This window comes from Nicotiana tabacum, chromosome 17 (genome assembly GCF_000715075.1).
Source record: "Nicotiana tabacum cultivar K326 chromosome 17, ASM71507v2, whole genome shotgun sequence".
In the NCBI taxonomy this organism is placed as follows: Eukaryota; Viridiplantae; Streptophyta; class Magnoliopsida; order Solanales; family Solanaceae; genus Nicotiana; species Nicotiana tabacum.
In genome coordinates, this window is record NC_134096.1 from 119,742,084 (window position 1) to 119,814,172 (window position 72,089).

Sequence of the window (72,089 nt, forward strand, 5' to 3'; positions counted from 1 at the left end):
TCATGATTTTTCATTTTGAAAATTTCCTTGAAAAACTACCATTTTCCTCAACTCAAAACATAAATGAAATGATAAAAATAAAGATAAAATCATGGAATATATTAAATTCTAGGTGAAGAACACTTTCCTCAAACAATTTGCTTGAAAAACCTACAAAGCATCGCTCAAAACCAAGCTCTAGAACTCCAAAAATGGTGAAAATGGAAAACCCTCGGAATAGAGGACTTTATATTCTACCCAGGTGTTTTGTGCATCGCGAATATGGAGAAAGGGACGCGTTCGCAAAGAAGAAAAACAAACGCTGCCTAGTTGTTCTTCGTGAATACGATAACTCGTTCGCTAACACGGAGAGGAAAAATAAGATGGCCCAACGACTGCTCTTCGCGAATGCGTGAAGTAGTATGCGAATGCGAATGCAAAGAGTGTAATGGAATAACTACGCGAATGCGTAAGCGACACACGAACGCAAAGAGGAAAATGATCACCAGTACCCAGGGCCTGGTTTGCACTTCGCGAACGCGAGATAGGGAATGTGAACGCGAAGAGGGGGTGGCAGAACTTCGCGAACGCGAGAGGGTGACTGCAAATGCGAAGGGGAAATATTTCACCCTCCAAAATAACACTACGTGAATGCGAAGGCAAGGACGCAAACGCGATGAAGGAAACCAGATGACAGATAACAGCAGTTCAAAATAGGGGGAAATGACTCGTAGACCATCCAAAACTCACCCGAGGCCCCCGGGACCCCATCTAAACATACCAACAAGTTCCATAAACTAACACGGACTCATTCGAGGTCTCAAATCACATCAGACAACGCCGAAAATACAAATCGCACCACGAATCAAACTTATGAACTTCCAAAACTTTCAACTTTGAAAACTCATGCTGAAACCAATCTAACCAACCTAGAATGACGTCAAATTTTGCAGGAAGTCCCAATTAACATAACGGAGCTTTTCCAACTCTCGAAATTACATTCCGACCCCGATATCAAAAAGTCCACTTCCGGTCAAAATCTCCAAAAAATTTAACTTTTGCCATTTCAAGCCTAAATCAGCTACATACCTCAAATTCCCAGTCCAGACACGTTCCTAAGTCCAAAATCACCCAACGGAGCTAACGGAACTGAAAGAACTCCATTCCGGAGTCATCTTTACACAGTTCCAAGTACGTTTAAAAATCCTAAGACTTAAGCTTCCGTTTTGGGGACTAAGTGTCCCAAATCACTCCGGATCATCCGGTAACTGAATTTAACCACGTACGCAAGTCAATACACATAATATGATGTTGTTCAAGACCTTATGCTGCCGAAAGGAGCTTAAATTCTCAAAACGATCAATTGGGTCGTTACAATAATGGGTTCTAGCTGAAGAGTAAAATCCACTGAACCCTCCAGATCTTCGAGACCTCTTGGCCTCCTTAGACTCCCTTTCCTCGCCTAAAACACCCTCTATCTTCCTTGAAATATCCACTACTTGTTGAAATGGAGCATCAGTTTGCAATTCTCGAGCCATGCATATTTTAATATCATAATCGAGCCCCTCAATGAATCTGCGAACCTGCTCTCTGATTGTAGGAACCAAGATCGGTGCATGACGGGCTAACACATTAAACCTGGTAGCATATTCTGACACTGTCATAGTGCCCTGACACAACCGTTCAAACTCTGCGCGCCACGCATCTCGGAGAGTTTGGGGAACAAACTCTTTCAAGAATATTTCCAAAAATTAAGCCCAAGTTTGCGGTGTTGCATCGGCTGGTCTACCTTCTTCATAGATTTTCCACCACCGATACGTTGTGCCTGACAGTTGAAATGTAGTAAAGGCAACTCCACTCACTTCCACAATACCCATGGTGCGGAGAATACGGTGACAATTTTCTAGAAATCCTTGGGCATCCTCTGTAGCTGTGCCACTGAAAGTAGGTGGACTATACCTCTTAAACCTTTTGAGTCTCTTTTGTTCTTCTTCTTATGCCTCGGGCCTGACCCTAGGCCGAACCGGAATAACAGGTTGTACCGGTATTGCACCCGAAACCTGACCAACATGAACCAACTGCTCTGGAGTTATGATAGGAGTCTGAGCTACTCCCCCAATCTACAAAATATTTGGTGCAACGGAGATCAATCCCGCCTGAGTTAATGTACCAAGCATACTCAGGAACTATGCTAAAGTCTCTTGAAGCCCGGAGGTAACAACATGTGCTTCCGGTACCTGTCCCCTAACTGGATCTACTGGTGGCTTCTCAAATATTGTTCTGACAGGTGATCTAGTCACAACACAAGACATTCCTTGACCTCTACCTCGGCCCCGGCCTCTTGCAGCCCTAGTAGTATGTGCGGATGCCTTCTCAGCTAACCCAGTAGCACGTGTCCTCATCATCTGTGAGAGAATGGATATACAAAGGTTCAAATTCCAAATTCAACAAATTTCGCACGACAGGAATGAAAGAAATGGAAATTTCCTAACAATTTTGTAGCCTCTCGAAGATAAATACAGACATCTCCGTACCGAGCCGCAAGACTCTACTAGACTCGTTCATGACTAGTAGAACCTATGCACCTAGAGCTCTGATACTAACTTGTCATGACCCAAAATCCCACCACAGGCTTCGTGATGGCACCTAGTCTCTAAGACTAGGTAAGCCGATTTCAATTACCTTTTGAAGCCATTGGTTTTGAAACTAACAGCAAAAATAATTACAATATACAACCTCCCAAGACTGGTAGTACTGAGTCACGAACTCTAACTGAATACATGGAATGATCACGAGGACCCAATATACAATACTGTTTGAATTACAAATTAATAGCAAAATGAAATGAAAAGACTCCAAGGGACTGCGACGGCCAAGCAACTCTACCTTGAATCCTTATGATCATGCTTTAACTCTGCTCAAGTACGATATCTCCAATACCTGGCTCTTTACAAAAATGTGCAAAAGTGTAGTATGAGTACACCACTTTCGGTACCCAGTAAGTATCAATACTAACCTCAGTGGAGTAGAGACGAGGTACAGTCAAGATAGTCACTAGTCTAATAACCTATGTAATATAATATACAAAATAATAGGAAACAAATAACATCAAGGCAACATAAAACAACCAATGAGATGCACAGTAAGACAATAAAATCACCATTTAATATTGCTCAATAATTAATAAATACAATTACACCCAGTTAAATCAAGTTCTTCAATTAAATATCTTTCACATATAATTCTTACGAATAAAACTCTTTTTCAAATATAATTTTGTCGAATAAATATCTTTCAAATATTATAACGACCCAGCCGACCGTTTTGAGAATTTAAGCTCTATTCGGCGACATAAGGTCTTGAACAGCTTCATATTACGTGTATTGACTTGCGTATGTGGTTGAATTCAGTTAACGGATGATCCGGAATGATTTGGGACACCTAGTCCCCAAAACGAAAGCTTAAGTCTTAGGATTTTTGACCGTAATCGAAACTGTGTGAAGACAACTCCAGAATAGAGTTCCGTTGATTTTGTTAGGTTTGTTTGGTGATTTTGGACTTAGGAGAGTGTCCGGTTTGGGAATTTGAGGTCTGAAGCTGATTTAGGCTTGAAATGGCAAAAGTTTAATTTTTGGAGATTTTGACCGGAAGTGAACTTTTTGATATCGGGGTCAGAATGCAATTCTGAGAGTTGGAACAACTCTGTTATGTTATTTGGGACTTGCCTGCAAAATTTGACGTCATTCCGGGTTGGTTAGATTGGTTTCGGCACGAGTTTTCAAAGTTGGATGTTTTGGAAGTTCATAAGTTCGATTTGTGGTGCGATTTGTATTTTCGGTGTTGTCTAATGTGATTTGAGACCTCGAGCGACTCCGTGTTATGTTATGGAACTTGTTGGTATGTTTAGACGGGGTCCCGGGGGCCTCAGGTGAGTTTCGGATGGGCTACGGGTCATTTCCCCCTATTTTGAACTGCTGTTATCTGTCATATGGTTTCCTTCATCGCGTTCGCGTCCTTGCCTTCGTGTTCGCGTAGTGTTATTTTGGTGGGTGAAATATTTCCCCTTCGCGTTAACAATCACCCTCTCGCATTCGCGAAGTTCTGCCACCCCCTTCTTCGCGTTCGCATTCCCTATCTCACGTTCGCGAAGTCCAAACCAGGCCCTGGGCACTGGTGATCATTTTCCTCTTCGCGTTCACGTGTCGCTTACGCATTAGCGTAGTTATTCCATTACACTCTTCGCATTCGCGTTCGCGTACTACTTCACGCATTCGCGAAGAGCAGTCGTTGGGCCATCTTATTTTTCCTCTCCGTGTTAGCGAACGAGTTATCGCATTCACGAAGAACAACTAGGCAGCGTTTGTTTTTCTTCTTTGCGAACGCGTCCCTTTCTCCATATTCGCGATGCACAAAACACCTGGGTAGAATATAAAGTCCTCTATTCCGAGGGTTTCCATTTTCACCAGTTTTGGAGTTTTAGAGCTCGGTTTTGAGCGATTCTTTGTGGGTTTTTCAAGCAAATCGATTGGGTAAATGTTCTTCACCTAGAATTTAATATATTCCATGATTTTATCTTTATTTTTATTATTTAATTTATGTTTTGAGTTGAGGAAAATGGTAGTTTTTCAAGAAAAGTTTCAAAATGAAAAATCATGATTTGAGGGACGAAATGGTATCAAAATTTGATAATTTTTATATGGTTGGACTCATATTAGAATGGGTGTTCGGGTTTTGTAAAATTTGCCGAGTTCCGAAGTGCGGGCTCGGGGGTCGGCTTGTGGACCGATTTTAAGATTTTGATAAAGATTGAGACTTTATGATCCAGAATAGTCTATTATGAGTTTTATTTGTGCTTTGAAGTTATTTTGATTATATTTGAGCCGTTCGGAGGTCATTTCACTCAAGAAGTTCATTTTTGAGTATCAGTTTGTCTTCTTTGAGGCAATGTATCTTGCTTAACCTTGTGTGGAGGATTTCCCCTTAGGGTTTGAGTCTTCTATGAGATTGTAGTCCGTGTACACGAGTTGACGAGTGCATGCACAGACTTCTTTGTGAAAAGTTGGCCTTTTAAGGTTCTTAGGTCCTTGTATTCATTGAATATGCAGTTGTTCTTGTGATGATTATATATCTAAATTAATAGATTCACATCTACCTGCTTAATTAGAATCAATTGCTTCATGATCCACTATTATTGCTACTTGAGTCATATGTGCCTTAATTGAAACTGTTATCTCTTCTATAGCCAAGCTATCTTTTCATAACTGCTTATCTTTATTTGGAATTAATATTATTTCATCCTATAACTGTTCAATCTTAATTGAGGTTATGATTATTTTTCCGCTGCTTATCCTTAATTGAATTGTTGAATATCCTTCGTAATTTACTCAACCTTAAAAGAAGTTTAGATATCCTATATCTTAGTCGACTTGTTTTATTTAGAATTATTTGATTCGCGTTAGCTTCCCTGTTGTTGAAGTGTATGTTGTGGGATCCTTGCTACATATTAGTTTTCCCTTTGTTGAGCTGTTCTCTTTACGCCTAGCATTCTTTACTGTGGTTATTCCTTGTGAATTGGTTCAACCGTTTCTTTGTGAATTAAAGTTCTTGAGTTGATTTACTTGTCGTACTTTGTATTATTGACATTGTTGATGTTGTACTTGTTGTGGTGATGCACGAGGTTTCTGCCGTGCTATTATTATTATTGTGATGCATGAGTTTTCTGCCATGCGGTTGTTATTATGGGGTTGCACGAGGTTTCTGTCATGCTATTGTTACCATTGATATTTGCATATGCGGCGTGACAAGGCGGGCATTTATGTTACTATTGCACACATGGCGAGACAAGGTGGGCTGTGTCAGGGATTGATTTATGATGACTTGTGGCCTGGGGGCATTCTTGTTGTTGACATATGTGTAGTTGTATACGTAAATGTGTGAGCTTTATCTTGTGAAACCTGTGAGATAATATTCTACGTGTTGTCCGTTCTTTTTCCTTATGCTTATTTGATGATATGGACTATGGTAGGACACTTGCACAAGCATACACGTAGTTAAGCACTCTTATCGGATAAGAGGTGCTCTTGATATTGTTTAGCATAGATGCTCACCCTTGTTTACTTGCCTTCTATGTGAGAATGGCTCTATTGGCACGTGAGTCGTCAGTGCAGTTATGAGGTGTTATGAGGGCACAGGATGCCAAGTGTTAGGGTTCAGGTATTGAGACCCGTTAGCTGTGATTGGTCTGATGTTCGGTACCTCGTGGAGTTGTTGGCTAAAACCTGATGTAAAAGCGGTTGTAGTCGCTGAGTTATTACTTGTTCTTGTTGTATTTGTGATTCCGGATTTAGGTTGTGTTCCATTCACTTTTTCTGTGTCATTTTCATGATATTCCGCTGATACTTGTTGTTTCTTTCTTTAATTCCATTACTGTATTGTGAGCCATATTGCATAGTCCTTATGTAGACATCATACTCCTGTTGTTCATATACTGTACCCGTTTAGTTTATTAGACCAGTGGGTGTCTTGACTGTTCCTCGTCACTACTCCACCGAGGTTAGTCTTGATACTTACTGGGCACCGTTGTGGTGTGCTCATGCTACTCTTCTGCACATTGTTTTGTATAGATTCAGGTATTTGTTCGTTAGCTAGCTGTGTGGACTGTTGCTGCGGAGACTCAAGGTAAACCTGCCGCTGCGTTCGCAGGCTTCAGAGTCACCTTCAAGTTTTCATTTTGCACTGTTTATTCTCAATTCTGGACAGTTGTATTTAGAAGTTTTCTATCAAACACTCTATAGAGCTTATGACTTGTACTACCGGTTTTGGGAATTGTAAGAGATTTTTGTTTAACTTGTTAGATGATATTTAAATAGTGTTGTTTCAATTAATGTTAGGCTTACCTAGTCCCTAAGACTAGGTGCCATCATGATACGAAACGGAGGGCAAATTGGGTCGTGACAAATTCAATTCTTTCATATAATTCTTCTTGAATACAAATCCTTTCAAATAAATATTTTGAATATAATTATTTCGATTAAAGAGTCACCATGTGACACCTCATTTAAAAATCACAAAAATTACGGTTCTCAGCCCATTTTCATATTTTTCGTAAACACGGGTCTCAGTCCATTTTTCATATTTTTACGGCACCTCGTGCCCATAATTAAATCATTATACTTCCCTGGCACCTTGTGCCCTCATTTCATATCACAACTGCACGGACAATTCATGTGCCAAATATCATTATCATTTCATCAAAGCACCTCGTGCCCAGATTTCATATCATAACTGCACGGACATGTCACGACCCAATTTCCCCTCTGTGTGACGTCGTGACGACACCTAGTCTCTACAACTAGGTAAGCCTAACATTTTTGCGGAATAATGAAATAAAAATATAAATTTAACCAACTATTCAAAAATACACAACAAATCCAAAAACCTTGAACATCGTGAATCACAAACTACAGAAGGAAAGATCTAGTGTCTCTATACATCAGAGTCTAACAAGGAAAAATACATAAGTTAATGGACATGAGAAAGAGTAGAAGGGGACTCCGAGGTCTGCGGATGCGGCAGATATACCTTGAAGTCTCCAAAGCTGTCCCATCTCACTGATAGTGCGGCTGATAAGGTGCACCTGGATCTGCACACGAAAAACATGTGCAGAGAGTAGCATGAGTACACCACAATCGGTACCCAGTAAGTGCCAAGCATAACCTCGGTCGAGTAGTGATGAGGTCAGGTCAGGGCCCTACTGGTAAATATATAATAAAACAATATAGAGTGAAATACCGCAATAAGATAAAGACTGAAATTTAACAACAATAAAATTATAGAAGGTAACAACTCAATACAGAGAAATACAACAGGGGATCTCCCGAGATACCGTCTCGTAGTCCCAAACGTAAATGTGCAGGGGGATCTCCCGGAATACCGTTCCATAATCCCAAAGTAAATATGCAGTACAGGGAGATCTCCCGGAATACCGTTCCATAGTCCCAAAGTAAATATGCAGTACAGGGGGATCTCCCGGAATACCGTTCCGTAGTCCCAAAGTAAATATGCAGTACAGGGGAATCTCCCGGAATACCGTTCCATAGTCCCAAAGTAAATATACAGTATAGGGGGATCTCCCGGAATACCGTTCCGTAGTCCCAAAGTAAATATGCAGCGCAAACAATAGAAATACAACTATATCAGAAAATTCTTATGATTTAGACTAGGTACCAGCCATGGAAGAAGCAGGAAATTCACTAAGCATGCTGCACAAAATTCACATAAACAATTAAGACACGTAGACATGTTGTATTAGACTAAACATGATAGCTACACATATTGGAATAACTCAATTAAGAATGAAAATAGATTAGTACTCATTAAAATGGTATAACTCAAAATAACAGGAAAACATGTTGCTGCTCAGTAAGAAAATCAAGTTTTACCACAACTAGCCCGTGTACGTACTCGTCACCTCACGTACACGGCGCTCACATATCACAATGGTTCCAACTCTTAAGGGGATATCCCCTACACAAAGTTAGGCAGGCCACTTACCTCGAGTCAAGCTCAGTTAATCGGTCACAATGCCTTTCCAATGAATATCCAGCTCTGAATGGCCCAAATCTAGCCAAAAGCAATTATGTATCATAAATACAACAATAATAGACTCATCTAATTAACGAAATCAACATTTTAACGAAAATTCCTAAATTAACTCAAAAATCGCCAGTGGGGCCCATGTCTCGAAATTGGGTAAAAGTCATAAAATAAGAAAGCCCGTTCACTCACGAGTCTAACCATATCAAATTTACCTAAATACGACACCAAATGGTCCTCCAAATCCACAAATCAAACTTCCAAACCCCTAGCCTCAAATTCTCAATTTTCACCTTAAATACATACTAACTAGGTGGGAAAATACATGGGGAAGCAAGATTATTGATCAAAAATAAGCCCAAGGGACTTACTTCAAGAAACCCCTCTGAATGCTCTCAGGAAATCGCCAAACCCGAGCTCAAAATGTTGAAAATGAGCAAAAATCGCGAACACTTGCATTTAAGTGTTTTGTCTAGACATCTCGCACCTGCGAGCCTTCAACCGCACCTGCGGAAATTCCATCGCAGGTGCGAAAATCACTTAAGGGGGACTGAGTCCGCATCTGCGAACAAGGGCCGCTTCTGCGAGCCCGCATATGTGCTTCTCTTCCGCTTCTGCGCGTCCGTTTCTATAGATCTATGGCCGCACCTGCGGTCCCGACTAGACAGGGTCAAAACTGCTTCTGCGGCTCCATAGCCGCTTCTACGACGCCGCACCTGCGGCCCAAAATGCGCAGGTGCAATTACACCAGGTGCATCAGCTCCAACAATTGTATAAGTCCCAAAACTCAATCAGTTAAGCACCCGAAACTCACCCGAAGCCCCCGAGACCTCGACCAAACAAGCCAACCAATCCTAAAACACCCTAAGAACTTAGTCGAGCCCTCAAACCACATCAAACAACGCTAAAATCACAAATCATCCTCCGATTCAAACTTAAAGAACTTGAAACTTCCAAATTTGACAACCGATACCAAAACCAATCAAACCACATCCGATTGACCCCAAATTTTGAACACAAGTCATATTCAACATTATAGACCTACTCCAACTTCTGGAATCGGAATCTGACCCCTATATCAAAATTTCCACTACCGGTTCAAATCTCCAAAAATTTGACTTTTCGTTATTTCAAGCATAAATGTGCTACGGACTTCCAAAACATAATCTGGACATGCTCCTAAGTCCAAAATCACCCAACGGAGCTAACAGAACTGACGAAACTCCATTCCAGAGTCGTCTTCATACAATTCTGACTACGGTCAAAATCCTAAGATTTAAGCTTTCGTTTAGGGACTTAGTGTCCCAAATCACTCCAAAAAACAAAACGAAACCTCCCGGCAAGTCACAATAGCAGAAATAGATATGGGAGAAGTGTTGTGACCAAACACACTCACGCAAGTATACGTGGTCGTCAAGTAATAGAGTAGTGAATAAAGTATAGTTCCCACGAAGACTTATGATTAACTTTTGACTAATTCAAACTCAAATAGCTTATTGATTCAAGTGATTTCTTATAAAATAGATAATTGTCTAATTTACTACCTAAAAACTATCAAGTAATAAGATACTAGAAATCAACACAACACTTAAATAGTTTTGAATAACAATCAATAGGAGATAATATTCCAGGGTCACAGGTTATCTAATAATCATGTTGCATTCTTAGCTTAAAATAACTAATTGATTTATCAGGATTGTTGATTGACAGGGTTGATATTACTCATAAGAATCTGTCGAGTCCTTACTCGCCTATTTAAGCTAACTTAATACCTATATGTCTATGGAATTAAGATTAACAAGAACGCATTTACAATTCCTGTATTGCAACCGAGCAAGTCAATTAGGTATATGTCTATCCTAATTGCGAATCTGTTCCCCGATGCCCGGGTTTAAGAACTTGCTCTATTTAATTCTATATGCAATCTAGAGTTCCCACTTTCGAGTTCAACTCTAGATTCGTAGATAGTATTTCACTGTTAGCTACTCAGCAAAATAATTAAAAACAGAGTTAAATAAACAACCCAATATGATAAAATCAACTTCGTCAAATTAAACTTCAAACATCAACATTCATGTATACCCATGACCCTAGAACAATAGGTTTCTTAGCCACTCATGTTCATACAATCATCAAAAATAATGTTTTCAAACATAAAATCAATGAATACTAGGAAAGGGATGGAAGAATTGATCAAATCCTTGCTTTCGAAGGTTTTGCGCCTCCCCTCTTTTCTCTAAATCACGTCCTGCCCTCAAAATAGGTTTAGGTTGGCTTTTATATGAGTTGGGGGCGTCTAGGGGTCGAAATAACCGAGTCCTAGTCGAAAAAGGACACTTTCCATCTTGAGCGCCCAAGGCAGCGTGGGGCACTGGCCCTGGCGCTCAAACATTTTGGCTTCTGTAAATTGCGCCACAGCCAGCGCCCCACGCTGGCTGTGACCCTCAAATCTCCCTTTTTGCGATTTTGTCCCGATTTTGCTCCAATTCGCGTCCTTTCGTCCCAAATTGCATCCGAATGATTCCTACACATAGAAATACCAAAATTTAGCACAAATAATCATATTAAACATCTCAAATCGTCGAGATATGAGTAAAATGTGAGGTGATATATATCAAAACATGCATACATTAAGCCGATTATCAACACCCCACACTTAGACTCTTGTTCGTCCTCGGGCAATGGAACTATATTAGCACCCCCAAAACGTACTTAGCACTATGAAAGAGGACCTCACAATTAATTCAATCAAACAACCTACCTTTTTGACTATGATCGATGTTGGCAATTAGGCATGAACACACAAATTTCACATTCTTCCCGTTTTTAAATAGCCCAAGTATACTCAATGTTTTTCAACCAACTCAATCAACTCAAGCAACCTCTCCACAACCACCTTACCTAAAGAGAAGACTCGTTACCACTAAGCATCCTCAACACACGCACTCACCCAACACAAGAAAGTGTATAATTTCACCAATCCATCATGAAATCAAGTGCCCTCACCACAAGCAAAAGAGTGAAATTCAAAGTAGTCCACAAATTTAAATATGTCATTGAACATAAATTAAGGACATCATACAATTGAACAGTATTCACTCACTCTCACAAAGAATTCATGTGCATCCCGTGGTCGTACCATAAGTTTGCCCGTAGTGTACATCTCTACTAATCTAAGCTAGCTAAATCTAGGATCAATTATGACTTTAAGGTTGTAATGTAGGCTAAGGGACGGGTAGGGTACATTTAGGAATAGTGACTAACCCTCCTAAGCACTTTAATACACTACACTCACAATTAAAGCGCAATATCTTCTCAACCCATTCACTTGTCATACACCATAACTAACATGACACTCTTTTCCATCAAGCACCTCTATGGTTTCACTAGCACGAGTGAGAAGGATAAGGAGGTGTGTCTTTCTACATTAGTTGAACTTTTGCTTGCTCTTTCTGGCAAAATTTTTTTTTTCACACACTCCGTACATTGAAGTTCATAAGCTAGTGACCTTTATTCACAATTTTAGTGCACCTTAAGGGCCCTTCCATGGTTCTACTCGAAATCCACTTCCTAATCTCTCACCTTACTTCTTTTAGCGACTAAGTGACTTAGGAGGTAAAGGTTCAACAATCTCAAATTAAGAACAACTAGGAGTACGGCTTGTAATGTGGTTGCCAAGGAAACGGTCTATAGGCTCAAAGGGGCTAGCAATGGGAAACTTTCATTTCTCAGTGACAAGCACCTTTATGGTCAAGCAAGAAACGCCTATGTCATCTCCTAGACTAGCACAACTTAATGATTTTTGCGTTGATCAACACACGGGGCAAGTTCTAGACTACACAGGGCAGCACAGAATATCAACAATCCTTACACACACATGGCACTTGACTCACTCAAGATGGTTCTGTGTGACTCTCAAGTCAAGCAAGCATATCAAGTTGAGGATTTTTAAGCAACAATTCACTAGTGGCATACAAGTCAATCAACTAAGAAAAAGGCGTCAAAGAGTAGGCTACTTAATATACTTGGGCATTACAATTCAAATCATATATGCAGGACGACAGAGCGCATGCTCTAACTTAACTTGCCAACACCAAACATGTCAACGGGTACCTCAGAGCAATCTTAGTTTTCTCCCTTATCCTACTAAAAAAAACACCCGGTTCGATCTCGGATCTCTAATTCAAATTCTTGCAAGAGGAGGACCCAACGAATCAGCCTCGGGTTGGCATATTTCTTTTCAAACAAGTATCTGATAGCTGAATGATCTGTGTAGACGATAACTTTGGTTCCCACTAGATAAGATCTGAACTTGTCAAACGCCCACACCACTACAAGCAACTCTTTTTCAGTAATTGTATAATTCATCTGAGATGGATTCATAGTTTTGCTAGCATAATAAATGGAGTGAAATATTTTATCCCTTCTTTGCCCCAAAACAGCCCCGATTGCTATGTCACTTGCATCGCACATCAACTCATATGGCAGTCCCCAATCTGGGGCGATGATAATTGGTGCAGTCACCAACCTTCCCTTTAGCTCCTCAAATGCTTTCAGACATTCCTCATCAAACTTGAAGGTGACATCTTTATCTAGAAGCCTGCATAACGGAGAAGAAATTTTCAAAAAATCTTTAATGAATCGACGATAAAAACCTGCATGGCCCAAGAAACTGTGAATGCCTTTGACAGATGTCGGTGGGGGCAATTTTTCAATCGCCTCCACCTCTGCTTTATCCACCTGTAGACCATCTTTTGACACCTTGTGCCCCAAGACTATACCTTCACGTATCATGAAATGACACTTTTCCCAGTTGAGTACCGAGTTTGTCTCTTCACACCTAGCAAGCACTTTATCAAGGTTCATTAAACAATTATCAAAAGAACACCCAAACACAGAAAAATCATCCATGAACACTTCCACAAATCTTTCAACCATGTGAGTAAAAATAGCCATCATACACCTTTGAAAAGTCGCAGGTGCATTACAGAGACCAAAGGGCATTCTCTTGAACGCATACGTGACATAGGGACACGTAAAGGTGGTTTTCTCTTGGTCCTCTGGGCTATAGCAATCTGATTATACCCCGAATAACCATCTAGGAAACAGTAGTATTTCTAGCCAGCTAACCTATCAAGCATTTGGTCAATGAAAGGGAGGGGAAAGTGGTCCTTCCAAGTGGCATTGTTCAATTTTCTATAATCTATGCAAAATCTCCACCCAGTGACAGTTCTTGTAGGAATTAAGTCATTATTTTCATTAACCACTACAATCATCCCCCTTTTCTTTGGCACACATTGAACGGGGCTTACCCATTTGCTATCAGAGATTGGGAATACAATACCTGCATCAAGCCACTTAATCACTTCTTTTCTTACCACCTCTTTCATGATTGGATTTAGACGGCGTTGTTGCTCTACACTTTGCTTGTGTCTGTCCTCCATGAGGATTTTATGCATGTAGAAGGCTGGACTAATGCCTTTGATGTCAGGCATCGTCCACCCAATTGCTCGCTTGTGCTCACGTAGCACTCTCAACAACTTTTCTTCCTGTAATTTAGACAAGTCAGAAGAAATAATAACAGGTAAAGTCTCAGAACTACCCAAATAAGCATATTGAAGGTGAGGGGGGAGGGGTTTATGCTCCAATTTTGGAGCTTCTTCAATTGACGGCTTTGGAGGAGATCCACTTAGCCTATTCAGGGGCTCAAACGGGTGTATTCCTTGCATGTAAGCACAAGATGCATCTAGGATATGCATCATCTCCTCAACCTTATCATCAATCTCCAAGCTATCGAACAACATGAGTGCTTTTTCTAGAGAATCGTCTAGATATACACTCGTGTCAAGAAGTTTCTCATCCACCTCCATAACAAATATCATAGAGAGCTCCTCATAGTGGCGGGGAAGTTGGATCACTTTGTAGACATTAAAAACTGCTTCCTCGTTGTCCACCCTCATAATCATTTTTCCCTCTCTCACTTTAATTATTGCATCACCAGTAGCCAAGAGAGGTCATCCCAATATGATTGGAACTTGTTCATCAGCCTCAAAATCTAGAATAATGAAGTCAGCTGGGAAGATAAATTTCCCAATTTGCAGCAATACATCTTCAATCACTCCTTCAGGGTAGGCTATGGACCTATCAACTAATTGCAACATCACAGTGGTTAGTCTTGGAGCTCCCAGACCCAATTGCTTAAATAAGGACAAGGGCATTAGATTTATGCTCGCCCCCAAATCACAAAGAGCACGACCCACGTTAATATTACCAATTCGCACAGGGATGGTGAAGCTGCCAGGATCCTTAAGCTTTTGAGGAAGCTTGTTTTGGACCCTTGAAGTGCACTCCTCAGTAAGTGCAATTGTCTCGAACTCAGTCAATTTCCTCTTGTGAGCCACTATATCTTTTATGTACTTAGCATATTTTGGAATTTCACGAAGTACATCCACCAATGGAATATTCAATTGAACCTGGCTCAACATAGAGAGAAATTTGTTGAACATGCGATCATCATTCTTTTTCTGCAATCTCTGGGGGAAAGGTGGTGGTAGCCTTGCAGCCTCCACTGGCTCTGACCCTGCATCATTTTCTTTGACTCGTGTATTGCCTTAGGGATCAGCTCCCTCTCAGGTATAGGTTTGTCCTTTCTCTTCTTTGGCACTTCTTCTAGTTCTCTCCCGTTTCTGAGTGTAACTGCATTAACTTGAGGGTTCTTCTCTGTATCACTGGGAAGAGTGCCTGCAGGTCTAGTGTTTTGATTTGTTTTTAACTGTCCCATTTGCCTCTCAAGATTTCTGAAATCGGTCCTGAGCTGTTGATTATCAAGCAACAACTTCTTCAGCAAGTCATTCGTACTCTCTTCTGTTTGTAGGGGTGGTTTCTGAGGTTGATTGAAATTTCCTTGGGGCCTATATAGGTTCTGATTCTGTTGATTTCCTCCCCATGAGAAGTTAGGATGATTCCCCCAATTTGGATGGTAAGTATTCCCATATTGTGCATGTTGATTCATTGGACCTCTGCTCTGTTGCCCCACATAGTATATAGATTCAGGATTCGTGGGGCACATGTCACTCATATGACTGTCACCACATAGTTCGCAGCAAATAGACATCTGTTGTACATGTTGCATTTGTTGTGTTTGTTGCATTGTCATTCTATTCATCTGATTTGCCAATTTTGCTATATCGGCTTTCATGGCTGAGAAGTCATCAAGCTCAATTAACCCGGCTGCCTTCTGTTTAATTGCCCTTCGTAAGTCCCCATCTCCTTGCCAATTATGGTCATTAGCAGTGAAGTTATTTAGCAAGAGTTGTATTTCACTATACGGCCTCGCCATGCAACTACCCCCACAAGCTGAATCAAGATTCATCTTTGATGCCTCATCTAGCCCATCAACAAAAGTGTGACCCAATACTTCATCAGTCTGACAATGATGCGGGCAGTCTCTGAGTAGCTTCTTGTATCTTTCCCAAGCCTGACGAAGTGTCTCGCCATCTCGTTGTTGGAACCCAAGAATTTGGCTCCTCAGCGACTTTGTATTATTAGTGGGGAAAAACTTGATTAAGAATTTCCTTGCTAGATCATCCCAAGTGTGGATTGAGTTCGCGGGCTCCTTTTGCAACCATTCCTTAGCTTCTCCCAACAGTGAAAAGGGAAATAGTGTCATCCTGACATACTCCTTGGAAACGTTCGGATAATTGTAAGTGTCCGTAATTTCCAAGAAGTTCTGAATGTGCCTCTGCGGGTCTTCATGAGATAGACCCACCTATTTCCCCGTGGACTGAATCAGTTGTACCATGTACTGTTTGAGTTCGAAATGCCCCGTGATATCAGGCTTCACAATAGCCTGAGTCATATTCGCAATATTGGGCCTTGCGGCTTCTATCACCGCACGCTCTTCATTACCTGCCATCTCTATTGGCTGTGGTTGAACTACAATGTCCAACTCTCCCTCTATTCTAGTTGTTGTTTCGACTTCCCTCCTCACTCTATGAAGTGTTCGTTCAATTTAAGTATCAAAAGGAAGGAGGTTGTTTGCACTTCTACTCCTCCGCATTCAAGAGAAGATCCTGCGTTAACACAATCAAGGCAAACTGAAAATTATACACTTGAACAAATAACTAATAAAAGCTTAATTCAGTCAAGTAGGTAATTTCTAAGTCACCGGCAACGACGCCAAAAACTTGTTGCGACCAAACACACTCACGCAAGTATACGTGGTCGTCAAGTAATAGAGTAGTGAATAAAGTATCGTTCCCACAAAGACTTATGATTAACTTTTGACTAATTCAAACTCAAATAGCTTATTGGTTCAAGCGATTTCTTATAAAATAGATAATTGTCTAATTTACTACCTAAAAACTATCAAGTAATGAAATACTAGAAATCAACACAACACTTAAATAGTTTTGAATATAAATCAATAGGAGATAATATTCCAGGGTCACGGGTTATCTAACAATCATGTTGCATTCTTAGCTTAAAATAACTAATTGATTTATCTAGATTGTTGATTGGTAGGGTTGATATTACTCATAAGAATCTGTCGAGTCCTCACTCGCCTATTTAAGCTAACTTAATACCTATATGTCTATGGAATTAAGATTAACAAGAACGCATTTACAATTCCTGTATTGCAACCGAGCAAGGCAATTAGGTATATGTCTATCCTAATTGCAAATCCGTTCCCCAATGCCCGGGTTTAAGAACTTGCTCTATTTAATTCTATATGCAATATAGAGTTCCCACTTTCGAGTTCAACTCTAGATTCGTAGATAGTATTTCATTGTTAGCGACTCAGCAAAATAATTAAAAATAGAATTAAATAAACAACCCAATATAATAAAATCAACTTCGTCAAATTAAACTTCAAACATCAACATTCATGTACACCCATGACCCTATAACAATAGGTTTCTTAGCCACTCATGTTCATACAATCATCAAAAATAATGTTTTCAAACATAAAATCAATGAATACTAGGAAAGGGATGGAAGAATTGATCAAATCCTTGCTTTCGAGTGTTTTTCGCCTCCCCTCTTTTCTCTAAATCATGTACTCCCCTCAAAAATAGGTTTAGGTTGGCTTTTATATGAGTTGGGGGCGTCTAGGGGTCGAAATAACCGAGTCCTAGTCGAAAAAGGACACTTTCCGTCTTGAGCGTCCAGGGCAGCGTGGGGCGCTGGACCTGGCGCTCAAACATTTTGGCTTCTGTAAATTGCGCCCACGCTGGCTGTGGCCCTCAAATCTGCCTTTTTGCGATTTTGTCCCGATTTTGCTCCAATTCGCGCCCTTTCGTCCCAAATTGCATCCGAATGATTCCTACACATAGAAATACCAAAATTTAGCACAAATAATCATATTAAACATCTCAAATCGTCGAGACATGAGTAAAATGTGAGGCGATATATATCAAAATATGCATACATTAAGCCGATTATCAACATCCAGTAAATAGGGGATCGGGTCTATTACTTTCAAAACGACCGGCCGGTTGTTACAATTCACGTGCCAAATATCCTCATTATTTACTCACGGCACCTCGTGCCCATATTTCATTTTATAATCAACCTGGCAATAGCCACAGGCTCTCAATTTCAACATAAATCAGATTGTTATCAATTTACCAAAAACAAGACAAATTGCACAAGGTATAAAAATAAACACAAGAAAATCACAATATCACATATCGTCCCTGATAATAGCCACCCTTATCGCTCCTATCGCCACCCTTATCGCTCCTATAGCCACCCTTATCGCTCCGCCCAGACAATATCAATAGCCACCCTTATCGCTCTTATTGCCACCCTTATCGCTCCTATTGCCACCCTTATCGCTCCTATAGCCACCCTTATTGCTCTGCCCAGACCATATTCCAACAAACACAACCACAGTGAAATGCCACCCTTATAACCACATAATATCAACGGTGAAATGCCACCCTTATATCCTCAAAATAATAATTAACACAATACAACAATTTATACGGAAACTTATCACGGCAACATAATAAAATCAATTCATATCACAATTTGCACAATGGCCACAACTAAATTCCAAAGCTACAACCAAGTCAATTAATTTCAAAACAAATAGCCAAAAGCTCCACACAATGTGTACAACACCCAAAAACAATCAATAAAGATAGAAATTACTCAACATAAAGCAAAGTCTTCATTAAATTCAAATTTTCAATAATTATATAAACACCTCTTCTTAAGCTCATTTAATTAATTATTTGCAGAGGAAAAATCCATAATGAAATTAAATTCCAATAATTATCAAACCAACAAATTCACGGAATTACATAAATAATCAAGTAACAATCACATCAAATTGTCATATAACAACAGATTCAACAACAACAAGGATTTAGGCACGACAAATAGATGATTAAATATATACCAACAATTATCCAATTTACCACACAATATGCTCAAGACTTTAACTCAATAAAATTTACACATATAAGCCGAGTACGTACTCGTCACCTCGCATACACGGCTTTTCACATTTCACAAATGGCACATAAGACTCGTCACATTTCACATACACGGCTTTTTACATTAACACCTTTTTTTTGAAGTTAGGCCGATATTCCAAAATAGCCTTCTTACTTGAATTAACCTCCGGACAACTCAAATCTATCCAAATTAATTGCATAACTCCATTAAAATTCATCGGAAATAATTCCGGATAATAATACGTTGACTTGAAAATTTATTCCAAAAAAGTCAACAAAAGTCAACGCGGGACCCGCTTCTTGAAACCTGACATAATTTTCATGAAATCCGAACACCCATTCCGATACGAGTTCAACCATACCAATTTTATCGAATTCCAATAACAACTCGACCTCCAAATCTTAAATTTGTGTTTTTGGATGATTTTGTAAAAATCTTGATTTCTTCCATTTAAATCCGAATTAAATGATGAATATAATCATGGATTCATGAAATATAAACACTTTAGGATATAGAAAACTTACCCCAACCAAGCTTGTGAAGAATCCCTCCATAATCGCCCAAATCCGAGCTCCAAAAATTCCAAAACGAAATGCCCAAAAATGACCAATTTTGGTCTTTATGATTCTACTCAGTTTCGCACCTGCAGTTACTGTTCACGCACCTGCGGATACTGTTCACACACATGTTGTTACTGTTCAAGCACCTGCGATTACTGTTCACATACATGCGGTTACTGTTCACACACCTGCGAAAAAAACAGCAGCTGCCCAGAAATTTCAGCAGCTTTTCTCCAAGTTCGAATTGATCCGTTAACCTTCTGAAATCCACCCGAGTCCCTCGGAACCTCAACCAAATATACCAACATGTCCCAAAATATAATACGAACTTTGTCGAGGCTTCAAACCACGTCAAACAATGCCGAAATTATGAATCGCGCATCGAATCGAATTATAAGTTTTCAAATCTCCCAACTTCTATATTTTGCGCCGAAACGTATCAAATCAATACAGAATGACTTCAAAATTTTCACACAAGTCATAATTGACTTAATGGAGCTATTCCCATTTCTGGAATCAAAATACGACCTCGTTATCAAAAATTCACCCTTCGGTCGGACTTTTCCAAAATCTTATATTTTCCAACTTTCGCCAAAATGTGTCGAACTGTCCTACGGAATTCCAAATCCAAATCTGAATATACACCTTTGTCTGAAATCATCATACAGAGCTATTTCCATCCTCAAAATTCTATTCCGGGGTCGTTTGCTCAAAAGTCAACTCTCCGGTCAACTCTTTCCATTTAAGCTTCTAAATAAGAATTGCTCTTTTAATTAAATTCCGAATGTTCAGTAAATCAAACTCGACCACACCCACGGGTCATAATATATATTACGAAACTTCTCGAGACCTTAAGCCATTGAACGGGGCATTAATTTTTAAAACGACAAGTCGGATCGTTACATACAGTAAGTTCTTTTAATGCACCACCGGCACGGAGTTCCTATAATGGTTATTCCAGTTATCCGGCAGAGAATTAGTATGAGCAGCCAAACCCGCAGAGGGGTTGTTATCAGTGTGATTGTACAAGGCAATTCATGAGGGAATGTCCCAGACTTGGGAGAGATGGATTTCATCAGAATATTTAGGCTACGGGCTTTTTTCCAGTTAATATTCTACGTGCACAACCAGTTAGGGGTGGAGGACAGGCGGATGGAAGGTGCCCAAGAAGGGGAGGCCCGGTGTCACGACCCAAATTAACCCTCTATAAGGTGTCATGATGGCACCTAGTCTTTACGACTAGGTAAGCCTAATATTGCGAAAAATATAAAGAAAACACAACATTTTAAAGATAAACAGCATATTATAAATAGCCAAGAGTAGTACCACTCGGCATATACAAAATAATTTTCCAAGACCCAGAATATCACTAAGTCACAAGCTGCTATAATCTATGTAGCTCTATACAAAAGTCTAAAGATAACAAAGAAAGTCTCTCGGCGAGGGAGTAGAAGGGGACTCTGAAGATCTGCGGACGCAAGCAGTATTACCTTGAAGTCTCCTAGAATCAGCAGCACGCACTAACCCCAAGGCTAATAGCTCATACCTGGATCTACACACAAAAACATGTGCAAGAAGGGCATGAGTACACCACGATGGTACCCAGTAAGTAGCTTGCCTAACCTTGTGTTGGGGACTTTCCCCTTAGGATGTCTTGATATTATTTGGTGTGTGGGCGTCATGTACAAAAGGTGACGAGTATGTACACGGGCTGTTATTGCAAAAATCTTGTTTATCCTTTTTAAATCATAAATTGCTTCTCTTATTAAATTGCACTAATATGCTTAATTGTTTAGTTTAGACTAGAAAAGCATGCTTACGTGTTTTAACTGCCTATTTGACATTCTATGCGCCATGCTTAGTTAAATTCCTATTTTCCTTGTCTGTGTTCAGTATAAACTGTATAACTCGATGTCATACCTTCCATTTCATCTTGCGTTGCATATTTAAATTGGGACTACGGACGTATTCCGGGAGATCCCCCAGCACTGCATATTTACTTTGAGACTACGGACGTATTCCGGGAGATCCCCCAGCACTACATATTTACTTTGGGACTACGGACGTATTCCGAGAGATCCCCCAGCGCTGTATATTTACTTTGGGACTACAGACGTATTTTGGGATATCCCTCTGTACTGCATATTTACTTTGGGACTACGGACGTATTCCGGGAGATCCCCCAGCACTGCATATTTACTTTGGGACTACAGACGCACTTCGGGAGATCCCCTTGTACTGCATATTCATTCGGAACTACCGTACGGTATCCCGGGAGATTTCCCACTGAGTTTACCTTGTTTTGAGCTGAGGGCTTAACGCGAGGACCATATCGCGAACGCGTAGGCTTAAGGTCCCACACCTTTGCGAATGCGGGAACAACATCGCGAACGCAAAGAACAACTTCACTGCCTTTCCCAGATGCTCTACGCGATCGCGAGGCAGCTCTCGCGAACGCGATGAAGGATTTTTCTCCAATAAAACACTAGAAATCTGCCACTTCTCTAAGTCCAAAGATGACTCGTTGAGCATCTGAAACACACCCGAGGCCCCCGAACCTCGACCAAACATACCAACCAATCCTAAAACACCATACAAATTTAGTCGAGCTCTCAAATCACATCAAACAATGCTAAAATCATGAATCACTCTCCAATTCAAACTTAAAGAACTTGAAACTTCAAAATTCTACAAGCGATGCCGAAACCTATCAAATCACGTCCGATTGACCTCAAATTTTGCGTACAAGTCTTAATCAACATTACGGACCTACTCCAACTTCCGGAATCGGGAAACGACCCCGATATCAAAAATTCCACTACATGCCCAAAACTCTAAAAATTTGACTTTCGTCATTTCAAGCCTAAATGAGCTACGAACCTCCAAAACACAATACGGATACGCTCCTAAAACCAAACTCACCTAATGGAGCTAACGGAACTGACAAAATTCCATTCCGGAATCGTCTTCATACAGTTCCGACTACGGTCCAAATCCTAAGGCTTAAGCTCTCATTTAGGGACTAAGTGTTCCAAAACACTCCGAAACTCAAAACCAATCATCCTGGCAAGTCACAATAGCAGAAATAGATTTGGGGAAAGTAGTTAATAGGGGTTCGGGGCTCTAACTCTCAAAACGACCGGCCGGCTCGTTACACCCGGCCCGTTGATATAATTGCGATGACTTGGTTGAGGCCAATACACTAGATGGTGTCGTACAAGCATGATTTAATTTATAACAAAATAAGAACTATTGTTATTTTCATTCAATTCTAAATATTGAGGTCAGTCCTCCTATTATGCTCCTCTTATAGGTGAGCTTCATAATTTTGTGACCCACTTATATGTTTATCCTTGTTGGAAGATTTGAAGATGTGAGCCCGTGTCTATCATTTTTATTTTGTTTTGGGCGCCATTGAGGGCTATGAGTCCAAAAGTAATTTTTATTATTCATTACAGTGGGTTTGATGTATTTTGGAATAATTTAATTTGATTTTATGAATTATATGTCCTACCGGGATGAGGGTTCATTATGTGTTAGGAAAATTGTTTACGGCATTTATTGAAAAGAAGAAAGAAAGGAGATTGAAAATTTCAGTTGGCACGATATGCAAAATACTTGTGATTCCGAGTTAAGGACGAGGTCCTCGCATTTTTTATATGATGTGAAATATCTAAACCGGGCTACAAGTCGCGGTGGAAGTTGTATAAGGACGAGGTCCTTGTGGTGAAAGTTTTTATGAGTTTAAATTCTCCCTTTGTGAAATTTAAATTTGTACTATATTATTAATAGAGAGTCATGCCTGATGGGCTTATTTGATAATTCTTGTATATCTTTCTGTGCATATTTAGCCATAATTGTGCTGTAATGATTGAATTTTAACCTACGAGGTGAGTGCCCGGGTGGCGTTAAATGCGACTCGTTAATTCGGGTAAATAATTATGAGGTATTCATGCCTCGCATTTGCTGTTAGTGTTACGAGAAGTTGAAATGAGATTTTGGTTAATATGAAGTTAATTGGTGATGTTGTAATCTATTATGAACATCTATTAAAACCAGAGATGTGGTGATGGGCATACATATGAGATGCTTCATGTCCTGATATCATTATGATAATGCAGTGCTTATGTTGATATTTGTTCTATTGATATATACATTGTGGTTCTTTGCTGGGTTGTGGATGTGTTGTTAGGAGTTGTTTTGGTGTTACTCTGGCAGGTGGATAGGCCCCATTTACAGGGGAGACTCTGCCGAAATTTCTAAAAAATTTGGGAGTTAGTAAAATTTAGGGGATTGAGACGTGCGAAAAAAGAGATAAGTTATGTTATGTGTTTGAGGGCGGACTCTACTTCTCATTCAAGGGCGAATGATCCTAAGCAGGGGAGAATGTAACGCCCCGGAAAAATTTTGAAGTACTTCAACACTATCAAGAAAGTTGATGTGCGTAGGCACGAGTTGCTATAGCCAGTTGAGACTAATACAGTGCGTTGATATGAAAATCAGGCCTTTTGGAAATGTTTGGAGTGTAAGAAATTGGTTTCAAAGTTTATAAATGTGGATCAAAGAAGTAATCTCAACTGAGATGGTATTGTCGGACCCCTGTTAAATTTATGGTGACATAGAATCACCCGCGAGTATATGTGCAGTAAATACATTCAGTAAATTAAGTCGTCAGAAAGATTCTTGGCACGTTCGAGGACGAACGTATGTTTAAGAGGGGGAGAATGTAACGACCCGACTTGTCGTTTTAAGAATTAACGCCCCGTTCAGTGATTTAAGGTCTCAAGCAGCTTCGTAATATGTATTATGACCCACGAGTGTGGTCGAGTTTGATTTTTGGAAGATTCGGAATTTAATTAAAAGAACAATTCTCATTTTTGAAGCTTAAATGAAAAGAGTAGATCAGATATTTAACTTATGTGTAAACGACCTCATATTCGAATTCTGATAATTTTAATAGCTCCGTATGGTGATTTTGGACATAGGAGCGTGTCCGAAAAATTATTTGAAAGTCCGTAGTGGAATTAGGCTTGAAATGACGAAAATAGGAAGTGTAAGTTGGATGTTTGATCGGGGAGTTGACTTTATGATATCGCGGTCAGAATCCAGTTCTGAAAATTTTCATACGTCTGTTATGTCATTTATGACTTGTGTGCAAAATTTGAGGTCAATCGGACTTGATTTGATAGGTTTCGGCCTCGAATGTAGAAGTTAAAATTTCTTAGTTTCATTAAGCTTGAATTGGGGTATGATTCATGGTTTTAGCGTTGTTTGATGTGATTTGAGGTTTCGACTAGGTCCGGAATATGTTTTGAGACTTGTTGGTATGCTCGGACGGGGTACCGAGTGGCTCAGGTGAGTTTCGGGGTGGTTTCGGACCATTTCTAGGCCATTTTTAGTTGCTGGTATTTGGCCACAGAGGTATGCATCGCGATCACGGAAAAACGGTCGGGATCGCGAAGAGGAATTTTGCTGTTTCGACACTGTGAATCGCGATCGCGGAAGACTTTTTGCAATCGCGTAGAGGAAACTCCTGCCGCACTGACTCGATATTGGAAGCTCATATCTCGCAATTTATAAGGAAATTGGAGATGATCCAAAATGAAAGTTGTATCCCTTTGTGTTTAGTTTTCAGAAAGGTTAAGTATTTGTCATTTGGAGGTGTGTACAAAAAGTTATGGTGGATACACTACAGGCTGTTCGGGAAGAGTTTGGAAATCTCTGTTGCATAGGGCTGACTTTGGAAGCTTATATCTAGACATCTATAAATATTTGGGAGATGAGCAACAAATGAAAGTTATAGCACTTGGAGTCTAATTTTCAGAAAGTTAAACCATTCATCATTTGGAATTTTGTACAAAAAGTTATGACCATTATACTAGAGGTTTTCTGTAAGAGTTGGGGAGTTTGTCCTTCGCAATCGCGAAGAACAATTTTGAGGCTGAAACATTTTGGGCTTCGCGATCACGAAGAATAAATACCTGGGGAATAGCTATATTTCGAGGTTTCATCCATTTTTAACATATTTGGAGCTATGGAGCTCGGATTGAAGCGATTTTTGAGGCGATTTTCACCATATGGATTGGGGTATATGTTCTATATCCTAAAGTGTTTGTATTTCATGAATTTATTATATTCATCGTTTAATTCGGATTTTAATGGAAGAAATCAAGATTTTTGTAAAATCATCCAAAAACGAAAATTTAAGATTTGAGGTCGAGTTGTTATTAGAATTCAATAAAATTTGTATGGTTGAACTCATATCGGAATGGGTGTTCGGATTTCGTGAAAATTATGTCGGGTTCCGAGGGGCGAGCCCCACGTTGACTTTTGTTGACTTTGGAATAAAATTTTAAGTCGACGTATTATTATCCGGAATTGTTTCCGATAAATTTTAATGAAGTTATACAATTAATTTGGATAGATTTGAGCAGTTCGGAGGTCAATTCAAGCAAGAAGGCAATTTTGAAATATCGGCATAACTTCAAAAAGGTAAGTGTCTTGCTTAACCTCGAGTGGGGGAAATACCCCTTAGGCATTGAGTATTATGTGCAAACTGTGTAATTGAAAACCATATACGCGAGGTGACGAGTACGTACTTGGTTTATATGTGCAAATTTCGTTGATTAAAATCCTTAGACGCCCTTAGGTATTAAATTGGAAATTATGGACACTTATTAAATCCTCTATTTGTCATGCCTAGATCCTTGTTTGTTGAAATTGTTTTATACGATGATTTGGTGTGTTTGCCACCTTTATTTTATGTGAAATTTTATTTAATGAGTTGTTCACTTCCGGATATTTTTGTTAAGATTTTGTGTACATTATGGTCCAGCCATGGGCTCCTTATTGTGGAAAATAATGTATTGTTGATTTCTGTGACAAGTTGTAATATTTGAGCACTTGATGTACAATTTGTGATATGTTGTAAGATTTGAGCCTTGATGTGCAATTTGTGATATGTTGTAAGATTTGAGCACTTGATGTGCAATCTGTGATATGTTGTAAGATTTGAGCACTTGATGTGCAATCTGTGATATGTTGTAAGATTTGAGAACTTGATGTGCAATTTGTGATATGTTGTAAGATTTGAGCACTTGATGTGCAATCTATGATATGTTGTAAGATTTGAGAACTTGATGTGCAATTCGTGAAATGTTGCAATATTTGGGCACTTGAGGTGCGATTTGTGAAATATTGTGATATTGATACGCATGCGGTGAGATAAGGGTGGCTTGAAACGCGTGGATAGTAGGGGAACTACTCGAAGTCATGTAGTGATATAAGGTCAGGGTGTTGAAAAGCATGTGGTGAGATAAGGGTGGCTAGAAATGCGTGACTAGTAGGGGAACTACTAGAAGTCATGCGGTGTGATAAGGATGCCTAAAACGCGGGATGCTATTTCGGGAAAAATAATTTCTTTAAAATTAAATGTGAAGGCTCCCGCGGTGATATAAGGAAATAAGATATTGTGAATTTATTTATGATTTGGAACTATGAGGCGGTCCCTCGGGAGTGCCCTGTTGATATTTCTTTATTTGTGTTCTTGCCTTAGGTGATTTTGTTTCATTTAATATGTAAATTCTTGTCTTCTTCCGTGATGTACTAGTTGACTTTATTATTATGTATTTTGTGCTCCTAGTTGTATTGTGTTGACTTTGTCTTTTTAGCACGAGACTCTAAAGAAGTATATTTCTGGTTTTTCTTACTGATTTTCGATGATTGAGTTGATTTAAATAAAAGGAATTATTATTATGTTTTAAATTAAATAGTTTTACAACCAAACCAGTAGTTTATCTGATGCTTTGATATAAGTGCAAAGTTATTTTCTTCACCTAAATGATTCTAAAAAAAAATTCAATTCTTTGTTGATTTCTTACTTGATTTAAAAATTCTAAACTCACTCTAGTGGATATAAATTGATCATGTGGATCTTATATACATTGAGGACATTGGCATGTGAATTGTCCGTACAGTTGTGATATGAAATGAGGGCCCGAGGTACCGGAAAAATATGATGATTTAATTATGGGCATGAAGTGTCACGACCCAAATTATCCCTCCGTAAGGTGTCGTGATGGCCCCTAGTCTTTACGACTAGGTAAGCCTAATATTGCGAAAAATATAAAGAAAACACAATATTTTAAAGATAAACAGCATATTATGAATAGCCAAGAGTAGCACCACTCAGCATATACAAACTAATTTCTCCCAAGACCCGAAATATCACTAAGTCACATGATGCTATAATCTATGTAGCTCGATACAAAAGTTCGAAGATAATAAGTAAAGTCTCTAGACGAGGGAGTAGAAGGGGACTCTGAAGATCTGCGGACGCAAGCAGAAGTACCTTGAAGTCTCCTAGAATCAGCAGCACGCACTAACCCCAAGGTTGATAGCTCGTACCTGGATCTGCACACGAAAACATGTGCAGGAAAGGGCATGAGTACATCATAATGGTACCCAGTAAGTGCCAAGCCGAACCTCGGTCGAGTAGTGACGAGGTCAGTTTAAGGCCCTACCGGAGTAAATATAATAAAATAGACAGAAAAGATATAAGAGAAATTTATGGTAACACATTTAAAGAGATTCTCGAAAATTTAACAGTTAAGGAAGCCCTCGGCTCAGAACAGGGTAAACGCAGTGGGAAATCTCCCGGGATACCGTCCCATAGTTCCGAATGAATATGCAGTACACGGAGATTTCCCGAAATACGTCCGTAGTCCCAAAGTAAATATGCAGTGCTGGGGGATCTCCCGGAATACGTCCGTAGTCCCAAAATAAATATGCAAGACAGGGGGATCTCCCGAAATACGTCTGTAGTCCCAAAGTAAATATGCAGTGCTTGGGGATCTCCCGGAATACGTCCGTAGTCCCAACGTAAATATGCAGTGCTGGGGGATCTCCCAGAATACGTCTATAGTCCCAAAGTAAATATGCAGTGCTGGGGGATCTCCCGGAATACGTCCGTAGTCCCAAAATAAATATGCAAGATAGGGGGATCTCCCGGAATACGTCTGTAGTCCCAATTTAAATATGCAACGCAAGATGAAATGGCAGGTATGCATCGAGTTATACAGTTTATACTGAACACAGATAAGGAAAATAAGGATTTAACTAAGCATGGCACACATAATGTCAAATAGGCAGTTAAAACACGTAAGCATACTTTTCTAGTCTAAACTACACAATTAAACATATTAGTACAATTTAATAAGAGAAGCAATTTATGATTTAAAAGGATAAATAGGAGTTTTTTTGCAATAATAGCCCATGTACGTACTCGTCACCTCACGTACACGGCACCCACACACCAAATAATATCAAGATATCCTAAGGGGGATGTCCCCAACACAAGGTTAAGCAAGTCACATACCTCGAACCGCTCAAATCAACTCGATATCACGTTCTTGCCACGAGTATCCGACTCCAAATGGACCAAATCTATTCAAAGTAATTGCATAATGTAAATATAACTATAAGTAACTAATTTAACTAATTAATTTGAAGCTAAAACGTGAAATTAGGAACAATGCCCAAAAAGTCTCCCCGAGCCCACATCTCGGAATCGGGTAAAAATTATAAATCATGAACACCCATTCACTCACGTGTTCACTCGAACAAAAATCATCTAAATCCGATGTCAAATTCCCATTCAAATCTCAGATTTTCAATTAGGGAACATTTTCCCCCATTTCCAAACTTTTACCCTCAAATTCCTTAATTAGACTAGGAAAACAACAATAGATTATTGTATTATGATCAAAATAGAGTTAGAATTCGTTACCCAATAGTTCTCCTTCAAAATCCCTCGAGAAATCGTCTCCCACCGAGCTCCAAATTGGATTTTGTGTTATCAAATTTCAAACCCTTGAAATCCCCTATTCTGCCCAGCGATTTCCGCATCTGTGCTCATGGGGCTGCATCTGCGGTCCTGCACCTGCGGAAAAATCAACACAGGTGCGGAAGTCACTTATTGGGCTGGGTCCGCATCTGCGACCCCTGGGCTGCATCTGCTGCTCCGCTTCTGCGGACGACCAGCCGCACCTGCGAGCCCAACATGTCCTGTCCATTTCCGCATCTGCGAACTCCCAAGTGCACCTGCGAGTCCACCCCCTCCGTAGGTGCGAAAACACCAGAACCAGCAATGCACCAGATTTTCCTAAGTCCAAATTTCTTCCCGTTAAGCATCTGAAACACACCCGAGGCCCCCGGGACCTCAACCAAACATGCCAACCAATCCTAAAACACCACACGAACTTAGTCGAGCCTTCAAACCACATCGAACAACACCAAAATTATACATTAATCACGGACTCAAGCCTAAGAATTTAAAATTTTCCAAATTCCACAACCGACGCCGAACCACATCAAATCTAGTCCGAATGACCTCAAATTTTACACACAGGTCACAAATGACACTACAAACCTATAGCCACTTTCGGAATTCCATTCCGAGCTCGATATCAAAATTTCCACTATCGGCTGAAATAGCCCAAAAACCAACTTTCGCCAATTCAAGCCTAAATCTAATACAGACCTTCAAAACACATTGCGGACACGCTCCTAACCCCAAAATCACTCAATGGAGCTAATGGAGTCGACGGAATTCCATTCCGGATCCGTCTTCACACAGTTCCGACTACGGTCCAAACTCTAAGGCTTAAACTCAGAACTAAGGACTAAGTGTCCCAAAACTCTCTGAATTCCATAACCAATCACACTGGCAAGCCCCAAAAGTAGAAACAAATATGGGGAAAGAAGATATTAGGGGATCGGGGATCTAATTCTCAAAACGACCGGCCGGGTCGTTACATGAAGTGTCGTGGAGATATGAAAAATGGGCTGAGACCCGTATTTATGAAAAATATGAAAATGGGTTGAGACCCGTATTTTTATGATTATGAAATGAGGTGTCACATGGTGACTTTTTAATTGAAAAATTATATTCAAAATATTTATTTGGAAGGATTTTTATTTAGAAAGTATTATATGAAAGAATTATATTTGAAAGATATTTATTTGAGGAAAATTATATTTGAAAGAGAGTTATTTGGTAGAATTATATGTGAAGGACATTTATTTGAAGAATTTGATTTAATTGGGCGTACTTGTATTTATTATTTGTTGAGTGATATTAAAGGGTGTTTTATTGTCTTGCTGTGCATATCACTGGTTGTTTTATGATATCCGTATTGTTATCTGTTTCCTACTATCTTGTATATTATATTGTACAGGCTATTAGACTAGTGAGTGTCTTGACTGTACCTCGTCTCTACTCCACTGAGGTTAGTCTTGATACTTACTTGGTACTGACTGTGGTATACACATACTACACTTCTGCACATTTTTTGCAGAGCCAGGTATTGGAGATATTGGACTTGAGCAGAGTTAAAGTGGGACCGTAAGGATTCAAGGTAGAGCTGCTTGGTCGTCGCAGTCCCTTGGAGTCTTTTCATTTCATTGTACTGTTAATTTTTAATCAAACAGTATTATATATTCGGTCCTCGTGATCATTCCATGTATTCAGTTAGAGTTCGTGACTCAGTACTACCAATCTTGGGAAGTTGTATATTCATATTTATTCCGCTGTTAGTTTTGGTTACTTATTTAATGAAAAAAAAGGCTTCAGAATGTAATAGAAATCAGCTTACCTAGTCTTAGAGACTAGGTGCCATCACGACGCCTGTGGTGGGATTTTGGGTCGTGACAATTTATTAATAATAAAAAAAAAACAAATGCGAAGTAAATTCTGAAATGTAATGAATAATACATAAAAACAACGGTGTCTAAATACCATCCAAGAATTGGTGTCCCAAGTGCACGAGCTTCTAGATTAATACAAATAAAGGTGTGAATAAAATAAAGCTGTCTGGAAACAAACACACAACTAAAGTAAAGTAGACGGGGACTTCAGAACTATGGACGCCGTGCAGCTATACCTCAAGTCTCCTTTGGTAGCTGAAATCTGAGCAAGTCTATGGTACGCCGCTGGGACCAACTCCGAAATTTGCACAAGAAATGCAGAGTGTAGTATCAGTACAACCGACCCCATGTACTGGTAAGTGCTGAGCCTAACCTCGATGAAATAGTGACGAGGCTAAGGTGGGTCACTTACATTACCTGTACGCAATATTAGTAACAACAACAATAATAGAAATAAATCAGGTAACTCATGTCTAATAATTGAAGCCAATTCAGCAGTCATAACCAATTATCATTTTCATCAATTCTGTTGCTGCGTGCAACCCGGTCTCACAATATATTCATTTTAATCAAGTCTGTTGCGGCGTGCAACCCGATCCCCAAGTATATATATATATATATATATATATATATATATATATATATATATATATATATATATATATATATATATATATATATATATCGACTTTTAAATAAGTTTGTTGCGGCGTGCAACCCGATCCTCCAATATGGACTTTTAATAATTCTGTTATGGCGTGCAACTCGATCCTCCAATATATTCCATTACCAATTCTTATAGAAGAAATTACCCAATGAATGCAACAATTAATATAAAGTTTTTAGGACAACAAGCATACAATAATTATGAATTAATTATGAAATAAACAATGACAAATAGAAATTTATTTAGGAAATCAGGGAGAAAATATGCAGTTTAATGTTAAATATGCTAAATGTCAAGTAGCAATTAATACACATAAATCAAATAGCATGTAACAATTATTGCAGGAATTCAAGAATTAATATTTGTCAAAGAATAGGAAAGAAACAATTATTATAATAATTAATTCATGATTAAAATAATTTATGATTTTTCATGTAATTATGCAAACAATTAATTTGATGACGTATAGACACTCGTCACCTTGCCTATATGTCGTTCACATGCATTTCACATAACAAATAATTTAAGGGTTCTATTCCCTTAAGTCAAGGTTAACCATGACACTTACCTCACTTTGCAAATTCCATTAAATTATTCGACCACAACTTTTCCTTTTGAATTTGTCTCCAAAAGTGTCAAATCTATTCACAAATAATTCGATACTCAATACGAATCATAGGAATTAATTCCATATGAATTTACTAATTTTCGGATTAAAATCCAAAATTTATTTTAAAACTCGACAGTGGGACCCATGCCTCGAATCCCGGAAAAGCTCACAAAATCCGAACACCCGTTCCGATACGAGTTCAACCATACAAAAATTATCGAATTCCGACATCGGATTGCCATTCAAATCCTCAATTAAAGTCTTAGAATCATCTTACTAATTACCGATTTCTGGTAGGATTTCGAAAATAAAGAATTGGGGAAAGAAATTCTTACCTCTTTGAAGCCTTAGCAAACCTTTGATGTGATTTCAAGGTTTTATTCAAGGAAGAGTAGTGAAATCTTTAGTTCTACCATTTCCTCTCTCTAGAATCGCTCTCCCTTCTCTCTAAAACACCAAAAATGCCCCCAAAAATGAACCCCAATCGAGTTAAATGAAATGGGGTTTGGGTCATAAATATCCATTTTTGTACAGCCGTGGCGCATGGGGCGCCGTGGGGTGCAGGGAGGCTGTGCAAAAAGTGTCTGAAAATGAAATTTTGGAGCGTTCTGGAATTTCCCACAGGCGTGGCACGCCGAGCGCCGCGTGGGGCGGCGCGGTAGTACGAATTCTGCCAGCGTTTGGTAATTTGGTCATAACGTCTTGTAGGAGTGTCGAAATGACAAACGGTTTGAAGCGTTAGAAACTAGACTCAAAGATATTGCTTTAGAAACTAGACTGGATGATATTTCATTTTATACACTTTCCTTCACATAACTTATTATATATATGTAGATATGCTCATCCAAAGTTTGGTCTTGTGCATACTCATTTGGAACTTTAGTCTATTATGAAATTTTCCAACTTGGCTTAGACTTAGGACTTTCCTTAGACCCCATATCACTTATAATATGTCTAGTACACTTATTATCATATCCAATAGGTGTCCATTATGTTAATTGTCCTCGAATGAGAAGTAGAGTCCGCCCCCAAACGCATAACATAACTTATCTCTTCTTTCGCACATTTTAATTTCCCGAATTTTACTAACATCCAAAATTTCCAAAAATTTTGACAGAGTTTGTAACTGGGCCTATCCACCTGCCAGAGAATCCCAGAAACCAATCCTAACAACAAATACATAATCCAGTCAACGTAACATAACATGAAAACTATACTAACAGTGGTCTCATAAGCAATATATTTCTAGAAAATGAACGACATTAACATCAACTATTCAGGTGATACGTAGCTCATAGCAGGTAAGCTCCCAACATCTTCATAAAACACATAAATGAATTTTTAAATTAAAGATGACATTTTTGGGTCATCACATGTACCTAGAAAAAAAGTATACAGAATAGCACAAGAAATAGAAATAGAAAATGTAAAACCAGTAGGAAAAAGAATGCCTATAGAAGAACATATCCAATGTAACAACCCGACTTGTTTTAAGAATTTAAGCCCCGTTTGGTGTCATATTATGTCTATTGACTTGCGTGCGTGGTTGAATTCAGTTACCGGATGATTCTGAGTGATTTGGGACACTTGGTCCCCAAAACGGAAGCTTAATTCTTAGGATTTTTATCGTAGTCGGAACTATATGAAGACGACTCCGGAATGGAATTTTGATGATGTCAATATCTTCATATGGTGATTATGGACTTAGGAGCGTGTCCGGAAAATTATTTGGAGGTCTGTAGAGGAATTTGGCATGAAATGGCGAAAGATGAATCTTTGGGAAGTTTGACCGGGGGGTTGACTTTTGATATCGGGGCCGAAATCCGATTCTGGAAATTGGAATAACTTCATTATGTCAATTATGACTTGTGTGCAAAATTTGAAGTCATTCCAGATTGATTTGATGTGTTTCGGCACAAGATATAGAATTTAAAATTTCAAAGTTCATTAGGCTTGAATTGGGGTATGATTCGTGGCTTTGATGTTGTTTGATGTGATTTGAGGCCTCGAGCAGGTTCGTGTTATGTATTGGGACTGGTTGGTATGATTGGACGGGGTCCCGGGGGCCTCGGGTTTGATTCGGGGTGGTTCCGGACCAAGTTTGGGTGTTTTGATGCTGCTGGTTATGGTGTTGTTCTTCGCATTCGCGAAGAAGAATTTTGTTGTTGGGTCTTTGTTCTTCGCATTCGCGAAGAGGTACTTGCGTTCGTGAAGAAGGAAATTTTGTTGTTCGGCGTCTGACTTTAGAGGCTTATATCATTTGGAGATGATCTAAAAATAAAAGTTGTAGCCCTTTGTGTCTAGTTTTCACAAAGGTAAACCATTTGTTATTTGGAGTTGTGTACAAAAAGTTATGGTAGATATACTATAGTCTGTCCGGGAAGAGTTTGGAAATCTCTGTTGCACAGGGCTGTCTTTGGAAGCTTATATCTCATATGAATTGATTTTATTATGTTGCCGTGATAAGTTTCCGTATAAATTGTTGTATTGTGTTAATTATTATTTTGAGGATATAAGGGTGGCATTTCACCGTTGATATTATGTGGTTATAAGGGTGGCATTTCACTATGGTTGTGTTTGTTGGAATATGGTCTGGGCAGAGCAATAAGGGTGGCTGTAGGAGCGATAAGGGTGGCAATAGGAGCGATAAGGGTGGCAATAAGAGCGATAAGGGTGGCTATTGATATTGTCTGGACGGAGCGATAAGGGTGGCTATAGGAGTGATAAGGGTGGCGATAGGAGCGATAAGGGTGGCTATTATCAGGGACGATATGTGATATTGTGATTTTCTTGTGTTTATTTTTATACCTTGTGCAATTTGTCTTGTTGTTGGTAAATTGATAACAATCTGATTTATGTAGAAATTGAGAGCCTGTGACTATTGCCAGACGGATTATAAAATAAAATGTGGGCACGAGGTGCCGTAAGTAAATAATGAGGATATTTGGTACGTGAATTTTCCGTGCAGTTGTGATATGAAATGTGGGCACGAGGTTGTGTGATGAAATGATAATGATAATTAGCACGTGAATTGTCTGTGCAATTGTGATATGAAATGAGGGCACGAGGTGCCGGCGAAATATGATGATTTAATTATGGGCACGAGGTGCCATGAAAATATGAAAATAGGCCGAGACCCGTGTTTACGAAAAATATGAAAATGGGCTGAGACCAGTATTTTTATGATTATGAAATGAGGTGTCACATGGTGACTTTTCAATTGTAAGAATTATATTCAAAATATTTATTTGGAAGGATTTTTACTTAGAAAGTATTCTATAAAAGAATTGTATTTAAAAGATATTTATTTAAGGAAATTATATTTGAAAAGATTTATTGAAAGAATTATATTTAAAAAATAATTATTTGAGAAAATTATATTTGAAAGAGAGTTATCTGGAAGAATTATATGTGAAAGATATTTATTTAATTTAATTGGGTGTAATTGTGTTTATTAATTGTTGAATGATATTAATGGTATTCTTGTTGTCTGTTATCACTGGTTGTTTTATCCTGCCCTTATTATTATTTGTTTCCTATTATTTTGTATATTATATTGCACAAGTTATTAGACTAGTGAATGTTTTGACTGTACATCGTCTCTACTCCACTGAGGTTAGTCTTGATACTTACTGGGTACCGACCGTGGTGTACTCATACTACACTTATGCACATTTTTGTGCAGAGCCAGGTATTGGAGATATCGGACTTGAGCAGAGTTAAAGCGCGATCGTAAGGATTCAAGGTAGAGCTGCTTGGCCGTCGCAGTCCCTTGGAGTCTTTTTATTTCATTGTACTGTTAATTTGTAATCAAACAGTATTGTATATTCGGTGCTCGTGATCATTCCATGTATTCAGTTAGAGTTCGTGACTCAGTACTACCAGTCTTGGGAGGTTGTGTATTGTAATTATTTCCGCTGTTAGTTTTTATAAAAAAAAATGGCTTCAAAAGGTAATCTAAATCAGCTTGCCTAATCTTAGAGACTAAGTGCCATCACGACGCCTGTTGTGGGATTTTAGGTCGTGACAAGTTGGTATCAGAGCTCTAGGTTCCTAGGTTCTACGAGTCACGAACAAGTTTAGTACAGTCTTGTGGATTTGTACGGAGACGTCTATACTTATCTTCGAGAGGCTATAGAACTGTTAGGAAATTTTCATTTCTTTCATTCCTGTCGTATGAAATTTGTTGAATTTGGAATTTGAACCTCTGTATCTCCATTTTCTCACAGATGGTGAGGACACGTGCTACTGGGTTAGCTGAGCAGGCATCCGCACATACTGCTAGAGTTGCAAGAGGCCGAGGCTGAGGTAGAGGTCGATGCAAAGGTCGAGGAAGGGCAAGTGTCGCGACTAGAACACCTGTCAGAACAACAGTTGAGGAGCCACCAGTAGCTCCAATTGGGGGACAGGTACTAGAAGCACCTGTTGTTACTCCCGGACTTCAGGAGACTTTGGCACAGTTCCTGGGTATGTTTGGTACATTAACTCAGGCGGGATTGATCTCTGTTGCACCAAATATTTCGCAGATTGGGGGAGTGACTCAGAATCCTACCACAACTCCAGAGCAGCAGGTTCATGTTGGTCAGGTTCCAGGCATAGTACTGGTATAACCTATTATTCCGGTTCGGCTTGAAGTCAGGCCAGAGGCATCAGAACAAGAACAAAAGAGACTTGAAAGGTTTAAGAGGTATAGTCCACCTACTTTCAGTGGTACATCTACAGAGGATGCCCAAGGATTTCTAGAAAATTTTCACTGTATTCTTCGCACCATGGTTATTGTGGAAGTGAACGGAGTTGCCTTTACTACATTTCAACTGCCAGGCGCAGCATATCAGTGGTGGAAAATCTATGAAGAAGGTAGACCAGCCGATGCAACACCACCAACTTGGGCTCAATTTTCGAAAATGTTCTTGAAAGAGTTTGTTCCCCAGACCCTCCGAGATGCGTGGCGCACAGAGTTTGAACGGTTGAGTCAGGGCACTATGACAATGTCAGAATATGCTATCAGGTTTAGTGAGTTAGCCCACCGTGCACTTATCTTGGTCCCTACAATTAGAGAGCGGGTCCGCAGATTCATTGAGGGGCTAGATTATGAAATTAAAATATGCATGGCTCTAGAGTTGCAAACTGATACTCCATTTCAACAAGTAGTGGAGATTGCAAGGAAGATTGAGGGTGTTTTAGGCGAGGAAATGGATTCTAAGGAGGTCAAAAGGTCTCGAATATCTGGAGGGTTCAGTGAATTTTACTCTTCAGCTAAGACCCATTATAGCGGAGGCTCGAGCAGTCGGTCAGCTCAGTCCGCACATCAGATTACTCGGGGTGCTCCAGTTTATAGTGCACCACCGACACGAGACTCTTACAGTGGTTATTCCAGTTATCCGGCATAGACTCAGTACGAGCAGCCATGACCTCAGAGAGGTTGTTATGAGTGTGGTGATACTAGGCATATCATGAGAGATTGTCCCAGACTTAGGAGGGGTGGATTTCATCCGAACACTCCAGCGACAAGCTTTATTCCAGTTGATACTCCACGTGCACAGTCAGCTAGAGGTGGAGGATAGGTGGGTAGTGGGCGCCTAAGAGGTGGAGGCCCGACCCATTGATATGATCGCTATGATTTGGCTGAGGCCGATACACTAGATGGTGTCGTTACAGATACGATCCTGATTTTTAGTATAAAGGGATATTTTCCCTTAATTTGATTCGGTTCTGAATATTGAGGTGAGTCCTCCTATTATGCTCCACTTATGGGTGAGCTTCGTAAATTTGTGACCCACTTATATGTTTATCCCTGTTGGGAGATTTAAAGATGTGAGCCTTTGCCTGTCATTTTATTTTTGTGCACCATTGAGGGCTATAAGTCCAAAAAAAAAATTATTATTCATTACAGTCGGTTTTAATGTGATTTCGTAATAATTGATTTCAATTTTTATAAATTATATGCCCTACCGGTATGAGAGTTCGTTATATGTTATGAAAAATGTTTACGAAATTTATTGAAAAGAAAAAAGAAAGGAAATTGAAATTCAGTTGGCACAATGTGCAAAATACTTGTGATTCGGAGTTGAGGATGAGATCCTCGCATTTTTACATGATGTGAAATATTTAAACCGAGCTACAAGCCGCGATGGAAGTTATATAAGGACGAGGTCCTTGTGGTGAAATATATATGAGTTTAAAATTCTCCCTTTGTGAAATGTAATTTGTACAATAATAATAATAGGGAGTCATGCCTGTTAGGCTTATCTGATAATTCTTGTATATTTTCTGTGCATATTCAGCCATTTTCGTGTTGTAAACATTGAGTTTTAACCTATAATATGAGTGCCCAGGTGGCGTTAAATGTGACTCGTTAAATTGGGCAAATAGTTATGAGGTCTTCATGCCTCACATTATGTTGTCAGTGTTGTGAAAAGTTTGAAACAAGGTACTGGTTAATATGAGATTAATTGATGATGCTGGAATTAATTATGAAAAGCTTTTAAGACCTGAGATGTGGTGATTAGCATACATATGATGTACTTCATGTCCTGATATCATAATGATAATGTAATGATTGTAATCCTGAGAACAATGTTATTGATATATACCTTATGGATGTGTTGTTAGGCGTCATTTTGATGTTACTCTGGTAGGTGGATAGGCCCATTTACAGGGGAGACTCTGCCGAAATTTTCTGAAAAATTTGAGAGTTAGAAAAATTTGGGAGATTGATATGTGTGAAAGAAGAGATAAATTATGTTATGTGTTTGAGGACGAATGATCCTAAGCGGGGAAGAATGTAACACTCCAGAAAATTTTTGAAGTACTTCAACACTATCAAGAAAGTTGATGTGTGCGTAGGCACGAGTTGCTATAGCCAGTTGAGACTAATACCATGCGTTGATGAAAAATCGGACTTTCTGAAAATGTTTGGAGTGTAAGAAATTGGTCTTAAGGTTAACAAATATGGATAAAAGAAATAATCTAAAATGAGATGGTGTTGCCGGACTTACCTCCAATGCAATAGCGTGGGACCAACCATGAGTATATGTGTAAAAGGAAAAATCATCAATTCGGTAACCTTAGAATAATTATTAGCACGTTCGAGGACGAACGTTTGTTTAAGGGGTGGAGAATGTAACGACCCGACTTATTTTAAGAATGTAATCCCCGTCTGGTGGCATAAGGCCCTGAGCAGCTTCGTATTATGGGTATTGACTTGCGTGCGTGGTTGAATTCAGTTACCGAATGATTCTGAGTGATTTGCCATACTTGGTCCCCCAAATGGAAGCTTAAGTCTTCGGATTTTTACCGTAGTCGGAATTGTGTGAAGACGACTCTGGAATGGAATTTTGATGATGTCAATAGCTCCGTATGGTGATTATGGACTTAGGAGCGTGTCCGGAAAATTATTTGGAGGTCTGTAGAGGAATTTGGCATGAAATGGCGAAAGATGAATCTTTGGAAAGTTTGACCGGGGGTTGACTTTTTGATATCGGGGGCGGAATCCGATTCTGGAAATTGGAATAGCTTCGTTATGTCAATTATGACTTGTGTGCAAAATTTGAAGTTATTCCAGATTGATTTGATGTGTTTCGGCGCAAGATATAGAATTTAAAATTTCAAAGTTCATTAGGCTTCAATTGGGGTATGATTGTGGCTTTGATATTGTTTGATGTGATTTGAGGCCTCGAGAAGGTTCGTGTTATGTATTGGGACTAGTTGGTACGATTGGACGGGGTCCCGGGGGACTCAGGTTTGATTCGGGGTGGTTTCGGACCAAGTTTGGGTGTTTTGATGCTGTTGGTTACTGGTTCTGGTGTTGTTCTTCGCATTCGCGAGGAGACTCTCGCATTCGAGAAGAAGGATTTTGCTGTTGGGACTTTGTTCTTCGCGTTCGCAAAGAGGTACTCGCGTTCGCGAAGAAGGAAATTTTGCTATTCGTTATCTAATTTTAGAGGCTCATATATTGCAATCTATAAAGAATTTGGAGATGATCCAAAAATAAAAGTTGTAGCCCTTTGTGTCTAGTTTTCAAAAAGTAAATCATTTTTCATTTGGAATTACGTACAAAATGTTATGGGAGATATACTATAGGCTGTCCGGGAAGAGTTTGGAAATCTCTGTTGCACATAGCTGACTTTGGAAGCTTATATCTCGTAATCTATAAGGAATTGGGAGATGGGCAACAAATAAAAGTTATAGATCTTGGAGTCTAGTTTGCAGAAAGTCAAACCATTCATCATTTAGAGTTTTGTACAAAAGATTATGACCCTTATACTAGAGGCTATCAGAGAAGAGTTTGAAAATGTCTTTTGAAGAATTTGTTCATCGCGAACGCAAGGGGGTGTCGCGAACGCGAAGAACAAACCCCTGGGCAGAAGAATAAAGTCCAAATTCGCGTCATTCTTCCATTTTTGGATCAAGGAAGCTCATGTGAGGTGATAATTTGATAGTTTTTCAAGGAAAATATTGGGGTAAGAATTCCTAACTTGATTTTGGTTAAATTACATGAATCTATTGTTGTTTTTATCACTAAATTAGTGAATTGGGTTGAAGAATTTAGAAAACCCTCTTGGTTTAAATTTAAGATTTGGAGGTCGATTTATTATTGGAATTCGATAAAATTGGTATGGTTGAACTGGTATCGCAATGGGTGTTCGGATTTCATGAAAATTATATCGGGTTCCGAGAAGCGGGTCCCGCCTTGACTTTTGTTGACTTTTTTGGAATAAAATTTTAAGTCGACGTATTATTATCCGGAATTGTTTCCGATGAATTTTAATGTAGTTATACAATTAATTTGGATAGATTTGAGCTGTCCGGAGGTCAATTCAAGCAAGAAGGCTATTTTGGAATATCGGCCTAACTTCAAAGAGGTAAGTGTCTTGCTTAACCTCGAGTGGGGGAATTACCTCTTAGGCATTGAGTCTTATGTGCCATTTGTGAAATGTGAAAAGCCGTGTACGCGAGGTGACGAGTACGTACTCGGGCATATACGTGCAAAATTCATTAAATTAAAGTCTTAGGCATTATTGCGTAGTAAATTGGGAAATTGTGGAAAATTATTAAATCATCTGTTTGCCATGCCTAAATTCTTATTGTTGAATTTGTTTTTATATGATAATTTGATGTTATTGTTACTTGAAATATTTATGTAATTTCGTGAGTATTGTTGGTTTAATATTTCTTGGAAATTAATTCCAATATGAATTGTCTTATGCAAATAATTAATTTAAGCGAGCTTAAGAATAAGTGTTAATATAATTATCTAAATTTGCATTAATGAAGGTTTTGCTTTATGCTGAGTAATTTCTATCTCTATTGATTGTTTTTGGGTGTTATATACATTGTGTGGAACCTTGGGTTATTTATAGTGAAATTAATTTATTTTGTTATATCTTTGAAATTTGGTTGTGGCCATTGGGCAAATTGTGATATGAATTGATTTTATTATATTGTCGTGTTAATTTCCCGTGTAAATTGTTGTGTTGTGTGAGTTACTTGTCACGACCCGAAATTCCCACCTTCGGACCGTGATGGCACCTAACATTTCACTTACTAGGCAAGCCAATATTAGAATAATATTATCCATTTTTAAAATAAATTTTTTAAATTTATTACTAACAAAGAACAATTGCGGAAGTAAATTCTGAAATATAGTGAATAATCCATAAATACAACGGTGTCTAAATACCATCCCAGAATTGGTGTCACAAGTGCACGAGCTTCTAGAATAAATACAAATAAAGGTCTGAATAAAATAAAGTTGCCTGGAAACAAACACACAGCTAAAGTAAAATAGACGGGGACTTCAGAACTGCGGACGCTGTGCAGTTATACCTCAAGTCTCCTACGAATAGCTGAAATCCGAGCAAGTCTATGGTACGCCGCTGGGATCAACTCCAAAATCTGCACAAGAAGTGCAGAGTGTAGTATCTGTACAACCGACCTCATATACTGGTAAGTGCTAAGCCTAACCTCGACGAAGTAGTGACGAGGCTAAAGCGGGTCACTCACATTAACCTGTACGCAATATTAGTAAAGCAACAATAATAGAAATAAATCAGGTAACTCATTTTTAATAGTTGATGCCAACTCAGCAGTCATAATCAATTATTATTTCAATCAATTTTCGTTGCAATGTGCAACCCATTTCCACAATATATTCAGTTTCCAACCTCTCATATAATTATTTTATCAAGTATATATATAGACTTTTTAATAAGTCTGTTGCGGCGTGCAACCCGATCCTCCAATATATTTATTTCAATCAATTATGTTGCGGCGTGCAACCCGATCCTCCAATATATTCATTTCAATCAATTCTGTTGCGGCGTGCAACCCGATCCTCCAATATATTCATTACCAATTCTCATAGAAGAAATTACCCCAATAAATGCAACAATTAATATAAAATTATAAGACAACAGGCACACAATAATTATGATTTAATTATACAACAAACAATGACAAATAACAATTCAATATGGAAATCAGGGAGAAAATAGGCAGTTTAATGTTTAATATGCTAAATGTTTGACAAGGAATTATGAGTGAAACAATTAATATAATAATTCATTCATAATTTAAAATGATTTATGATTTTCAAATAATTATGCAAACAATTAATTCAACAACGTATAGACACTCGTCACCTCGCCTACACGTCGTTCACATGCAATTCACATGACAAATAATTTAAGGGTTATATTTCCTCAAGTCAAGGTTAACCACGACACTTACCTCGCTTTGCAAATTCCAATCAATTACTCGACCATAGCTTTTCCTTTTAAATTTGTCTCCAAAAGCTTCAAATCTATTCACAAACAATTCAATATACTCAATACGAATCATAGGATTTAATTCTATATGAATTTACTAACTTCCCGGATAAAAATTTGAAATTCATTAAAATATTCGATAGCGGGACCCACATCTCAAATCCCGAAAAAACTCACAAAATTCGAACACCCGTTCCGCTACGAGTTCAACCATACAAAAATTATCCAATTCTGATGTCAAATGGGCCTTCAAATCTAAATTTTTTGTTTTTGGAAAGTTTTACAAAAATTCCAATTTCTTCCATCTAAATCCAAAATAAATGATGAATATAGACATGGATTTGTGAGATATAATCACTTTTGGTTATAGAACACTTACCCACTTCGATATCGTGGAAAACCTCTCAAAAATCTGCCTTAATCGAGCTCAGAATAACCAAAATGAGTAGAAATGTCGGACTCTTCGATATATACACTCCCCAGGCATTTCCACACCTGCGGTGCCTGGGCTCGCACATGCGACCTCGCATCTGCGAGAAAAATCTCGCATCTGCAAAATGGGGCTGCCAGGCGAGGCCTTGCATCTGCGGAGGACAAATGCGCACCTGCGCTTCCTTCCGCTTCTGCGATTGTCAAGTACGCTTCTGCGGACGCGCGAGTGCGTGCAAGTTTCCGCACCTGCGGACCTTTGCCCAGCCTGCTGCAAGGATCCAGTCGGTCATTTTGAGAGTTAGAGCCTCGAACCCCTATTAACTGCTTTCCCTATATCTATTTCTGCCATTGTGACTTGCCGGGATGATTGGTTTTGAGTTTCGGAGTGTTTTGGGACACTTAATCCCTAAATGAGAGCTTAAGTCTTAGAATTTTGACCGTAGTCGGAACTATGTCAAGACGGATCTGGAATGGAATTTTGTCGACTCCGTTAGCTCCGTTGAGGATTTTGAGCATAGGAGCACGTCCGGAATGTATTTTGGAGGTCTGTGGTAGATTTAGGCTTCAATTGGCGAAAGTTAGATTTTTCGGCGATTTCGGCCGATAGTGAAAATTTTGAGATCGAGCTCGGAATGGATTTCCGAAAATGGTTGTAGGTTCGTAGTGTCATTTGTGACCTGTTTGTATAATTTGAGGTAATTCGGACTAGATTTGACGTGGTTCGGCGTCATTTGTAGAATTTGGAAAATTCTAAGTTCTTAGGCTTGAATCCGTTCTTAATTCATGATTTTTGTTGTTGTTCGATGTGGTTTGAAGGCTCGACTAAGTTCGTATGGTGTTAAAGGATTGGTTGGTAGATTTGGTTGAGGTCCCGGGGGCTTTGGGTGAGTTTCGAGTGCTTAAAGAATCAAAAGTTGGATTTGTGTTGCTGCTGAAGTCTTCAAGCATCTTTCATTTTTGCACCTGCGGTGGAGAGACCGCAGGTGCGTGATCGCACGTGCGGAGAGGCAAGCGCAGAAGCAGATTTGGGATGTGTGGTCAGGGGTCGTAGGTGCGAAGGGAAATGCCGCATCTGCGATGCCCGCAAATGCACTAAAGGACCCGCAGGCGCGGAGGAGATCGCAGAAGTGGACAATAGTCTGCAGGCGCGCACTCGCAAGTGCGGCCCTTTTTCCGTGGAAGCGGACCCAGCCCTCTTAAGTCGTTTCCGCACCTGCGAAGGAATTTCCGCTGGTGCGGCGTCGCAGGTGCGAACCAAGGTCCGCAGATGCGGAATAACTGGGCAGAAAAGGGGCTGATCCGAGGGTTTGAAGTTCACTTAACAAATTTGATTGAGAGCTCGGTAGAAGGCAGAATTTGGAGAGATTTTCGGAGGAAGTTTTTGGGTAATGATTCTTAACTCCCTTATGGTTATATTCCACTAATCTATTCTTGAATTCATCGTTTAAAATTCGGATTTGGGGTGAAAATTTGAGAAAAGTTCTTAGGCCAAATTTTGGGGTTTTGACCGTGATTTTGGTGTCGAATTTTAGTAAATTTGATATGATTAGACTCGTGAGTGAATGAGATTTCGTATTTTGTGATTTTTACCCAATTCCGAAAAGTGGGCCCCACGGGCAATTTTTTGAGTTAAATTTCAGAATTTTTGTTAAAATATTGATTTAATTAATTAGATGAGTCTATTATGGTTGTAATTATGATATGCAATTGCTTTTGGCTAGATTTGGGCCATTCAGAGCCGGATATTCGTGGAAAGGTCATTCTTACGGATTGATTGAGCTTGACTCGAGGTAAGTGGTTTGTCTAACTTTGTGTGGGGGAACTCCACTTAAGATTTGGAATTATTGTGCTATGTGAGCGCCGTGTACGTGAGGTGACGAGTACGTATACGAGCTAGTTGCAGTAAAACCCGATTTTCTTACCGAGCAGCAACATGTTTTCCTATTATTTTGAGTTATACCATTTTAATGAGTACTAATCTATTTTAATTCTTAATTGAGTTATTCCAATATGTGTAGCTATTATGTTTAGTCTAATACAACATGTCTACGTGTCTTAATTGTTTATGTGAATTATGTGCAGCATGCTTAGTGAATTTCCTGCTTCTTCCCTGACTAGTACTTAGTCTAAATTGTAATAATTTCGTGATGTAGTTGTATTTCTATCATTCGCGCTGCATATTTACTTTGGGACTACAGAACAGTATTCCGGGAGATTCCCCTGTACTGCATATTTACTTTGGGACTACGGAACGGTATTCCAGGAGATCCCCCTGTCTTGCATATTTACTTTGGGTCTATGGAACGGTATTCCGTGAGATCCGCCTGTACATTTACTTTGGGACTACGGAACGGTATTCCGGGAGATCCCCCTGCACATTTACGTTTGGGATTACGAGACGGTATCTCGGGAGATCCCCTGTTGTGTTTCTGTGTACTAAGCTGTTACCTTCTATGATTTCATTGTTGTTAAATTTCAGCCTTTATTTTATTGCGGTATTACACTCTATATTATTTTATTATATATTTATCAGTAGGGCCTTGACCTGACCTCATCACTACTCGACCGAGGTTAGGCTTGGCACTTACTGGGTATCGATTGTGGTGTACACATGCTACTCTCTGCACATGTTTTTCGTGTGCAGATCTAGGTGCACCTTATCAGCCGCACTATTAGTGAGCCGGGACAGCTTTGGAGACTTCAAGGTATATCTGCCGCGTCCGCAGACCTCAGAGTCCCCTTCTACTCTTTCTCATGTCCATTATCTTCTGTATTTTTCCTTGTTAGACTCTGATGTATAGAGACACTAGATTTTTCCTTCTATAGTTTGTGATTCACGATATTCCGAGTTTTGGGATTTGTTGTGTATTTTTGAATAATTGGTTAAATTTTTATTTTTATTTCAATATTCCGCAAAAATGTTAGGCTTACCTAGTTGTAGAGACTAGGTGCCGTCACGACGTCACACGGAGGTGAAAATTGGGTCGTGACAAGTTGGTATTAGAGCTCTAGGTTCGTAGGTGTCGTGAGTCACAAGCCGATTTATTAGAGTCTCGCGGATCGGTATAGAGACGTCTGTACTTATCTTCGGGAGGCTATGGAACTGGTAGGAAAATTTCACTACTTTGATTCCTTGTCGTGCGAAAATTGTTGACTTCAGAGATTCTAAATTTCTGTATTCTATTATCTCACAGATGGTGAGGACACGTACAAGCGGATCTGATGAACAGGCACTCGCACCCCCTGCTAGAGCCGCGATAGGTCGGGGCCGGGGTAGAGGCAGAGGACGTCCATGTGGTGCAGCCAGAGCACCCATACAAGCTGCTACAGATGAGCCCCCAGTAGCTCAAGCTGGAGGGCAGACACATGAGATACCTGTTGCTGCACCAGCCCTCTAGGAGACTCTAGCCCAGTTTCTGAGCATGTTTAGCACCTTAGCTCAGGCTGGATTAATTCCACGTGCTCCTGCCATATCTCAGGCCGGGGGAGGAGCACAGACTCCCGTCACCGGTACTCTAGAGCAGCGGGTTCAGGTCGACCAGGTTCCAGAGGTGTACCAATGCAGCCGGTAGCTCCAGCTCAGCCTGGGGTTAGGGCAGTAGCTTCTGAGGCAGAGCAGCTCAGACTTGAGAGGTACAAAAAGTACCACCCACCTACCTTCAGCGGTTTGGCTACAGATGATGCTCAGGGTTTTCTGGAGGAGTGTCATCGTATTCTCCGTACTATGGGCACAGCGGAGACGAGCGGGGTTTCTTTTAATACATTCCAGCTTAGCGAAGCAGCCTATCAGTGGTGGCGTGCTTATGAGTTGAGTAGTCCGGCTGAGGCAGCTTCACTTACATGGACTCAGTTCTTGGACATGTTTTTGAGAGAGTATGTCCCTCAGAGCCTCAGGGACTCATGGCGTGCGGAGTTTGAGCAGTTGCGCCAGGGTGTTATGACTGTGTCAGAGTATGCAGTTCGCTTCAGTGATTTGGCCCGACATGTACCAGCCTTGGTTGCCACAGTTCGAGAGAGGGTTCGACGATTTATTGAGGGTCTCTATCCCAGCATCCAGAGTAGTACGGCCAGGGAATTGGAGATGGATATTTCTTATCAGCAGGTTGTGGGTATTGCCAGGAGATTCGAGGGCATGTTTTCCCGGGATGGAGAGGAGAGGGAGGCCAAGAGGTCTTGAGGGGCTGGTTATTATTCATGAACTCGTGCCCCAACAGCTCGCCATGGTAGGGGTTATGTGAGACGCCCCGTTCATTCAGCTCTTCCAGCCTCCAACGGTGTTCCAGCTCCTTCTAAACCCCAGGAGCCTTATTATGCACCGCCAGTATCTAGTGTGCCTCATGCACGGGGTGTTCTTAGCGGCCAGTCCAGCAGACCTGGCCCGAGCCAGTCGCAGCAGCCATGCCCTCCCAGAGCTTGTTTTGAGTATGGCGACACTCGCCACATGGTGAGGGATTGCCCTAGGATTAGGAGGGGTGCACCTCTACAGACTTTTCAGACACAGCGTGCTCCACCCGGTCCTCAGGCTATGATTACAGCACCAGCTGCCACCCCACCTTCTCAACCAGCTCGAGGTGGAGGTCGGGGAGGTAGAGGTCGCCCTAGAGGGGGAGGCCAGGCCAGATATTATGCACATCCTGCTCGTACAGAGGCAATTGCTTCTGATTCTGTCATTACAGGTATTGTTCCAGCCTGTCATAGAGATGCGTCGGTATTATTTGACCCAGGCTCTACATATTCTTATATGTCCTCTTATTTTGCCCTGTATTTGGGCATATCTCGGGATTCTTTGAGTTCCCCTATTTATATATCTACTCCTGTGGGAGATTCTCTTATTGTGGACCGCATGTATAGGTCGTGTTTGATTGCTCTTAGTGGTTTTGAGACCAGGGCCGATTTATTATTACTCAGCATGGTAGACTTTGATATTATTTTGGGCATGGACTGGTTGTCGCCCCATTATGCTATTCTTGATTGTCACGCTAAAACTGTGACACTGGCTATGCCAGGCTTATCGCGGTTAGAGTGGAGAGGTACCTTAGAGTATACTCCCACTAGAGTTATTTCATTTCTTAAAGCTCAACGAATGGTTGAGAAGGGGTGTGACGCGTATCTAGCTTATGTGAGAGACGTCAATATTGATACCCCTACAGTGGAGTCAGTTCCAGTAGTGAGGGACTTTCTAGATGTGTTTCCAGCTGATCTTCCGGGCATGCCGCCCGACAGAGATATTGCTTTTGGCATTGATTTATTGCTGGGCACTCAGCCCATCTCTATTCCTCCATGTCGCCTGGCTCCTCCTGAATTGAAGGAGTTGAAAGAGCAGTTATAGGAATTGCTTTATAAAGGCTTCATTCGGCCCAGTGTGTCACCTTGGGGTGCTCCTGTCTTATTTATGAAGAAGAAGGATGGTTCTATGCGGATGTGTATTGATTACCGCCAGTTGAACAAAGTCACAGTGAAGAACATGTACCTATTGCCTCGTATTGATGAGTTATTTGATCAGTTACAGGGTGTTAGAGTGTTTTCCAAGATTGACTTACGTTCAGGTTATCATCAGTTAAAGATTCGGGAGCCGGATATCCCAAGGACTAGATATGGTTACTATGCGTTTCTTGTGATATCTTTTGGGCTGACCAATGCCCCAGCAGCTTTTATGCACTTGATGCACAGTGTGTTCCGGCCCTATCCTGACTCATTCATCATTGTGTTTATTGACGACATTCTGGTATACTCTCGGAGTCGGGAGGATCATGAGCAGCACCTGAGAACAACACTTCAGACCTTGAGAGAAAAGAAGTTATATGCAAAATTTTCAAAGTGTGAGTTTTGGCTAAACTAAATGGCATTCTTGGGTCATATAGTATCGAGTGAGGGGATCCAGGTGGATCCGAAGAAGATTGAAGCAATGCAGAGTTGGCCCAGACTGTCCTCAGCAACAAAGATCTGAAATTTTCTTAGTTTGGCGGGGTATTACCGTCACTTTATAGAGGGATTCTCATCTATTACAGCACCTATGACCAAGCTGACCCAGAAGAGTGCTCCGTTTAGGTGGACAGAGGAATGTGAGAAGAGCTTTCAGAAGCTCAAGATAGCTTTGACTACAGCCCCAGTATTGGTATTACCTACAGGTTCAGGGTCTTATACTGTATATTGTAATGCAATACGTATTGGTCTCAGTGCGGTGTTGATGCAGGACTGTAGGGTGATTGCCTACACGTCCAAACAGTTGAAGGTACACAAAAAGAACTATCTTGTCAACGACCTTGAGTTAGCGGTTATTGTTCATGCCTTGAAGATATGGCGGCATTATTTGTACGATGTTCCTTATGAGATTTACACAGATCATTGGAGTTTGCAGCATCTGTTTAAGCAAAAAGATCTTAACTTACCTCAGCGGAGGTGGTTGGAGGTACTTAAGGATTATGATATCACTATTTTGTACCACCATGGGAAGGCCAATGTGGTGACCGATGCTTTGAGTCGTCGGGCAGAGAGTTTGGGGAGTTTAGCATATCTACCAGTAGCAGAGAGGCCATTAGCGTTGGATGTTCAGGCCTTAGCCAGCCAGCTTGTGAGATTGAATATTTATGAGCCGAATCGAGTATTGGCTTGTGTGGTCTCTCGGTCTTCTCTTTATGATCGTATCAGGGAGCGTCAGTATGATGACCCCCATCTGCTTGTCCTTAAGGACACAGTCAAGCACGGTGATGCTAAAGAGGTTACTATTGGAGATGATGGTGCATTGAGGATGCAAGGCAGGATATGTGTGCCCAATGTAGATTGTTTGCATGAGTTGATTCTTCAGGAGGCTCACAGTTTGTGGTACTCTATTCATCCGGGTGCCGCAAATATGTATCAGGACTTGAAACAGCATTACTGGTGGAGGATAATGAAGAATAACATAGTAGAGTATGTGGCTCGATGTCTGAATTTCCAGCAGGTAAAATATGAGCATCAGCGACCAGGTGGATTGCTTCATAAGTTAGAAATTCCGGAGTGAAAATGGGAGCGGATCACTATGGATTTCGTGGTTGGACTCCCACGGACTCAGCGAAGGTTTCACGCAGTTTGGGTGATCGTGGATAGGCTGACCAAGTCGGCTCATTTCATTCCTGTGATGACTACCTATTCTTCCGAGCAGCTGGCTCGAATCTACATCTGTGAGATCGTCAGGCTTCATGGCGTACCGGTATCTATTATCACTGACCGAGGTAAGCAGTTTACATCACGGTTCTAGAGAGCTGTACAACATGAGTTGGGTACTAGGGTTGAATTGAGCATAACATTTCACCCTCAGACGGACGGGCAGTCCGAGCGCACTATTCAAATATTAGAGGATATGCTATGTGTGTGTGTGTGATAGATTTTGGGGGTGCTTGGGACCAGTTATTGCCACTTGTAGAGTTTGCTTACAATAACAGTTATCAGTCCAGCATTCAGATGGCACCATATGAGGCTCTGTTCGGTAGGCGTTGTCGGTCCCCAGTGGGTTGGTTCGAACCGGGTGAGGCCAGATTATTGGGTACGGACTTCGTTCAGGATGCCTTGGAAAAAGTGAAGGTGATTCAGGATAGACTTCGCATAGCCCAGTCCAGACAGAAGAGTTATGCGGACCGAAAGGTTCGCGATGTGGAATTCATGGTTGGAGAGCGGGTCTTGCTCCGGGTTTCACCTATGAAGGGCGTTATGATGTTTAGAAAGAAGGGCAAGCAGAGCCCAAGGTTCATTGGACCATTTGAGGTGTTGCGTCGAGTAGAGGAGGTTGCTTATGAGCTTAGCTTGCCTCCCAGTCTAGCAGGAGTTCATCCGGTATTCCATGTTTCTATGCTCCGAAAGTATCACGGCGATCCATCCCATGTGTTGGATTTCAGCTCAGTTCAATTGGACAAGGATATATCCTATGTTGAGGAGCCAGTGGCTATTTTAGACAAGCAGGTCAGAAAGTTAAGATCAAAGAACATTGCTTCTGTGAAGGTTCATTGGAGGGGACAGCTGGTCGAGGAGGCGACTTGGGAGACCGAGCAGGAAATGCACAGCCGTTATCCTCATCTTTTCACCACTTTAGGTATGTCTCTATGCTCGATCGAGGATGAATGATTATTTTAAGAGGGGGAGGATGTAACGACCCGCCTGTCATTTTGAGAGTTAGAGCCCCGAACCCCTATTAACTTCTTTCCCCATATCTATTTCTGCTATTGTGACTTGCCGGGATGATTGGTTTTGAATTTCGGAGTGTTTTGGGACACTTAGTCCCTAAATGAGAGCTTTAAGTCTTAGAATTTGGACCGTAGTCAGAACTGTGTAAAGACGGATCCGGAATGGAATTCTGTTGACTATGTTAACTCCGTTGAGTGATTTTGAGCTTAGGAGTGCGTCTGGAATGTGTTTTGGAGGTTTGTAGTAGATTTAGACTTGAATTGGCAAAAGTTAGATTTTTCGGCGATTTCGGCCGATAGTGAAAATTTTGATATCGAGCTCGGAATAGATTTTCGAAAGTTGCTGTAGGTTTGTAGTGTCATTTGTGACCTGTGTGTAAAATTTGAGGTAATTCAGACTAGATTTGACGTGGTTCGGCGTTGTTTGTAGAATTTGGAAAATTCTAAGTTCTTAGGCTTGAATCCGTGCTTAATTCATAATTTTTGGTATTGTTCGATGTGGTTTGAAGGCTCGACTAAGTTCGTATGGTGTTATAGGAAATGTTGGTAGGTTTGGTTGAGGTCCCAGGGGCCTCGGGTGAGTTTCGAGTGCTTAACGAATCAAAAGTTGGATTTGTGTTGCTGTTGAAGTCTTCAGGCATCTGTGATTTTTGCACCTGCAGTGGAGAAACCGTATGTGCGTGATCGCACGTGCGGAGAGGCAATCGCAGAAGAGGATTTGGGATGTGTGGTCAGGGGTCGCAGGTGCGAAGGGAAATGTCGCATCTGCGATGCCCGCAGATGCGCTAAAGGACCCGCAGGCGCAGAGGAGATCGCAGAAGCGGACAATAGTCCGCAGGCGCGCACTCACAGCTGCATCCCTTTTTCAGCAGAAGCAGGCCCAACCCTCTTAAGTCGTTTCCGCACTTGCGAAGGAATTTCTGAAGGTGCGACCCAAGGTCCGCAGATGCGGAATAACTGGGCAGAAAAGGGGAAGATTCGAGGGTCTGAAGTTCACTTCACAAATTTGATTGAGAGCTCGATAGAAGGAAGAATTTGGAGAGATTTTCGGAGGAAGTTTTTGGATAATGATTCTTAACTCCCTTAGGTTATATTCCAATAATCTATGCTTGAATTCATCATTTAAAATTCAGATTTGGGGTGAAAATTGAGAAAGGTTCTTGGGCCGAATTTTGGGGTTTTGACCGAGATTTTGGTGTCAGATTTTAGTAAATTTGATATGATTAGACTCGTGAGTGAATGAGATTTCGTATTTTGTGATTTTTACCCAATTCCGAAAAGTGGGCCCCACGGGCAATTTTTTGAGTTAAATTTCAGAATTTTTGTTAAAATATTGATTTAATTAATTAGATGAGTCTATTATGGTTGTAATTATGATATGCAATTGCTTTTGGCTAGATTTGGGCCATTCAGAGCCGGATATTCGTGGAAAGGTCATTCTTACGGATTGATTGAGCTTGACTCGAGGTAAGTGGTTTGTCTAACTTTGTGTGGGGGAACTCCACTTAAGATTTGGAATTATTGTGCTATGTGAGCGCCGTGTACGTGAGGTGACCAGTACGTATACGAGCTAGTTGCAGTAAAACCCGATTTTCTTACCGAGCAGCAACATGTTTTCCTATTATTTTGAGTTATACCATTTTAATGAGTACTAATCTATTTTCATTCTTAATTGAGTTATTCCTATACGTGTAGCTATCATGTTTAGTCTAATACAACATGTCTACGTGTCTTAATTGTTTATCTGAATTATGTGCAGCATGCTTAGTGAATTTCCTGCTTCTTCCCTGACTGGTACTACGTCTAAATTGTAATAATTTCGTGATGTAGTTGTATTTCTATCATTCATGCTGCATATTTACTTTGGGACTATGGAATGGTATTCTGGGAGATCCCCATGTACTGCATATTTACTTTGGGACTATGGAACGGTATTCCGGGAGATCCCCTCGTACTGCATATTTACTTTGGGACGACGGAACAGTATTCCGGGAGAGCCCCCTGTCTTGCATATTTACTTTGGGACTATGGAACGGTATTCCGAGAGATCCCCCTGCACATTTACTTTGGGACTACGGAACGGTATTCCGGGAGATCCCCCTGCACATTTACGTTTGGGACTATGAGACGGTATCTCGGGAGATCCCCTGTTGTGTTTTTGTGTTCTGAGTTGTTACCTTCTATGATTCCATTGTTGTTAAATTTCAGCCTTTATTTTATTGCGGTATTTTACTCTATATTGTTTTATTATATATTTACCAGTAGGGCCCTGACCTGACGTCATCACTACTCGATCGAGGTTAGGCTTGGCACTTACTGGGTACCGATTGTGGTTTACTCATGCTACTCTCTGCACATGTTTTTCGTGTGCAGATCCAGGTGCACCTTATCAGCCGCACTATTAGTGAGCCAGGACAGCTTTGGAGACTTCAAGGTATATCTGCCGCATTTGCAGACCCGACTTGTCGTTTTAAGAAATTACGCCTCGTTCAGTGACTTAAGGTCTTGAGCAGCTTCATATTATGTGTATTGACTTGTGTGCATGGTTGAATTCAGTTACCGGATGATTCGGGGTGATTTGGGACACTCGATCCCTAAAACGGAAGCTTAAGTCTTAGGATTTTGACCATAGTCGGGAATGTGTGAAGATGACTCCGAAATGGAGTTTCGTTAGATCCGTTGGGTGATTTTGGACTTTGGAGCGTGTCCGGAAAATTATTTGGAGGTCCGTAGTGGAATTAAGCTTGAAATGGCGAAAGTCGAATTTTTGAAAAGTTTGACTGGGGGTTGACTTTTTGATATTGGGGTCAGAATCAGATTCTGGAAATTTGAATACCTTCATTATGTCAATTATGACTTGTATGCAAAATTTGAAGTCATTCCGGATTGATTTGATGTGTTTCGGCACAAGACATAGAATTTGAAAGTTCAAAGTTCATAAATTTTGATTTGAGGTGTGATTCGTCGTTTTGATATTATTCGATGTGATTTGAGGCCTCGAGCTGGTCCGTGTTATTTTTTGGGACTTGATGGTATGTTTGGTTGAGGTCTCGGGGGACTCGGGTGAGTTCCGGGATGGTTTCGGATCATTTCTCCTTGTTTTGCAACTGCTGGAACTGATATCTGGTATTGTTCTTCGCGAACGTGGAGGGTCTTACGCGTTTGCGAAGAAGGATTTTGGACGGCTGGGATTTGCCCATCACGAATGCGATGAAGAAGACATGAACGCGAAGAAATAGAAGAGGAAAGCCTATGCGAACGCGAGTGGGCAGATGCGAACGCGAAGAGGAAAGGGAGTTGGGGGCCTGCTTGGCGTTAAGCCTTCGCGATCGCAAGTCGTGTATCGCGAACGCGAAGGGCAGAAGTCGGAATGCATCGCAAACATGATGAGGATATCGCGAACGCGAAGAAGGAATTTGGACAACACATTTTTTGTGCTTCGCGAATGCGAAGCTATGGTCGCGAACGGGAAGAAGGCCTATCTAGGCAGAATTAAAAGTCCCAAAAATGGGGGTTTGAGTTCATAACTCAAAATCAAATTTCGAGCTCGGTAAAAGGTGATTTTTGGAGAGATTCTTGCGTGGGTGTTTGGGGTAAGTGATTTTTATCCAGTTTTGATTAATTTTCATGATTATGTCTTTGAATCCATCATTTAATTCGCATTTAATGGATAAAAAATCAAGATTTTTGTAAAATCTTCCAAAAACGAAAGTTTAAGATTTGGAAGTCGAGTTGTTATTGGAATTCGATAAAATTGGTATGGTTGAACTCGTATCGGAATGGGTGTTCGGATTTCATGAAAATTTTGCCGGGTTTCGAAGGGCGGGTCCCGCGTTGACTTTTGTTGACTTTTTGGAATAAAATTTTAAGTCAACGTATTATTATCCGGAATTGTTTCCGATGAATTTAAATGAAGTTATACTATTAATTTGGATAGATTTGAGCTTTTCGGAGGTCAATTCAAGCAAGAAGGCTATTTTGTAATATCGGCCTAACTTCAAAGAGGTAAGTGTCTTGCTTAACCTCGAGTGGGGAAATTTCCCCTTAGGCATTGAGTCTTATGTGCTATTTGTGTAATTGAAAACCATGTACGCGAGGTGACGAGTACGTACTTGGTTTGTATGTGCAAATTTCATTGATTAAAAATCCTTAGACGCCCTTATGTATTAAATTGAAAATTATTGGCACTCACTAAATCCTCTATTTGTCATGCCTAGATCCTTGTTTGTTGAAATTGTTTTTACATGATGATTTGGTGTGATTGACACCTTGATTTTTATGTGAAATATTATTTTGTTGAGTTGTTCACTTCTGGATATTTTGTTAAGATTCTTTGTGCACATTATGGTAGAGCCATTGGCTCTTTATTGTGGAAAATAAGGTATTGTTGATTTTTGTGGCAAGTTGTAATATTTGAGTAATTGATGTACAATCTGTGATAAGTTGTAATATTTGAGCACTTGATGTGCAATCTGTGATAATTTGTAATATTTGAGCACTTGGTGTACAATCTGTGATAAGTTATAATAATTGAGCATTTGATGTGCAATCTATGCTATGTTGTAATATTTGAACACTTGAGGTGCAGTTTATGAGATGTGATAATGGCACATTATATTGTGGGAGTTATGTTCGGGTGTTTGCACGAGGTTTCTGTCGTGCTATTATTACTATTGATTTATGCACATGCGGCGTGACAAGACGGGCTATTTATATATATATGTGGGTTTGCGCATGTGGCGAGACAAGGTGGGAACATCATTATGCACGTGTGGCGAGACAAGGTGGGCATTTACTTTACTATTGCACATGTGGCGAGACAAGGGACGAGGGGGGCTATGTCGGGGATTGATTTGTGATGGCCTGGGGGCATTATTGTTGTTGCATATTTATTTTGGGACTACGAAGCGGTACCTCGGGAGATCCCCTGTTGAGCACTTACTTCGGGAATATGTTTGCACTTGCCCTTGGTTATTTTGTTTTTCCGTAATTTATAAATTTTTGTATTTTTCGTGATGTATTATTTGACTTAATATTAAGTGTTTTGTATTTCTTGATGTATTGTGTTGACCTTGATTTTTTTTTGTACGAGACTTTGAGGATTTGTATATTTTGCGTTGTACTTGTCTTTGATCATTGAGTTGCTTTAAATAAAAGAAAATTTCTAGTATGTTTAATTTAATAAATTTTATATCCAAATCAATAGTTTATCTCATGCTTTATCTTAAAAGAAAATGTCATTTTCCTCTCTCAAACGATTTCTAAAATAAACTTATCATTTTGTTGATTTCTTACTTGATTTAAATAATTTTAACCTTACTTTATTGAAAATAAATTGATCACGTGGATCTTATATACATTGAGGATATTGGCACGTGAGTTGTCCGTGTAGTTGAGATATGAAATGAGGGCACGAGGTGCCGGGGAAATATGATGATTTAATTATGGGCATGAAATGCCGTGGAGATATGAAAACTGGACTGAGACCCGTGTTTATGAAAAATGTGAAAAAGGGCTGAGACCCGTGTTTATGAAAAATATGAAAATGGGCTGAGACCCGTATTTTGTTTTATGATTTTGAAATGAGGTGTTTATGATTTTGAAATGAGGTGTCACATGGTGACTTTTTAATTGAAAGAATTATATTCAAAATATTTATTTGGAAGGATTTTTACTTAGAAAGTATTATATGAAAGAATTGTATTTGAAAGATATTTATTTCAGGATATTTTACTTGAAATGATTTATTGAAAGAATTATATTTGAAAGAGAATTATTTGGAAGAATTATATGTGAAAGACATTTATTTGAAGTACTTGATTTAATTGGGTGTAATTGTAACTATTAATAGTTGAGCGATATTAATGGTATTCTTGGTCTCTTCTGTGCATATCACTGGTTGTTTTATGTTGCTCTGTTGTTATTTGTTTCCTATTATTTTGTATATTATATTGCACATGTTATTAGACTAGTGAGTATCTTGACTGTACCTCGTCTCTACTCCATTAAGGTTAGTCTTGATACTTACTGGGCACCGTTGTGGTGTACTCACTCTACACTTCTGCACATTTTGTGCAGAGCCAAGTATTGGAGATATCGGACATGAGCAGAGTTAAAGCGCGATCGTAAAGGTTCAAGGTAGAGCTGCTTGGCCGTCGCAGTCCCTTGGAGTCTTTTCATTTAATTGTACTGTTAATTTGTAATCAAAACAGTATTGTATATTCGGTCCTCGTGATCATTCCATATATTCAGTTAGAGTTCGTGACTCAGTACTACCAGCCTTGGGAGGTTGTATATTCATATTTATTTCGCTGTTAGTTTTGGTTACTTATTTAATTAAAAAAAAGGGCTTCAGAATGTAATAGAAATCAGCCTACCTAGTCTTAGAGACTAGGTGCCATCACGATGCCTGTGGTGGGATTTTGGGTCATGACATATAGAGACACTAGATTTTTCCTTCTGTAGTTTTTTATTCACGATGTTCCGGGTTTTGGGATTTGTTGTGTATTTTTGAATAATTGGTTAAATTTATATTTTTATTTGAATATTCCACAAAATTTTAGGCTTACCTAGTTGTAGAGACTAGGTGCCGTCACGACGTCACACGGAGGGGAAAATTGGGTCGTGACACCTGCCCAGGCTGCTTCTGTGATGGAAGGCTCGCTTTTGCGAGCTCTCACTTGCGGTCAAAAATCCGCAGGTGCGATTACAACAGAAGGCAAAATTTCAGATTTTGTTTAAGTCCAATTCTTGTTCCGATTTCGATTAGAATCACACTCGAGGTACTCGGGACCCCGTCCGAATATACTAACAAGTCCCGTAACATAATACATACTTACTCGGGGTTTAATATCACGTCAAACAATGCTGAACTTACAATTCACACCCCGATTCGAACTTAAGAGTTTTTAACTTTTCAATTTGCAAATCTCGTGCCAAAACATATTAAATGAATCCGGAATGACTTCAAATTTGGTACACAAGTCCTAAATGACATAACAGAGCTATTCAAATTTCCAAAATCGGATTTCGGCTCCGATATCAAAAAGTCAATCAAGTGGTCAAACTTGAAAATCTTTAGACTTTGAATTACTAGTTCCGTTAAATGGTCATAACTTGAGCTAGGGACCTCCAAATTAAATTTCGGGCATACGCCCATGTCCCAAATCACGATACGAAGCTACCGGAACTGTCAACGCACTGATCCAGGTCCGTTTTCTCAAAATGTTGACCAAAGTCAACTCAATTGAGTTTTAAGGATCTATTTCACATTTTAATCCATTTTTCACATAAAAACTTTTCGGAAAATTGTATGGACTGCGCACGTAGGTCGAGGAATGATAAATGGTGCTTTTTGAGGTCTTAGAATACAAAATTACTTATTAAATTTAGATATGACATTTTGGGTCATCACATTCTCCACCTCTAAAACAAACGTTCGTCCTCGAATGGAGTTAGAAAAAAAAATACCTGAGTTCATGAATAAGTGTGGATATTTACTCTACATGTCCGACTCGGACTCCCAGGTAGATGCCTCTACCGGCTGACCTCTCCATTGCACCCGAACTGAAGGATAACTCTTAGACCTCAACTGTCGGACCTGCCGGGCTAGAATAGCCACCGGCTCCTCCTCGTAAGTCAAATCTTTGTCCAATTGGACTGAGCTGAAATCTAACACATGGGACGGATCACCATGATATTTTCGGAGCATAGACACATGGAACACCGGATGAATCGCTGATAAACTAGGTGGTAATGCAAGCCTGTAGGCTACTTCACCCACCCTTTCAAGAATTTCAAAGGGTCTGATATACCTAGGACTCAACTTGCCCTTCTTTCCGAACTTCATTACACCTTTCATAGGTGAAACTCAGAGCAATATTGTTTCTCCAACCATGAATGCAATATCACGAACTTTACGATCGGCATCACTCTTTTTCCTAGACTAAGCTATGCGAAGTCGGTCCTGAATAATCTTGACCTTATCCAAGGCATCTTGTACCAAATCGGTACCCAATAACCGAGCCTCTCCCGGTTCAAACTAGCCAACTGGCGAACGACATCGCCTTCCATATAATGCCTCATATGGAGTCATCTGAATGCTCGACCGGTAGCTATTATTATAAGCAAACTTCGCAAGTGGCAAGAAATGATCCCAAGAACCTCCAAAGTCTATAACATAAGCGCGAAGCATATCTTCTAATATCTGAATAATGCGTTCTGACTGTCCGTCTATCTGTGGATGAAATGATGTACTTAACTCCACCCGCGTGCCCAACTCACGTTGTACAGCCCTACAAAAATGTGAGGTAAACTGCGTACCTCGATCTGAAATAATAGACACGGGCACACCGTGAAGGCGGAAAATCTCACGAATGTAAATTTCAGCTAAACTTTCTGAAGAATAGGTAACTGCCACTAGAATGAAATGTGCTGATTTGGTTAACCTGTCCACAATGACCCAAACTGCATCAATTTTCTCTGAGTCCGTGGGACTCCAACAACAAAATCCATAGTGATATGCTCCCATTTCCATTCAGGAATTTCTAACTTCTGAACCAAACCACCGGGTCTCTGATGCTCGTATTTAACTTGCTGACAATTCAGACACCGAGCTACATATGCAACTATATCCTTTTTCATTCTCCTCCACAAATAATATTGCCGCAAATCTTGATATATTTTGGCGGTACCTGGATGAATAGAATACCTAAAACTGTGTGCCTCTTCAAGAATTAATTCACGAAGCCCATCCATATTAGACAAACAAATACGACCCTACGTTCGCAGAACTCCATCTTCCCCCACAGTAACCTGTTTGGCATCACCGTGCCGCACTGTGTCCTTAAGGATAAGTTAATGAGGATTATCATACTACCTCTATCTGATGCGCTCATATAAAGAAGACCGAGCGACTGTGCAAGCTAGAACCCGAGTGGGTTCTGATTCATCTAACCTCATGAAGTGATTAGCCAAAGTCTGAACATCTGCAGCTAATGGCCTCTCACCAGCCGGAATATACGCAAGACTGCCCATACTCACAGCCTTCCTACTCAAAGCATCGGCCACCACATTGGCCTTTCCGGGATGATACAAAATGGTGATATCATAGTCATTAAACAACTCCAATCATCTTCTTTGCCTCGAATTAAGATCTTTTTATTTGAACAGGTACTGAAGGCTACGATGATCAGTAAACACCTCACACGAGACACCGTAGAGGTAGTGCCACAAAATTTTCAGCGCATGAACAATGGCTGCTAGTTCTAAGTCATGAACAGGATAATTCTTCTCATGAACCTTCAACTGTCGCGACGAATATGCAATCACCCTGCCATCTTGCATTAATACTGCACCAAGCCCAATATGAGATGCATCACAATATACTGTATACGATCCTGAACCTGTGGGTAATACCAAGACTGGCGCCGTAGTCAAAGCAATCTTGAGCTTCTGAAAGCTCAACTCACACTTGTTTGACAACTGAATAGGACACCCTTCTGGGTTAATTTGGTCAATGTGCTTGCTATATATGAAAACTCTTCCACGAACCGATGATAATAACATGCCAAACCTAGGAAACTCCGGATCTTTGTAACTTAAGTAGGTCTAGGCCAATTTTGAACAGCCTCTATCTTCTTAGGATCCACCTTTATGCCTTCTGCCGATACAACATGCCCCAAAAGGCAACTAAGTCTAACCAAAATTCACATTTTGAAAACTTGGCATATAACTAATTATTCTTCAAAGTGTGAAGCACACTTCGAAGATGTTGCTCATGCTCCTCTCGACTGCTGGAGTAATATCAAGATATCATCAATGAATACAACCACAAAAGAATCCAAATAAGGCTTGAACACCCGATTCATGAAATCCATAAATGCTGCTAGGGCATTTGTCAACCCAAATGACATCACTAGTAATTCGTAATGCCCATACCGAGTCCGAAAAACTGTTTTAGGGACATCAGATGCCCTAATCTTCAACTGATGGTAACCCGACCTCAAATCAATATTCGAAAATACCTTAGCACCATGAAGCTGATCAAATAAGTCATGAATTCTTGGCAGCGGATATTTGTTTTTTATAGTGGCCTTGTTCAACTGCCGATAATCTATACACATCCGCATAGAGCCATCTTTCTTCTTTACAAATAATACTGGTGCACCCCAGGGCGAGACACTAGTCTAATGAATCCCTGATCAAGCAAGTCTTGTAACTGCTCTTTCAATTCTTTCAACTCTGGCGGGGCCATACGGTATGGCGGAATAGAAATGGGCTAAGTGCCCGGAGCCAAATCAATACAGAAGTCAATATCTCTGTCGGGTGGCATCCCCGGCAGATCTGCAGGAAATTCACGAGCAACTAGTACTGAGTCCATAGAAGGAACATCCGCACTGGGATCACGAATATAAGCCAAATAGGCTAGACACCCTTTCTCTACCATACGCCGAGCTTTCATATAAGAAATAACCCTGCTGGCAGAATGACCAAGAGTTCCTTTCCACTCTAACCGAGGTAACCCCGGCATAGCTAGGGTCACTGTCTTGTCATGACAATCCAATATAGCATGATAAGGGGACAACCAATCCATACCCAAGATGACATCAAAATCTACCATATCAAGAAGTAGAAGATCCACACTAGTCTCAAGATTACCAATAGTAACCACACACGAATGATAGACATGATCTAATACAATAGAGTCTCCCACCGGTGTAGATACACACACAGAAGCATTCAGAGAATCACAAGGCACAACCAAATATGAAGCAAACTAGGAGGACACATAGGAATACGTAGATCCTGGATCAAATAGAACTGAAGCATCTCTATGGCAAACTACAATAATACCTGTGATCACAACATCAGATGACTCGACCTCAGGCCTAGCTGGAAAAGCATAAAATAGGGACTGGGCCCCACCACTCTGAACTGTGTCCCTGGGATGGCCTCTAACTGGCTGGCCTCCACCTCTAACGGTCTGACTTCCACCTCTAATGGCCTGACCTCCACCTTTAATGGCCTGACCTCCACCTCTAGTTGCCTGACCTCTACCTCTAGCTGCCTGACCCCTACCTCTAGCTAGATGAGCAGGCGGTGAAGTAACCGATGCTGGTATAATGGCACGAGAATCTTGCCGAGATCTGTTACTCACCAATCTAGGGAAATACCTCCTGATGTGACTAATGTTCCCGCACTCATAACACACATCCTAATGTCGTGGCTGCTGAAGCTAACCCAGATGGGTCGGATAACCGCTGTAGTAACTCTGGAGTGGTGGTGCACTGATGGGAGCTGAATGTGCACTAAATGCTAGCTGTCCATAGTAAGAAATAATATGACCGTGACTCCCTGAAGCACCGAGATATGCATGAAGTGCTAAATGAAACGGTCCGGGAGGTTGAACCTTGCCAAAATTACCCCTGCCTCCATACGAGGCACCACTGAAACTACCAAACTAATGAGGCCTCTTATCAGACTTCTGTCCTCTCTCCTGTGCAAGAACCATCTCGATCTTCCTCGCGACATTAGCAACCACGTGAAAAGAAATCTCACTTCCGGTCTCCTTGGCCATCTGAAGCCTGATAGGGTGAGTGAGTCCCTCAATAAACCTCCTCACTCTCTCCCCCTCAGTAGGTAGTAAAAGGAGAGCATGACGGGCCAAATCCACAAAACGGGACTCATACTGAGTAACAGTCATACTGCACTGCTGTAGACGCTCAAATTGCTTGCGAAATTCCTCTCTCAGTGTCATAGGAAGGAACTTCTCCAGAAATAGCTGAGAAAATTGCTCCCAGGTAAGTGCAGGCGATCCAACTGGTCTGGTCAATGTATAATCTCTCCACCACCTCTTGGCAGAACCCGTCATCTGAAATACAGCAAAATCAACCCCATTGGTCTCAACTATACCCATGTTCTGCAGCACCTCGTGGCAGCGTTCAAGATAATCCTATGGGTCCTCAGAAGGTGTACCACTAAAGTGAACTGGAAAGAGCTTAGTAAACTTATCCAGTCTCAATAAGGCCTCAAAAGACATGGCGGGCCTATTACTGGTCTGTGCTGTAATAACTGGCTCAACTACCCCAACTGGCGGGGCTGCTGGAGCCTGATTCTAGGGAGCCATCTGCTCCATAGCGGGAGTAGTGGGAGTTTGTGCTCCTCCCCCAGCCTGTGAGATGGCTGGTGCCACTTGAAATGTACCATTCTGGGCCATGCCCTCCATAAGACTTACCAAACGGACTAGAGCGTCCTGAAGTACTGGAGTGGCTATGAATCCTTCCGGGACCTGAACTGGTCCAACTGGTACATTCTGAACTGGAACTTCCTCCTGAAGGTCTACCTGAGGTTCTACAACAGGTGCAGCTGCTCGAGCTCTGGACTGAGCTCTACATCGGCCTCTGCCTCGGCCTCTAGCACGACCTCGGCCTCGACCTCTACCCTTGGCCATAATTGCCACCGGGGGTTCTGGTCCCTATCCATCGGTAGAGGTATTACGTGTTCTCACCATCTGCGAGAGAATAAGAGTAGAATTATTCAATCATCGATGATAGAATAAATTCGCACGGCAGAATAAGAAAGAAGTGATATTATTCCTAAACTTTATAGCCTCTGAGAGATAAGTGCAGACGTCTACATACCGATCCTTCAGACTCTACTAAGCTTGCTAGTGACTCATGAGCCTTATGTAACCTAGCGCTCTGATACGAACTGTCACGACCCGAAATTCCCACCTTCGGACCGTGATGGCGCCTAACATTTCACTTGTTAGGCAAGCCAACGTTAGAATAATATTATCCCTTTTTAAAACAATTTTTTTTAATTTATTACCATTAAAGAACAATTGCGGAAGTAAATTCTGAAATATAGTGAATAATCCATAAAAACAACGGTGTCTAAATACCATCCCAGAATTGGTGTCACAAGTGCACGAGCTTCTAGAATAAATACAAATAAAGGTCTAAATAAAATAAAGTTGTCTGGAAACAAACACACATCTAAAGTAAAATAGACGGGGACTTCAGAACTATGGACATTGTGCAGTTATACCTCAAGTCTCCTCCGGATAACTGAAATCTGAGAAATTCTATGGTACGGCGCTGGGACCAACTCCAAAATCTGTACAAGAAGTGTAGAGTGTAGTATCTGTACAACCGACCCCATGTACTGGTAAGTGCCGAGCCTAACCTCGACGAAGTAGTGACGAGGCTAAGGCGGGTCACTTACATTAACATGTACGCAATATAAGTAGAACAACAATAATAGAAATAAATCAGGTAACTCATTTTTAATAGTTGAAGCCAACTCAGTAGTCATAATAAATTATTATTCCAATCAATTTCCGTTGCAGCGTGCAACCTATTTCCACAATATATTTATTTTTCAACCTCTCATATAATTATTTTATCAAGTATATATATAGACTTTTTAATAAGTCTTTTGCGGCGTGCAACACGATCCTTCAATATATTCATTTCAATCAATTATGTTGCGGCGTACAACCCGATCCTCCAATATATTCATTTCAATTAATTCTGTTGTGGCGTGCAACCCGATCCTCCAATATATTCATTTACAATTCAATATACTCAATAAAAATCATAGAAATTAATTCCATATGAATTTACTAATTTTTCGGATAAAAATCCAAAATTCATTAAAATATTCAACAGTGGGACCCACGTCTCAAATCCCAAAAAAACTTGCGAAATCCAAACACTCATTCCGCTATGAGTTCAACCATATAAAAATTATCCAATTCCGATGTCAAATGGACCTTCAAATCTAAATTTTTCGTTTTTGGAAAGTTTTACAAAAATTCCAATTTCTTCCATCTAAATCTGAAATAAATGATGAATATAGACATGGATTTGTGAGATATAATCACTTTTGGCTATAGAACACTTGCCCACTTCGATATCGTGAAAAACCTCTCAAAACTCCGCCTTATCCGAGCTCAAAATGACCAAAATGAGTAGAAATGTCGGACTCTTCGATATATACACTGCCCAGGCATTTCCGCACTTGTGGTGCCTAGGCTCGCACATGCGAGCTTGTATCTGAGAGAAAAATCTCGCATCTGCGAAATGGGGCTGCCAGGCGAGGCATCGCATCTACGGAGGACAAATGCGCACTTGCGCTTCCTTCCGCTTCTGCGATTGTCAAGTCCGCTTCTGCGGACGCGCGGATGCGTACAAGTTTTCGCACCTGCAGACCTTTGCCCAACCATCCCAGGCTTCTTCTGTGATGGAAGGCTTGCTTTTGCGAGCTTGCACCTGTGGTCAAAAATCCACAGGTGCGATTACAACAGAAGGCAAAATTTCAGATTTTGCATAAGTCCAATTCTTGTTCCGATTTCGATTCGAATCACACTCGGGGTACTCGGGACCCCGTCCGAATATACCAACAAGTACCGTAACATAATACAGACTTACTCGAGGTCTAATATCACGTCAAACAACGCTGAACTTATAATTCACACCCTAATTCGAACTTAAAAGATTTAAACTTTTCAATTTGTAAATCTCGTGCCAAAACATATTAAATGAATCCGGAATGACTTCAAATTTGGCACACAAGTCCTAAATAACATAAAGGATCTATTCAAATTTCCAAAATCAAATTCTGGCTCCGATATCAAAAAGTCAACCCCGTGGTCAAACTTAAAAATATTTAGCCTTTGAATTACTAGTTCCGTTAAATGGTCAAAACTTGAGCTAAGGACCTCCAAATTAAATTCCGGACATACGCCCAAGTCCCAAATCACGATACGGAGCTACCGAAACTATCAAAATACTGATCCGGGTCCGTTTGCTCAAAATATTAACCAAAGTCAATTCAATTGAGTTTTAAAGCTCTATTTCATATTTTAATCCATTTTTCCCATAAAAACTTTCTGAAAAATTGTACGGATTGCGCACGCAAGTTGAGGAATGATAAATGGTGCTTTTTAAGGTCTTAGAATACATAATTACTTATTAAATTTAGAGATGACATTTTAGGTCATCATATTACTATTTTGGGAAGATAAGGGTGGCATTTCATCGTTGATATTATGTGGGTATAATGGTGGCATTTCACTGTTGTTGTATTTGTTGGAATATTGTCTGGGCGGAGCGATAAGGGTGGCTATAGGAGCGATAAGGGTGGCAATAGGAGCGATAAGGGTGGCTATTGATATTGTCTAGGCCGAGCAATAAGGGTGGCTATAGGAGTGATAAGGGTAGCAACAAGAGCGATAAGGGTGGCTATTGTCAGGGACGATATGTGATGTTGTGATTTTCTTGTGTTTATTTTTATACCTTATGCAATTTGTCTTGTTGTTGGTAAATTGATAACAATCTGATTTATGTAGAAATTGAGAGCCTGTGGCTATTGCCAGGCAGATTATAAAATGAAATGTGGGCACGAGGTACTGTGAGTAAATAATGAGGATATTTGGCACGTGAATTGTCCGTGCAGTTGTGATATGAAATGTGGGCACAAGGTGCTGTGATGAAATGATAATGATAATTAGCACATGAATTGTCCATGCAGTTATGATATGAAATGAGGGCACGAGGTGCCGGAGAAATATAATGATTTAATTATGGGCACGAGGTGCCATGGAAATATGAAAATGGGCTGAGACCCGTATTTTTATGATTATGAAATGAGGTATCACATGGTGACTTTTTAATTGAAAGAATTATATTCAAAATATTTATTTGGAAGGATTTTTACTTAGAAAGTATTATATAAAAGAATTGTATTTGAAAGATATTTATTTGAGGAAATTTTATTTGAAAAGATTTATTGAAAGAATTATATTTGAAAAATAATTATTTGAGAAAATTATATTTGAAAGAGAGTTATCTTGAAGAATTATATGTGAAAGACATTTATTTGAAGGACTTGATTTAATTGGGTGTAATTGTGTTTATTAATTATTGAATGATATTAATGGTATTCTTGTTGTCTGTTGTGCATATCACTGGTTGTTTTATCCTTCCCTTATTATTATTTGTTTCCTATTATTTTGTATATTATATTGCACAGGTTATTAGACTAGTGAGTGTCCTGACTGTACCTCGTCTCTACTCCACTGAGGTTTAGTCTTGATACTTACCGGGTACTGACCGTGATGTACTCATACGATACTTCTGCACATTTTTTGTGCAAAGCCATGTATAGGAGATATCGGACTTGAGCAGAGTTAAAGCGCGATCGTAAGGATTCAAGGTAGAGCTGCTTAGCCGTCGTAGTCCCTTGGAGTCTTTTCGTTTCATTATACTGTTAATTTGTAATCAAACAGTATTGTATATTCGGTCCTCGTGATCATTCCATGTATTCAGTTAGAGTTCGTGACTCAGTACTACCAGTCTTGGGAGGTTGTGTATTGTAATTACTTCCGCTGTTAGTTTTTATTAAAAAAAAATGGCTTCAAAAGGTAATCTAAATTGCCTTACCTAGTCTTAGAGACTAGGTGCCATCACGACGCATGTGGTGGGATTTTGAGTCGTGACATCCAATTACAAGAAGGAGGTAGTAAAGGTAAAATTTTAAATATAGTAGCTCATGATCCACAAATGTGGAATTCAGTATTAGACCTTTGGAAAGGAATAGTAGTAGCAAACTATCTAAAAACATATAATGAGACAGATGCAAAAACAATGTATAAATACATGGAAACCTTTTGAGGATAATCAACAAAAGGATTATGGAAAGCTTATAAGTCAGAATTTCAACAAGAATTTCAAACTTTAATAGCAATGGGACCAAACCCTTACGATTTTACAAATAAAATACATAGTTTAATAACAAGAGAAGATCCAAATAGTGAATTAGTTATATTACAAAATGATGCACTAATAAAACTAGAACAATTAAGAATAAGTAATTGGCATCGTATAAAGAAATTCTTAAATAAATATTTATATTATTGTACTATTAGTGGAAATGCGTTTGACCAAGACTTGCGTAAAAAATTATTCAATAAATTACCAGGAGTTTTAGATAGAGAAATAGAAGATATATGGTATAAAAGAAATGGATTAATACATAATCCAAATGCAAAATGGTCCATAGGACATAAAATACAACATATATTAGAAATATTATGTAATGACCCAACCTGTCATTTTGAGCCCTAGCGTGTCGTTCGGCGGTTTGAGGCCCTGAACAGCTTCACTTCAGGTATTATGACTTGTACGTGTGGTCGAAATTTAATTTCGGGAAGTTCGGAGTTGATTTGGAAAGAAAATTCTCATTTCGAAAGCTTTAAGTTGGAAGAATTGACTAAGGTTAGATTTTTGAGTAAAACGACCTCGGAATCGGGATTTGAAGGTTCCAGCAGGTTCGTATGTTAATAAGTGTACGAGTCATATTATAAGTGATGTGGGGTCTAAGGAGAGCCCTAAGTCTAAGTCAAGTTGGAAATTACATGATAGACTAAAGTTCCAAATGAGTACGCACAAGACCAAACGTTGGACATGCTTATATATATATATATATATATATATATATATATATATATATATATATATAAGGAGTTATATGGTGGACAACTTATCAAATGAAAGATCTTCGAGTCTAGTTTCTAACGCTTTAAACCGTTATCCATTTGGATATTTCTACAAGGAGTTATAGACGTTTTAGTAAAAGGTGTCTAGCAGGGGAAAACTTGTAATACGAGGTATAACCTGCACAGCGCAAGGTATATCTCACTGAAGCACCTGTGCCTATATAAGGCAATCACGGGCAGCAGCCATTTTTGGGGATTTTCTTGAGCTAGGGATTGGTTCTTTCATGGTGGATTCGACCTTGGGGACTACTTAAGAATACAAGGTGAGTTTCTTTTGGATATTTTAAGTTAATAACAACCTATTAACAATAGTATTAACATTCTTCAATCTTTGAAATCCCTAGAAATCTTTCAAGTTGTGCAAGAACACCAAATTTTCCAAACTTTGGAATTTTAAGGAAAAGCTTCAAGAAGGTAATACTAATGCTTCAAGCTCGTTTCTTATAAGTCGGCGAGACTAATTCTAATATTTGTTTCAAGTTGTTATGGTTGGATAATTGATTTCATAAACCCTAGTTCATGGCTTGAATAGTGTTCTTGAGAAAATGAGGGAAAGATAAATAGTATTTTTAGAAATGAAATTAAAGGATGCAATGAACCTATGGAATCATTTTCTAGCTTAGTTGGAAGTGTTCAACTAAAATCACAAAATTGAATGTTTTAGAAATGTTGGTTAAGGAAGACGATGAATAGTAATTTGGTGGTGTTGGAGAATTAATGTAGTATCATTGATGACTTCAAATGGGTATTAAATGATAAGAGTGGAGTTGAGTTGAATGAGATGGAGGCTTGTAGCCAACTTGTGAGCCATAAATGGATATTGATAAATATTGTTGAGTCATATTTTGATTGTAATTCGGATAGTAATTGTAGATATCAATTTGATGGTGGCATATGAGTATTTTACACAATGTTACGATGTCGGAGGAGGATTAAAAGCTTGTGAATGTTAATAAAGCGAAAGCGAGTTTTGAAGCGTTGGGCATCAATCGAGTTATTTGAAAGGCTTGGGAGCCGGCTATGGAACTTCAGAGCGAGGTGAGTCTCTTCTCTAATCTTGTAAGGGTGAAATTACCCCATAGGTAATTAAATTAATAATTGTTGCTAATTGTGGGAGATACGTACACACGAGGTGACGAGAGTCTATGCGTAGCTACTATTAATGCTAAAATCCGGGTAGTTTTGGACACAAAGCATGAATTACTTGTGCAAATTGTATTCTTTGTTTAATTAATATTATTTGATGTTAGGTAAAAATATTAAAAGATGGAAATCTCATATGCTCAATTTTCTGTTTAAATTAATTAATTGTTAAAAGGAATTGTTCATCCTCCCGAATTTATCTTATAATGAATATACTCTCCTTCCGGAGGTACATAAAAAAATGTCCTCCTTTCTTGTGGAGCGGGCCGAATGCCTCGGCAGGATATATGCATCTATGAATCATGCCGCACGTCCCTCGGTAGTGTACACGACACTCTGGATCGGGTCGTACGACCTCGGCAGAAATCGTGCCTAATAATAATAATAATTACATGATACTTTGCTATTTTAATTATAACTTGTAAATTTAATTAATAGATTGAGAATTATTGCATCTGAAGAAATTAATTGGTAAATTTGAAATTATTGGAATTGAAAGAATTAATTATCTCTTCTTGTTAAGGAAATTATGGTTATTCCTGTAAATGAGGCTAATTAAATAAATTTGAAATTTATTGGAACTTAATTATTTCTGCTGGTTCAATAAAATTATTGTTAACTCTGTGAATCATGTTCATAAAAATATTTTTATTTTTATGTTACTTATTATTATTGACCCTTAGTGAGTGTCAAAGTCGACCATCTCGTCTTTACCTCTTCGATATTAGTCTTGATACTTACTGGGTACACGTTGTTTTCGTACTCATACTGCACTTGCTGCACATTTTATTGTGCAGGTACATATATGTCTAGATGTCTTGTGGGCGCAGAGGTGTGGTTAATAATGCAGAGACTTAGGTGAGCTACATTCTATATTACGATGCAGCCAGTAGAGTCTCCTTCGGAGTTATTTATATTTTTCCTGTATAATTTGTATTTCGGACAGTTGCTGTATTTTATTTTATATTCCTAGTAAATGCTCATGCACTTGTGACACCGGATTTTGGGTGTGGTTATGGGTTGTTTCGTAATTTAGCTGCTAAATTATTTATCACTTACTCTATGAGTCCTATCTTTACTATTTAATTGAATAAATTTTGATTTCAAAAATACTAAAATGGATAATTAAATTAATTATCAAGGTTGGCTTGCCTGACAACGGTGTTAGGCGCCATCACGACCTTTAATGGGTTTTGGGTCGTGACAACATGGTATCAGAGCACTAGGTTCACTTAGGTCTCACGAGTCATGAGCAAGTCTAGTAGAGTCTTGCGGATCGGTACGGAGACGTCTGTACTTATCTTCGAGAGGCTATAGGGCTGTTAGGAATATTTCCCTTTTTGATTCCTCATCGTGCGATTTGATTCCTTTGAGGCTTATGCCTTCATTTCCTTCCTACTCAATCTTATGCGACGTGAAGCGCTTGTTATAAATTGGGGATC